At 45.5% G+C, this 72089-nt stretch overlaps 1 protein-coding gene and 1 long non-coding RNA gene across 2 annotated transcripts; both read left to right on the top strand.

Moving 5' to 3' along the window:
• The first annotated feature begins 37109 nt into the window (after positions 1-37109).
• LOC146184867 (uncharacterized) lies at positions 37110-65496 on the top strand. Its single transcript, XM_084608637.1, has 4 exons — positions 37110-37455; positions 50669-50992; positions 61389-61557; positions 65333-65496. The coding sequence occupies exons 1-4, from the start codon at positions 37135-37137 to the stop codon at positions 65494-65496; spliced, it is 978 nt and encodes a 325-aa protein (XP_084464763.1). The 5' UTR covers positions 37110-37134.
• On the top strand, positions 40773-44237 carry LOC146184868 (uncharacterized). The gene is made up of 3 exons (XR_014708948.1): positions 40773-40858; positions 41089-41154; positions 44150-44237. It is a non-coding gene; the product is annotated as an uncharacterized LOC146184868 (long non-coding RNA).
• Positions 65497-72089: the final 6593 nt, after the last annotated feature.

Genomic DNA, 72089 nt, shown 5'->3' with positions numbered 1-72089 from the left:
TCCGATTTAAGCAGGTTCTTTTATATCCGTCCTTTGTGTCTTTTGTTTCAGCTGGTACCCCTATTTGGTTACAATTTTAAGGTGCACAAACTGCCCCAAAAGCTAGCTCTATTGTTCCTAGTTTACCAGGGCTCTTTCTTTTTGCAGTGCTTCGGCGTGTTTCGTACTTGCTGCACCACGCTGTCGGGTGGTTGCAATCATAGCTTTTAGGGCGCTCTTGTGATGAAACACGACGCATGCATGTTTTCCGCCACGCCGCACACCATGCGCTTCAAGTTTTTCAATGCAGCAAACACGTGTTTGCAGCAGCATTGTGCGACATGATACCTTCAAGCATAAGTTGAGTGGAAAACTTACAAAAGACCAGCTAGCTGGCCACCTGCGGAGCCACGTACAGCCTGTGATACTTGCACGCGGTCACTTATCCTTTCTAGTTCCGAGAATTCAGGAAACTGGGCATTGATTTCTTCGCTCGCCGTATGACACAGCGCAAAGGTGACGCACGCTCTTTTGTCCATATAAGCTTGCCCCTCCAGTGAACATGGGAATTTTGGACACTGAATCTCAAGCGCCAATGACGGAGGCGGGGTAAGGAACAATCAGAAGAATCTGCTGCTCCCCGGAACTCTTCTCTTCACAGCGTGAAGTCATTTTTCGCCGGACTTTCGGAAACCAGTTTGGCTGTAGCTTCCACAGTGCCTACGCGGGGTACTTGTGTACCCCGCGTCAATGCCTCAATGAGCGCCGAATAGATCATGTTCGCAACATTAATAACAGGAAAGGAGAGGATCTCGTTGATAGTATTCTTTCATGTGGGACAAAAGCATGCAAAGCTTTTCTGGGTAAATGCGTTTTGTAAGCAAAAAGCAGATGGGTTAACGTGTGAAATCAATGAAGCTGAGATGATACGTAGTTCAGGTCTCACGTATGTTATTGCTCCTTCTGTCTTCCTCAGAGATAAAGAGCTCACATTTCTGCTAATGTCATAATGATGTGCAAAACTAATGTGTTTTTTTTTTTCTGGCGTTGTGAATGTGCTCCTTCTGTATCCCTCCCCTACGGAAGACCTTCTCTCGTTCTCCTTTCACTCTCAGCTTCCTCCATTGACGCATGGGGAGGTTCAGCTGGCCACCGAGGTCTGTGAAATATGCTATACTGCGCCTTTCCTCTAAACCAATTTTAACCCTGTGCAAGTCTGAATAATAAAACCCCAAGTAGAATCATGCGGAACAGTGCTTTCCTGCGTGATTTCACATGTTAACTTATCTCTGCCTTTTGCTATCAAAACTAATTTACCCAGAAAAGCTATGCACGTTTTTGTCTCGCATGAAAGAATACAATCAACGAGGTTCCCTCCTTTCCTGTTATTATTGTTGCGAGCATGATCCATTCGGCGCTCATTGAGGAATCTCTCTGTCATTCTTATATTTTGTTGTCGCATGATAAGAAATAGGTTACCGCTCATATTGTTCCTTTCTGTTCTTGTGTTCTCGTCTTTTGATGCGTTACAGTATCTGAAAGCGATGAACAAACAATCCCGGAAAGTCAGGTATACTTTCCTAAAAAAAGATTTCCTTTTCAAAAAAAAAAAAGCAAAACAAAAACTTGTGGGGTCGGCAAACGGAGCGTGTAATAGCTGCGAACAAAAAAAAAATCTCGGGCCATAGTGAGAAAATGGACGCTGATGAAGAATGGAAGAAAATAACTATCCATTGTTTAACTGCTTAAACCGATTAACACCCCGGAAAGTACTGTTTCGCATGGTTCTGTTTGACGTTTTATTATTGACACTTGCATAGAGTTAAAATTGGTTAAGAGTGAAGGGGCAGAGTAGTATATTTCACACATCTCGGTGGGAGCTGAACCGCGCCGTAAGTCAATGGGGGAAGGTGAGAGTGAAAGGGGAACGAAAAAAGGTTTTCCGCAGTGGAGGGATACGCATAAATATCGACCAGCTATGCATCGTTACGTGAACTGATATGTCACCTCACTTACCTAATTACATGAACACCTGCATCGAAACGCGGCCACCGAGGTCGAGGTTCGAACCCAGGAACTACATACATGCTGTTCAGCAGCTGAGAGTCTTATCCACTTAGCCTCCGAGATGAGTGCTGCCACAAAGATTGGTACAGAGGCTTCTCAAAAATGACAAAAATGAGGCATAGGCTCAAGCGTTGCCTTAAGCGTAGACGCGATAAGACAACATTTTTATACGTCCAGGATTTTTAGTTGGTGTTGTGGGAAAGGAAGGCGCGGTATCTGTATCACTTTCCGGTGGACACCTACACTGCATTTGTAAATTTGTTTATAGGAAGGACGCAATATCTGTCAGAGTTCTCGGCGGACGCCTAAAGGAAGGGACATCGCTTCAACCACAGGCCTCCATACGGGCAACTGCCAACAATTTTCCTGCCATGTTCTGATCACGACAAAACATGAGCCGCAAATGGTGTATGGCGACGGCTTTTTGACCGAACGAGCAGTATACTATTCGCATAAATATTGGCTCGTTTTGAGCAAACAGGTGTTCTTGGACTCATCATTTAAAATAAGGAGGATACGATGGAATTCACATATGTTGTCGGGTCGCATCACCATCGCAATATTCAGAACGTTTCTCCCAAAACAGTCAGCCACCACGCCATAACTAATTGACTTCTTGTCTGCTTCGGGATTCTGGTTTTACTACCACGTTCAGACAAGACCGGAAACAAAACATGGCTACGGCAGCGGCTTTTAGACCAAACGAGCAGTATGCGTTTCACGTAAAAATGATTCGGCCGGACATATCTGACCGGGTGGAATACCCATCGAAAACACAGATTAAAAAAATTGACGACGATTACGTTACTTGCTAATGCGAAATTCGAGCGCAGCTCATCAGCTGTTTCACCTATTTCGATAGACTGACGCCTCGGTGGAAATATCTTGCACCGTGATTGAGGCAAAGGTTTCGAGCAAGATATGTACAGTTACAGACGCTTTTATTTCACACATATTCCTTCACGAAACACTCCAATAATAGTTCTTGACTGTCACGAAGGAAGTTTTTTGTCGCAGGAATGAAGAGAGCAATTAGGCTATTGGGAGGTTGCGGGAGGCAACGTGCGGGCCCTATTACAATCGGTCTTGCGCCTGCGTGTCGTACCGCTGCCACCAGTTATTACATTTGAGGCTCGCGTGCTCATCCAACTGCTGACGCCAGTTGTAAAATGCTGCTCGCGGCTCCTCGGTAGCAATGGCCTGGCGGCTCCGTGGCTCAGTGGACGACATCAACGGTCCCAGCAAAGACGAGGCGTCTTCTAACAAAACAACTTACGACAATGTCATGAAGGAACGGGCATGAGAAGCTGACCCGTAGAGAATACAGACACTCACACAGCTGGTGTCTAGCGTCGTCTCTATGGCGCCTCAAAGTAGTCTCTCTCGCAGCGGAATCTGCCGCTGCCTTTTATAGGCTTGCCAGTTCAGAGGGAAAGGGAGAGCCCGCAAGTCCGAACAAGAGAAGATGACTCAGTCGCAGGTGGCGCGACCGCATCTCGTCCACCTCCTGCAGGCGAGTGAGGGCGACCCATTCTCCCTAGAGCGCCGGGGTTGGTCAGCGTTTACACACACACGCAGGCATACACATTTGGCGCGTGGCACAGACATGCCGAGACGCGCCCGCAGGAGGAAGCGTTGGGCGGCTGAATGGACGGCGCCGAAATGGCCGAAACGCTGCTGTTTTACCTGTTGCTACGCGGTGGCCGCGTCAGCTGTCACACTTGTCGGTGGACAAATGTAACAGACAGCCGCGCCGGGGAAGGGAGATCCCGAAGGGCAGGGGACTGAATCCGCTGTCCGGAGGGATTGGGATGTTGCTGCTAGCCGGGGTCGTCCGGCTCTGCTTCTCTTGAGCCCAGTCAGCCAGAAGGCTTCCTTGGCAAGTCCTGGTTCCCAAGGCACTCTACAATTTGTCTTCGGGAGAGTTTTCTGACAACCCACAACGTCACAACCACGCTAAAAACTCAACCGTTCAGCCAGCAAGCACGGCGCAAACTTCACTAAGTTATGCCAGACTATTTCCCTCTTATGCCCCCACCTATATTAAAGGGTAGCTCAGCAAGACTTGGAACGCGCCCACAAATTTGAAAATCGCGCTTTCAAAAACACCACTCTCAAACAAAGATAATACAATGCAATTTGTTCAAAATCCTATGTCAGGAAGAAGAACACCAACTAGTGAGAACAGGCTTCTTCTCACGATAGGGGCTCCGACATAATCCATCGGCGTTACCTTTGAGATCACCCTTTTCACTGAAGCTCCGGCTGTCCGTTTCACGGAACAACCTTAACTTCCTGTTTCTATGCAAAGAAGCATATGAGCATGAATCACTTGCTTTTCTAAACAACCTATCCCTCTCCTTACGCTTTGCGCACCAGTCACACTGTACTGTGATAGTCAGCACTTCAGCCATCGACATGCACCTGTGCGTTGTGCGACGAAGACAAAGAAGAAGTACGCTGGGCTCGCCGTTGCTAGGTCCTGTCCTCACAGCTCTCCATCTGAGCGTCAATAAACGCCCTATTACAATTGGTGGAGGTGCTGGGTACGATCCCACCCAAACTGGAACTGCGAAGCCGTACACTACCCTCTACGACCGCCATGCAAGACGAGTCCACTTCGACGCTGCCGGCCGTTCCACCCACGATCATGTGTGCTGGCGTCGTGCGCCAGCGTGACCCTTGCCTGTTCAGCGGCACGGCCGATCAAGATGTCGACGACTGGCTGTCATCCTATGAAAGAGTAAGCAGCTACAACAAGTGGGATGACTCATACAAGCTCAGTAACGTCATATTCTATCTGACGGACGTGGCGAACCTCTGGTTTCGCAACCATGAGGCTGACCTGTCATCTTGGTCGACATTTAAAAAGAATTTCGCGGAAGTGTTCGGCCGCCCGGCAGTGCGTAAGCTTCGTGCCGAACAACGTTTACATGATCGTGTTCAGCGCGCTGATGAGACCTTTACCAGCTACATAGAAGACGTCGTTGATCTCTGCAAACGAGTCGACCCGGCCATGCCGGAAGCAAACAAAATCCGCTACATCCTCGAGGGCATTTCTGAGGACGCCTTCCAGATGCTGGTAGCGAAAGATCCCACCAGCGTTAGTGAACTCGTGAAGCTTTGCCAGAGCTACGACGAGCTCCGCAAGCGGCGCGCTTCTAGGCGCCGCTCCAGTGTGTGCGACGAAGGCGTATCCGCATTAGCCCTGGGTGGTTCGCCAACTTCTGAAGGGAGCCCGCTGAATCAAAAGATCAAATATTTTATTCGTGAAGAGGTCGCACGTCAAATCTCACTCCTTCCCCATTTTCAAGACTCGGGCCGCCTCGTTCCTGAACTGGCTCCATCTTTGGCCCCTGCTATACGCCGTGTCGTGCAAGAACACGTCGCTGATGTCTTGCCGTCCAACCCCGTGGTGCCGCCTGTGACGGCACTTCTCACGTATGCCCAAGTAACGGCTAGGCCACCACCTTCGCCCACGTCTGGCTCCTATGTGCAGGTCCCTGCCTACCGTTCACCGCCGCATGCTGAGCCTTCGTTTCAAGCCCCACCCTCAAGGTTCCGCCCACATCCTATGAAACCTTGGCGTACTACGGACAACCTTCCGATTTGCTATGCCTGCGGTCGGCCGGGCCATGTTGCGCGCCTTTGTCGCCAGCGCCTCCAACCTTCACAGCCTGACATTCGACTTTACCCGTACGATACCGACTCACGCTCGCAAATGATTCCGCCCGGTTCTCAATTTGTCCCACAAGATCGCCAAACCTATACCACTCGTCGATCACATTCTCCTCGGCGCCGATCGCTTTCTCCAATGCTGCGACGTTCTACCAGCACTGTTGAGGGAAACTAACAGTCGCAGTTCCGGGGGCAAGAACTGCGCTTGTTTCGAATTCCTCAAGTCCTCCATGTCGTCCCGCTAATGTTATCAAAGTTTCTGTAGAAGGCGCCACAGTTCTCGCTCTCGTCGATACCGGTGCAGCCGTCTCCGTCATCAGTGCAGCGCTCTGCCGTCGAATTCGCAAAGTGACCACTCCGATTTCCGACTTTTCGCTCCGCACCGCCTCATCACAGCACATTCACCCCTCCGCATCTTGCACAGCCCGTGTGCTCATTCAAGACGTCTTGTACCCCATCGAGTTTATTGTTCTGCCGAACTGCTCGCATGATATCATCCTCGGATACGATTTTCTATCGACTCATCAAGCCGTTATTGACTGTGCTCGTGCGCAAATTGCCTTCGCCCCCCTCTGTGATGCCCCCTTCTGTGATACCCCTCCCCGCACTGCAAAACTTCTCGTCGCCCATGACACCGACATTCCTCCGTTCTCTGCTGCCCTCGTACCACTGTCTTGTGAGTGGGTAACTCCTTTGACTGCGATTTTTACACCTTCCGAAGCCACCTCCCGTCATCCCTGCCTCCTTTTTCCGTTCGCAGTTCTCGAAATTCAAGACGGCAAGAGTGGACTTTACGCCTCGAACCCATTTTCTTGCCCAGCACTCCTGCTCCGTGGCGAATGCATTGGACGTCTTGAAGAGCTTGATCCCAGTCATATCACCACTCTTGCTGACTCAACCCCCTCCTTCGACGTTAGTCTGTGCTCTTGCGATGTTGCGACCGCTTCGACGCCCTCCGACGTTTTCCAACATGCTATTGATGCTGATCTTCCACTTGCGCAACGTGATCAACTTGTCGCCCTCTTGCAGACCTTCGCTTCTTCATTCGACTTTCCTCAAACTGACTTGGGCCGCACGTCTGTCGTAGAGCACACCATCGACACCGGTAAAACTGCACCTTTGCGCCAGTGCCCCTATCGCGTGTCGGCTTCGGAGCGCCAAGTAATTGCTGATCATGTGGACGACATGCTCCGTCGTGGTGTCATTCGGCCATCCCACAGTCCCTGGGCGTCTCCAGTTGTGTTGGTACCTAAGAAAGATGGCTCCTTCCGGTTTTGTGTCGACTACCGCCGGCTCAACAAGATCACGCGCAAGGACGTCTATCCTCTGCCACGCATCGATGACGGCACGGGCACATTTGTGCCTTTGGGATAGTCGCCTCCTTTTTCGCGATAGAGCTTCAACTTGCTCCATTCTTTCTCGCGCCTGCCTTTCCGCTTTTTTCTACGCTAGCTCGGGAACACAGGCTTTCTGATCTCTTTTAGCAATCGTTTGAGTTTGCTCTCCTCAAGATGGCAGCAATCTTTCTCGCGCATGCCTTTCAGCTTTTTCCAATGGCAGCACTTCAGTACTACTTTTTTACTTTCTTTTAACGCCATCTCTGACAAGCTAGCGGTAACCGGAGATAGTAGGGCACCGGTGTCGTCAAAGTAGTCAAAGTGCGGCGCCGAGTCTTCACCGCGGCCAGCAGCGCATGACTCACTTTCAGTCAAATTCCAACAACCACTCACGTCAGTCTCCTTGCTAGGAATTTGATCTGGCGGCTCGCCTCCCTCTCCACCAATGACCTCTTTTCCTTTTGAGAGAACGTCTAAAATGGTAGATGACCGAGGTGGTCCTTTAGGGGCAGAGGAAATTTTAGAAGCCATTAAGGCTTCCAATCGGAATCATAGTCCAGGGGCGGACGGCCTTCCTGTTGAGTTTTACGTCAAATTTTGGGGGAAATGGGCGGGGGGGGGGTCCTTTCATCACATTAGTGAATAGGCTCCTTAGTGAAGGGGCTTTGTCAGATACTCAAAGGGAGGGACAGATCACTCTCCTGTGTAAAGACGAGTCGAGACGCACTGACCTGAGAGCCTGGCGTCCCATCACGCTCCTGAACTGCGACTACAAGCTCATCGCGAGGTGCCTGTCCAGACAGTTAATTTTGTTCCTTAGCGATCTATTAGGTACGTATCAGACTTGTTGTGTTCCAGGCCGCTCCACCCAGCTCAATGGTTTCGCCCTTAGAGATCGTTTTCTTTGGGCGCAGGCGCGTAATGTGTCAAGCATTCTTTGTTCTTTCGACCAGGAAAATGCATATGACATTATTAGTCATGCCTACTTGATCAGAGTGTTGGAGGAGGCTGGCCTCCACTCTGATTTTCAGAGCATGGTAAGAGTCTTGTACTCAAGGCCTACCTCTGCGGTAACAGTTCAAGGTATGGTTTCGCAGGCTTTCGATGTAGGCCGCGGAGTTCGGCAGGGATGTGCTCTATCACCTGCGGTAACAGTTCAAGGTATGGTTTCGCAGGCTTTCGATGTAGGCCGTGGAGTTCGGCAGGGATGTGCTCTATCACCTGCTCTCTATGTGCTTGCAATCGAACCTCTACTTCAGAGACTAGCAAAAGACTCCCAGATAGGCAGGTTCCCGTTACCGCCAGGCTCTACGCCTGTCCCCATGTTTGCCTATGCAGACGACCTGACTATCATCGTTCTGAATGAAGCATCTGTGTGCTCTGTCCTGAACGTCATAGAAGGGTACTGCTGGGCTAGTGGGGCTAGGCTGAATAAATCCGAGAGTGCCACCCTGTATATCAGGCAAGCACCACCCAGTCCAAACCCCTCTCATGGCCTTCCTGTGAGGGATGAAGTTCGCATATTAGGATTTCGTTCCGTTCCGACGGTTTATCAGAGACCAACTGGCCTCTTGCTAAAGAGAAGCTTGAGAAGAGAGTTGGAGAATATGGGACGTTGGCGTGTCCTCTCACAGCCCGGGCTACTGTAGTTCGGTCAATTGTGTTCTCGTTCCTGACGTATGTTGCCTGCATAACACCTCTGCCAGCACGTACAAAGCTGCAGCTTGAGAGAATGCTCTTCCGTTTCCTGTAGAACGGAATGATAGATCAAATCGGGAGGCCTGTGGTGAAACAGCCTCGGGACAAGGGAGGCCTTGGCATCCCCGACCTGGGCATAGTAACCGCAGTGCTACACGTCAGATGGACCCAGACAACCCTGAATTCTGACATGTCCCTGACTCGAAGCTTGACCTCGTTCTTCCTAAGCACCCGCCTTCGTCTTTTTTCGCAAAGTAGGTTTTCGCACTGTGTTCCCCGTTCTGGCTATCCTTCGTCCTTCTATGCACAAGCTGCTTGGAGCGACTCACAGGCCTCCAGGCCGACATAGATATTCTGGCAGTACCGTTAAAAGATCTAGCCAATCGTTTGACACCGAAACTCCCCCCTAGGTATATTAAAACACATCTGTCTTATATGCGTCCAAGCTGGAATCTCATACTAGCAAACTTTTTGGATGCAAGCAGAGCAACGTTCATTTATCGCTTTGCACACGGACGGCTCCCCATCCGCAGCAGAGCGTTCACACGAGCGAGCTTCCATTCGTCTTCTCGTTCCTCCTTCCAATAGGCTTTTTCGAGCCAGGACTAAACATTAATCCTCTAAATCTCCACACGGCCCGCTTCTCGCCGCAGTTGCTCCTGTCTCGGAGTAAAGGCTCTATTTGAGGACCAAAGGAGTCGTTACTTCCTCCTTCAGCAAGTTGTTTTTCTTAGAGTCTATACAAGACGATCGCATATTTGACATTCATATACCCGCGGGCTTATTATTTAAATGTCCAAACATTTTAACGCCCTTTTTTTGAAGCAAGCGCATAGGATCCACGTACGACTTGCCGGAGACGCGGCCGGCGCGGCATTGGGGGGCATGCGCCTTCGGACGATGCTTGAGCACCCTGTCGCCGCTCGAGGCGCTCGGAATTCATGACACGGCATTATAAATGACTATTGTAAATGCAGCTTCGTTGTGTCGAGCACCGTATCATGCATTTCGTTTACTCTTCCTAATTGGTAATATTTGCCGTAGCTGAGAACGGCAGCGAACTGTGTAACAACAACGACCCGCCACTCGCGTTTCTAGTACGATAACCTCGGTTAAGCGTAACGTTGGTGAACCCAGCCGTGCAGCAAAAGTATTAGCCTAATCAGTTGCAAAAACAATGACAGAGTGACACTGGACTTTTGTTGAGCTGATTTAATTGTAATTCCAAGTTACCTCAATTACTGACAAGGTTCAATGATCGTTATCGGCCCAAAAATCATCAGTGCACGACACAGCTGGTTTCAAAGTTGTGCTGATTTAATTGGAATTCCAAGTGACCGCAATCACTGACAAGGTTCGATGATCGCCATCGGCACGAAAATAATCAGTGCACGACACAGCTGATATCAAACGCAAGAATTATTTTTTTGCGCTGAACGTTTTTCTTCTGGGAAACTATAAAGCACCTAGTCGCCTGGACCACCAATGTTCGCACAACCGAAAGTCGTATTGAGCCAGTCACTATTCGCGTCACGCACTCACGCAGAATGTTTGTGTTTGAATGCCACGAGAAAATACTTTTACAACATTAGGCATCTATTTTACAATTATTTTACAAGCGAAAGAGGCGCACTGGTCGAAAGGCGCCGAAGCGCGCTACTCCGCAATACCTGCATGTCCTCTGGTCGACCTCATGGAACCTTTGAGCACGCGGAATTTTTAGCACAGAACGACCGAACTGAAAAAAATGTCACTAGCTGAACATTGGGCTGATCCGTCGATCACCAAAGGGCGTGCAAATCGCGCGGCAGGCCGGCCGGCATTCCCAGATTGACGTCACATCCACCTGCTCCCCAGTTTCGACTTCCCGCCCTCGCCGCTCCCGGCAAGGAAAAGGCCTCGCCCGCGGCACATTTTTGACAAGCGATTTTGTCTTTTCTTACCGATGGAATTACGCAAAATTCACATGAGGGATTAATAAAGACCGTTCTTTCCAACCACTGAATATCACTGAATTTGAAAACCGTTTCAGCTTCCCTTTAACGTATGCTCACTTCGCATAACACATGAACGTGTCTTGCATGCGCCTCTACCGAATTGCGCTCGACATGTAAGCTTTCATACCGCGTCTTTGGATTGAGCAGAAAGGCGTCATGGTCCACAGGGGCAGGTAGTCGGGAGAAGCTATATACAGTCTGTGTAAAAAAAAAAATTACGTCTTTGGATTGAGCAGAAAGGCGTCATGGTCCACAGGGGCAGGTAGTCGGGAGAAGCTATATACAGTCTGTGTAAAAAAAAAAAATTAAATGCGATCCATGTGATTGATGAGCAAGAAAATATGTTAACAAGTGGGCTCCGATTTTGTGTACGTTTCGCATTGACTAAATGCGTTCTTTTACACCTGTGCCAATTTAATTTTGTTGTTATCATTTTTCAATGAACATCAGATGGTGCTTATTCCCAGCGAAGTATCACGGGCATGTCTCCGGAAAGTTTGCAGGTGACATGGCCGCGCACTTATGGGTTAGCGAGTTTTGAGGCGTCAAGAGACATCACATGACGAGCGAGGGAGAGTGAGGAGCGAATCAAACCTGCAAGGAACATTGGATTTCGAGTCAGACAGGCTACCCTAGTCTACCCTATAGTATGGTAGCTTACGAATCCATGTTAATTAGTTTGTGTGCATTAATACAGGTACAGATTAAGGAATTAGTTATTAGGGGAGTATCAATATGCATGCACGCGAAAGAAAATCCGGAAAAAAATTAGTCGCGACATGCTCTTAAAAGAAACTGTATCAAAGTGCCTTCCAGTTTGTTTCACATGAGTTTTGTTGTGGTTATAATACATATATGAGTATAAGTAATCCATTCGAAGTGTGGCTATGATGTGCGGGATTTATTGTTTTAAAACCGCACGTAGGCTTATGAGAGATGGCCAGGTGGAGGCCACCAGAAGAATTTCTAGCATAGGGTGGATGGCACACAGCCAACGATCGTTTCCGGACATCTCTCAGTCGAAATTTAACCCCGCAGTCTTTGTTTGATTTGGACTCAGCAGTCGAACGCCATAGAAACCAGTTACATGAAGGCGCTTGCGATGGCGCTTGGTGTGTGGCACGCAGTCATTTCGAAGATAAACATGGTTAAACGACGAGTGGCCACCTTCAGATATTGGCATAGCTCGTCAGCTAAGGCAACAGGGGACTAGTAGACTAATAATCTACTGATCAAACAATCCCGATGGAATCTTTTTTTGCGGATTTTGTTGAAACAAAAGTAATGGTCTGATCCAGCACGCTGGTTTCCCCCGGTACAGAGACGGATACCAGAAGAATCATTATCGCACGAGCGTTGCCATTGTGCGTACTGATAAGCCTTAGCTGCAGCAAATAGGTGGTATGAAATAAATCTTCCAATCTTATAAATTCAATCCAGCTGTCGATCATTCAATCAGTCATTGTGTGACGATGAGGAAACGTCAGCCATTATGTCTTATAAGGGCATTCCCAGAAATGTTGGACATTTTCTGGGAAAGAGTTCCTGAAAGTATTTTCAGACGTATGCATAAAAATTCAGGATAACAGTCAATAGAGGCCTCTGGGTTCTTGCTATTGTTCTTCAAGCACGCACCCCAACAGTTTTATAAGGCAGTCTGTCTTTATTTTTGCGAGCGTATGGGACAACCTTCAGAAGCCAAATTTTGCTACGTGTCGGGAATTGAGACATTTCAACAATAAGTGTACAATACTATCTTACAATTGTCCACATTTGCCTTCCAGTGGTTTAAAAACATACCAAATCGGTTTTTATTGGAAAGTCATAATTACTTATTGCGGGTGCAGGAATTTATTTAGTTATTTATTTCACCCCTCGGATTCCTTGGTAGGGGTACGTATTACAATTACTCCAGAACCTAATGTTTTGTATGCAACGAAAGATCAGACCACTTACATAAATGTGTTCATGAAACGTGTGTCACAGAATTCCCGAGTTAGCTCACAACATTTTCGAGAAAACAGCCAATTGGTTTTCTACGGCAGATTTACCTATATTCGCTGGGAGAGCAGGAAAAAATTTCAAAGCAGTTTTTTGCCAAGAATTCGAAGCTTAGGTTATTCCCATCAACACGTGCATGCAGTGTATTTACAATATATTTGTAGTGGCTTTACAACAAGTGGTGCCCCAGAATCCTGGACCTGGGCGGATCAAGAGAAACAATGGCAATTTAAAGCCGTTTTGGTTTGTGTATTACTAAATCGGCGACGGGCTGCTTTTGGGAACGGCTGGTACACAAATCACACTGGTTGCTCCTGCCAGCTGAGTACGCGCTTTCGCAAGTCCAGTAAATTTAGTTCGTCCACAAAAGCTGCACTGGTTTTGGTGTGAAACCTTGTCAAGCTGTCAAGCATGGGTCACAAGCAGCATTGATTGAAATAGACACATGTGCTGCTTTCGTTGACTGCACGCGGATGAAGCTAGCATGGATCATATCCAGGTGCACGTGTTAAAAAAGTAAGTTCGTGTTGTTTCTGTTCGTTCGTTGTGATTACCACCGCATGCACACTGTGGGGTTTGCTATTTTAGCTGTGCTAACGTGAAATCGTTCCGACTTTTTCATCATAACCTGAGCCTGCCAGAAGACTCAACGATTTAAATTTTTTTATACGCGAATATCCAAGAGAATTCAAAGATTAAATGATGTGAAAAGGGGGTTTTTACTGTGCTTTAACAGGGATAATAGCCCTGTCGAAGTTTCACGGCGAACCACACAAGAACACGGCCAGTCTCAGTCTCCACAAGCGAGCACGAGCAGCGCAGCGGCACTTCGTCGTCCTTATCTTCGTCTTCGTGATATTCTCACCTACTTAATCCTCGTCCTCGTATATCCTCGTGTAGTTCACTACAATTTCCCCCGGAGCGAGGAGGAGCCATCCTGGCGACCTATGGTGAGGGCAAGAGGAGCGGATCGTAGTAGGTTTTGAGGCGGCTCACGTGCACAGTTTCGCGGCCGCGATGACGCATGTCCGAAGAGGTAGTGAGTGGCTCCACGATGTAATTCACAGGGGAGGTTTGACGGACAATGCGGTAGGGGCCGTGATACTCGGTTCGAAATTTTGATGACTATCCCGGTGGGGTGCCGGGAACCCAAAGCCAAACAAGGGATCCTGCAGGAAAAACGTGTGGCGTCTGATCTTTGTCGCGGTGATGCTTTTGGCGGCCTTGAGATTCCGATGTAAAACACCGGGCCAACTGGCGACATTCCTCCGCATGTTTGGCAACGTCTGAAAGGAGAGTACACTCGGAGGAGTCGGGACGATATGGTAAAATAGTGTCCATCGTGGACGACGCCTCACGCCCATAAAGGAGGAAGAAAGGGCTAAATCCAGTAGTTGACTGCGTGGCGGTGTTATAAGCGTATGTCACGAAAGGAAGGACAGCGTCCCAGTTAGTCTGATCGGCGGCAACGTACATCGTCAGCATATTTCCGAGAGTGCGATTGAAGCGCTCAGTCAACCCGTTTGTTTGAGGGTGGTAGGCTGTTGTGGTCCGGTGTATGATGCGACATTCGGCTAGTAGAGATTCAACGACGTTGGAAAGGAAGACGCGTCCTCGGTCACTCAGCAGCTCTCGCGGCGCGCCGTGGCGAAGAACAAAATAATGTAGCAAGAACAGGGCAACTTCACGGGCAGTAGCGGCGGGTAAAGCGGCGGTCTCGGCATACCGGGTGAGGTGGTCGATGCCGACGATAATCCACCGGTTCCCAGAAACCGTGCAGGGAAGTGGCCCGTAAAGGTCAACGCCAATGCGGTCAAAAGGGCGGGCCGGGCATGGAAGTGGTTGTAAGGGGCCAGAAGCACGAGGTGTGGATGACTTTCGGCGCTGACAGGCGATGCAGGATCGGACGTGTTTGCGAATATACCCGTACATGCCGCGCCAATAGTAGCGTTGAGAGATCCTTTGAAACGTCTTCACTACACCAGGATGGGCACACTGAGGGTCGGCATGGAAAGAGGTGCAAATTTCATGTCGTAAATGGCGGGGAATGACGAGAAGCCACCGTCGACCATCAGTCATATAATTGCGGCGGTAGAGAAGACCGTCTCGTAGGGCAAAGTGTGGTGCTTGACGGCGTAAAGCCCGAGAAGGCGCAGCAGCGTTAGGAGAAGCGGACACGATTTCGATAAGAGATGCGAGCCACGGGTCTTTTCGCTGCTCCGCAGGCATGTCAGCGATGGTTAGAGAGGAGAGGACGGGATCAGCCGCCGTAGAGCAAGCAGATTCGTTGGAGACGGGAGAACGAGATAGTGCATCGGCGTCCATGTGTTTACGGCCAGAGCGATATATAACGCGGATGTCAAATTCCTGTAGGCGGAGAGCCCATCGTACGAGGCGGCCGGACGGGTCTTTAAGAGAGGACAGCCAACATAACGCGTGGTGGTCCGTGACGACGTCAAACTGGCGACCGTAAAGGTAGGGTCGGAATTTTGTTAATGCCCACATAATTGCCAAACACTCCTTTTCTGTAACTGAGTAGTTGCGTTCAGCTTTAGAGAGGATACGACTCGCGTACGCGACGACGTATTCGTGAAAACCGTTTTTCCGTTGTGCCAAGACAGCTCCGAGGCCAACGCCACTCGCATCAGTATGGACCTCGGTGGGTGCTGTCGGGTCGTAGTGGCGAAGGATTGGTGGCGAAGTCAAAAGACGGCGCAATGCGTTGAACGCTTCGTCGCATTCGACCGACCACGCAGTTAAGTCACTGTTTCCTCCGAGTAGTTTCGTCAGGGGTGCAATTATCGAAGCAAAATTCTGCACGAAGCGCCGAAAATAGGAGCATAGACCTATGAAGCTTCGAAGTTGCTTGAGAGAAACCGGCTTAGGAAACTCCGCCACTGCGCGCAGCTTGGCCGGATCAGGGCGAACACCTTCCTTAGAGACGATGTGCCCCAAAATAGTCAACTCCCTGGCACCGAAGTGACACTTCTTGAGATTCAGCTGCAGGCCGGCGTCAGTAAGGCAAACCAAAACTTACCGCAAGCGCTCTAGGTGCGTAGCGAAGTCGGTGGAAAAGACAACAATATCGTCCAAGTAGCAGAGGCAGATGTGCCACTTGAACTTCCGCAAGATGTTATCCATCATCCTCTCGAATGTGGCGGGCGCATTGCACAGACCGAAGGGCATCACATTAAATTCATAGAGGCCATCCGGCGTCACAAATGCGGTCTTCTCTCTGTCACAGGCGGCCATTGGTACTTGCCAGTAACCTGAACGTAAATCAAGAGATGAAAAGTACTCGGCACCTTGGAGGCAATCAAGAGCGTCGTCTATACGCGGAAGAGGGTAATTGTCCTTGTGGGTAATTTTGTTGAGGCGCCGGTAATCAATACAAAAGCGAAACGAGCCATCTTTCTTTTTCACTAGCACCACTGGTGAGGACCAGGGGCTTTGTGATGGACGAATTACACCACGTTGTAGCATGTCCTCAACTTGTTCATTGATCACGCGACGCTCTGCCGCTGACACACGACAGGGGCGCTGTCGAAAAGGCGAGTTAGAGCCGGTCTGAATGTAATGCGCGACCGTTGAAGTGCGGCCGAGAGGTGTGTGGGCGGCGTCGAAAGCAAAGCGAAATGTCTGTAAAAGGGCCACGAGCTGAGTGCGGAAGGTGGAAGGAAGAGCGTCATCGATGGCGGTTCGGAAGAAGTCGTCTGGCAACGAATCAGGCGTCGGATCGGACTGCAGAGCATCAATGTAGTTACTGCGGTAGGTCTCGGAGGCATCCAGGTCAGAGAGAAGGTGGGCTGGTTGAATGGAACTGGGAGATTCCCCACGTAGCAGAGTAATCGGGCGTGGGGACGGATTGTAGATGAGTAGCTTCGTGAAGCCACCGTGAACATCGAGAACAGCAGATGGCAGCGGCAGGTGCTTGCGGTGGATGAAGGATGCAGACGGTGTAAATAAAACATTAACGTCTGACGCGGCAGGACACGAAAGAGGCACAAGGGCACAAACCTCTGGTGCTACGTCGACATCTTCAGCGATGGTCAGCTTTTGAGGACACACTGAACGGTTGTCGTCGGGCAGTGCGTCGCACAGTGCAGAAAATTCTACTTCAGCTCGGGCGCAATCGATCACGGCGTTATTTTTAGACAAGAAGTCCCATCCGAGGATCACGTCGTGAGAACAAGATGACAAAACTACGAACTCGACACTGTACAAAATACCTTCAATGACGACACGCGCTGTACATGCTGCTAAAGGTGCAATCCTCTCTTCACTGGCAGTGCGGAGCGACAAACCGTTAAATGACGTCGTAACTTTTCGTAATCGTCGGCAGAGTTGCTCATGAATCACTGACACTCCAGCACCCGTATCGACCAGCGCATATACGGACAGACCATCGATAGAAATCATTATAATGTTCGTGGGTGGAATATGAGGCCTCGAGCTTTTCGCAGAGTACGCAGTTCTTGCCTCAGGAACCGCGGAGCTTAGTTTCTCTCGTCAGCAGGTGGTGGTCGCCGGCGCATTGGTGACAGTGACCGGCGACGCGGAGAAGGAGAACGACGCGTTGTATATGAACGCTGTTCTGGGGCATACGCAGGCGGAGAGTGGGCAGAACGAAGCAGCGGTGGCGAGTAATCAGAAGACGCAGGCTCGGCCATGCGACGACGACATCGGCGGGCCACATGTCCAGCGAAACCACAGTAGTAGCAAATAGGACGATTGTCCGAAGTACGCCAAGGGTTGTAATAGCGCGCAGTGGGCGGATGAAGCGGGGCCGTTTGAGAAAGCGGTGCAGGGTGTAGAACAGGCTGCATGGGTTGTGACGGCTCAGGCGGTGGCCGCGCAGCCACAGCCGCGTAGGTCAAAGGGGCTGGAACAGCAGGTTGACTATACTGGACTGGTGCTTCGACGTATGTCAAAGGAGCAACAGAAGGAGCTTCAGGAAGCGTGGGGAGTGCTTCCGCAACTTGTTGGCGGATGACTTGCTGCAGCTTTGGCACTAAAGGAGTGGGAGCGTCAGGACGTTGGCGAACGAGGGATAGTTGACGGGCAACTTCTTCTCGAATGAACTGCTGTATTTGTGGCAGCAAGGTGGACTGGTCTGCTTCAGGTGTTAAAGCTGCAAGCGGCGCGGGGTTTGAGAGCGAAGAGCGAGTGATGTTACGGCGCTTGCGTAATTCATCAAAGTTGTGGCATGCGTTGATAACGTCGACAACGGTGGCTGGATTTTTAGCCAGAAGCATTTGGAACGCGTCATCATTAATGCCTTGCATAATGTGATCTATCTTGGTGCTCTCTGACATTGAAGCGTCCACGCGCTTGCAGAGGTCTACGACATCTTCAATATAGCTGGTAAAATTCTCACCAGGAAGCTGTGCACGGCCGCGCAGGCGTTGCTCAGCGCGCAATTTGCGCACTGCAGGCCGGCCGAAAATATCGGCAAACCTAGCTTTGAAAGTAGACCACGATGTGATATCGGCCTCGTGGTTGCGGAACCATAGGTTTGCAACGTCCGTTAGGTAGAAAATGACGTTATTGAGTTTTTGGTTGTCGTCCCAGTGGTTGTGAATACTGACCCGGTCATATGAGGCCAGCCAGTCTTCCACGTCATGGTCGCCGGTTGCGCTGAAGATTGGAGGATCACGCTGGCGCAAAGCTCCAGCGCAGAACACCGCGGATGAGGGGCCGGTAGGACTGGGGGTAGTAGCGTCGGTCATTGCTTGTGTCGGGAGTGTGCGGCTGCGGAGCTCCAGGGCGGCAGGAAATGCTCACCTCCACCAAGTGAAAAGGGGGTTTTTACTGTGCTTTAACAGGGATAATAGCCCTGTCGAAGTATCACGGCGAACCACAAAGGAACACAGCCAGTCTCAGTCTCCACAATTGTAGTTCACTACAGATGCAATAATTTGGGGGCCAAAGTTTTCACGAATGAATAAGACTACCGCTCTAAATCTCAATGCCACATGATAGGTGATCCAAGGCTAACAAAAAAGCGCGAATTCCAAACTCAAGAAAGCAATTATCTTAATGCATTTATATTCATAATTCCAAAACCTATGAACATCGATACATCACGCAGCGTCTTCCAAGCTATTTAGTCACTAAACAGCATAAACCTAGGTTGCATCCTTAAAAATAGTGTTCAGCGGCCATTTTGAGCTGAGCACACTCTTTGCGAGTATGTCGGTGAAGGTTGACTATCGGCGGCTGCATATGGTTTCCAGCGTATGCCCTAAGAATAACATTTACTAAACTTTTCTAGGCTCCTTTATTTGTCTCCTGACACCACGGAAATAGCACTTGGGAACTACTATGTGTTACGCCTGTACTGTGGCACCTACGGTTGTCTGACAGCGCTCAAGAAAAGCACAACATGCCTGTGAAAAAGTGCCTGCTGTGACTGAACAGCTAGAGCGCTTAAATTTTCGTGTTAACAATAGGAACCATTCTGTGAGTTTTATTTTTTGTAGATCGCAAAATGCAAAACCAACAACAACCAAAACGATATATTTAAGGACAAAATAATAATAAGCACTCTTCAATATCAAGAACAACGCACTATACACGCAAGCAGGTTGGTCTAAGACAGGTGTAGCTTGTACGACGTGCCTATACCAACACACGCAAAAAAAAAAGAAAAAAGGAAGTGAAATACTGACACCGATGAAACAGGGAGTAAAGAAAAACATGTGCGGCCTTAAGCATGGCTAGAACCTTTCGAGAGGAGCGAAGGCTTTGTTAAACATGGTTGTGTGTGGGTTAGCGAGGTTTCACATGGTTTGACGGTTTTAATTAGAGGGACACTCAAGGGCTTCGTCTTGAGAGTAGACGCAATAGCCCCTGTGACCCCGCTAATTCATCTCGCGATTTTTTATATTTTTATTTGCGTTAGTTTTGGGGCAAGCAAGGCGCAAAATCTGTCTCAATTTGCTGTGACACATATGCCAAAATAATAAATGGCGCACAGCATCTGCAGGGGGTTCAAAATTGGCCTGGAGGCTTCGGTTTACAGCCGAGCGACTAGTACCTGCAACCGGTTCTTCCATAATTCTGCGAAGCACCGCGCAGCTTCTATGCTTATATCGGGTGAACGGCGAGTCTCGCGGTTAGGCGCACATGTCGAGCGAGTGAGTCACGCGGTTAGGCGCATGTTTTCATGGTCACTGGTGAGGAACGATATCCATGCGAGAAGTGGATCTTAAACTTCAAAAATACCAGGAAGTGGCGAAGAACGTGATAACTTTGGATTATTCTGCTCAAAGCAATAAAAAAAATTTTCAATACTAAATATGACATTGATGAAAATGTTTCAGGTGTTAGTTCCCACAAAAGTTGTTTAATAATTCTTGCTATGTGTTTTTTGAAGTCGCTTAAAAGAGTTCTTTCGGAGACCTATTAAAAATGTCCAGCACATATACACAGCGTCTGGCAATGCCATATCTTGTGGTCGAGCGCGGAACTACATAACCAGAGTGTTTCCTAAGTCCCCTTGTTGCGATATTTTCAGGTTCGTACGAGAAATTCCAGAAATGTTTGGCAGCGACAGTTTCTATGAATAAGGATTGAAAATATTGTCGGTACAGTTCGGGATGATATTTGCAGACTTTATTATTGGAATATTGTAGACAACATTTTTAGGAATGATCTCTGATAGTGCTTTCGACCCTGCTCGCCGAACGATCTAAACAGAAGCCAAAGACAGTAATGCCGTACCTCAACACGCTACTACCAAAAACATGGACAATCAATTGTCTTTACTGACAGGGATACAAAACTCTTGGCAATAAGCAACAACCAAGCCACTGATATCAGTTCTGAACTGACAAACGATGACTATGCCAAGATAGGTCACTACAGAAAAATACCCGAATATATTTAATGCCTTCTATGTATGGATTAGGAGCACATTTATATGAATCACGTTCTGGTTCAGATGAGTAAAAGGGCATGTCAGTTGCAGTATTTGTGAGTGGCGATCAAAAAAAGGTATTTTTCTTGGCATTTACATAAAGTTCATTGTTTGTAAACCAATGCATTGAATTCTTCGTGTTATTTTCCAACAACTCAGTAGCTATTTTTAAGGAGGATGTTTGCCAGTAGCACAGTGTGGTTAGAATTATGAAACACTGAATATTTGTTAGTTGTAAAATGGAAGACATTAACAAAAATATTAAACAGTTTAGGCGATAAGATTTGCCCCTGAAGAACACCCACACACTCGGTGACAGCATAGAATTAAAAACTCATTTTCTTATCTGTAGCAACTACTTTACTACATAGTTTTCGACAATGTTGTAAAAAGCGTCAAGAAATACAAAAAAATGCAGTTTGCTCAACAAGATTTGATGGTTCAGGTGTCAAACGCATTTGATACCTCTAAAAAAAAAACGCAAACGCTAAAAGATTCTGATCGAAAGCCGTAAACAGGTGGTTGAAAAATCCTCAATCAGTGCAACTGTACAAAGCCCAGAAACGAAGCCAAACTAGCCATCAGTCAAAACCAAAATTTTGTTTGTTTAAGAAAACCATAGCGTAAAAAGTAATTCTTCTAATACTGAGCAAGTACTTGAGAAGCAGAAATTGGTCTGTAGTTTTCATTCCTATCTTTTTTCTCTGGCTTATGTAGAGGTAAAATAACTGCAGTTTTTACGCAATCCCGGATTCCACCACCTTGCACGAAGCCATTCAGTATATGAAGGGTAAAATCTGATAGAGCATTGAAATTCTTTCGGTCGATGTGTGTATTCTATCATATCGGAGGGATTGTCCGGTCGAAAGCTGAAAGCAATTCCGTACAGTTGATACTTTGAAATTCCCGGCAGATACGCTGACGCGGATATAGACTGCGATAACGTGAACCGAGGGTTTAAGGAAGGACATGCCTTTGAGACGCTATGTGAAGTGACTGTTGAAGGCATCTGCCACAGCCGCGGGAGGTTGTGAAAAAGAGTCGAAAAACGACCGTTTACTGCAATACACTCCTTCAAGATAATTTTCCATGATGATGTTTGCCAGTATTATCTAACGTCTGTTGGAAGTTATTAGAAAAGTGACGCCATTTGGCGTCATGCAGGAGGGCCATAACTTTGTTCCTTGCCGACTTGTATTCCAATCACAGTGCTTGGTTTCTCGGACTTTTTCTGCAGCGTTTTCCCGATATATCTCAATACGAGATCGCAGTAAACATTTCTGTGCTCATATAGTTGTGACCCCTTGTGATCTGTTCAGTAACCAACCGAGTGCAAAGTAGTTCTAGTTTCGTAGTCGCATACATTACCTTTCATACACTTTGCCCCGCGAATGCTCATTTGTGCTCCGCCGGGGTGAAGCAGTGGTTACGGCGCTCGACTACTGTTGCCAAGGACGCGGGATCGAATCCTGTCTTCGGCGGCCGCTTTTCGCTGGAGGCGAAAAGCAATGAGCCCGTGTGCTGTCCGATGTCTGTGCGCGTTAAGGAACCCCAGGTGGTCGAATTTTCGGGATCCCTCCACTACGGCGTCTCTCATAGTATGAGTTACTTTGGGACTTTCAACCTCACAAACCAAGTAAACCAACCAATCCTCATTAGTTAAGACAATGAAATGACGTGATATGATTGTCGAGCTTAGACTGGCTATAAGGACAAGACATTTGCTTTTTTTCATATGAAAGTCCGGCAGACGACGTTCCTGCCGCATCAGGTCTGCTGTCGAAGTTAACACAGATCTGCACTCTGAGTTAACGCTGTTGATTTAAAGTAGATATATAAGGAGGAGAACGGAAGACAGGGATGCTAACCAGAAAAAACATTAGGCTGGCTGCCCAAAAACGGGGAGAAGGGAAAAAGTTTGCGCAGCAGATTGTTAGCATTTCTTTGCCGAGTAAAAGAGCAACTACTGGAAATTGTTAAACCATATCGTAGTATGTTAACGCTTAAAGACTGAAACACACTGTAGCGCGTTTTCACAGCTGTTCCTACTTACAGTTGCTTTCAGAGCATCCAGTTATTATTATTTTCTGCTTGTCTGTAAAACACCTGCCTACCATACGCGACGTTTCTGGAAAGCTTGCTCAGAAGTATATTTCCCCTTTTTTTGCTGAGTAACACAACTGCCCTAAATTGTTAAACCATATCGTAGTATGGTTCCGTGAAAAGACTGAAACACATTTTAACGCATTTTCTCGGTTTTACCCTGTCGTAACTTGTACAAGTATGCCGGAAGTTGCCTTGAAACCTCTTACAAATGTATATGATATGCTCATCCCAGGTAACGAATTCGTCTATGCGCAAACCCAAATATTCGACACAGTGGGTGTAAGTAACTGGAGCACAACACCAATCGTCACAGCACAATTAATGGCGCGATAATTCACCATCAACTTTAACGGGCTTATAATGACTTTTAACGCACATGAATTTTGTCATGTAACAATCAACGAATGTCATTTTTAGATATTCACTTTATTATTTTCTATCTACATCCTTTCTCATCACGGATAACGCATAGTCATAAGATGTATAGGTAAATATCAGATCTGTATTGTTAGCGTACTGAAAAAGCTTTTATGAAATATATAAGTGTTCACGTTATTTACATAAATATTGAAAAACGACGACCGAATGTTGAGTCTTGTCAAACTCCATACTCTAATAATGCTTTGTTGTTAATTCTACATCCTATTTTAGTACGTGGAACCTCCCGTTAAGGTAGCCTTCGAAGAATGCAACAATCTGATCACTAAGTGTCATTAAGTTTAATTTTTAAATTAACCTCCTAGGGACAAGGCGGGAAATATCATCACAAATATAGATAAGATAATCAAAGTAGCCGAGAAGTTCTATACTGATCTCTACAGCAACCAAAGAAGTCACGACATTGATGAGATTGGCGGTAGGGAAATGCATTCAGACGTTCCGCCAGTGACGAAGGACGAAGTTACAAAACATTAGAAACTATGAAAAGAGGGAAAGCAACTAGAGAGGATCAGGTAACTATAGATTTGTTGAAAAAAAGGGGGGGGGGGGGGATATCATGCTAGAAAAACTGGCCCCCGTGTATACGCAGTGCCTGGTGTCATCGACCGTACTGGAACCACGGAAGAACGCAAACATTATCTTAATTCATAAGAAAGGGGACGCTAAGGACTTGAAAAATTACAGACCAATCAGCTTACTGTCTATTACGTATAAGGTATTTACCAAAGTAATTGCTAATAGAATCAGGACAAGTTTAGACTGCAATCAGCAAAGGATCAAGCAGGTTTTTAGAAACGATGCTCTAATATCGATCATATCCATGCCATCAACCAGGTGATAGAAAAATGCTCAGAATATAACTAGCTCTTATAGATAGCATTCATTGATTACGAAAAAGCATCGACTCAGTAGAAACGTCGGCGGTCATACAGGAATTGTGAAATCAGGGTGTAGACGAGCCGTACATGAAGGTGCTGGAAGATATATATATAGTGGCTGCACAGCAACCATAGCTCTGCATAAAGAAAGTAACAAAATTTCCATAAAGAAAGGTGTTAGGCAAGGTGATACAATCTCCCCAGTACTATTCACAGCTTGCTTAGAGGAAGTATTTAGAGACTTGGGATCGGAGCAGTTAGGGATAAGGGTATATGGAGAATACCTCAGTAATCTGCGATTTGTTGATGACATTGCCTTGCTAAGTAACTCGGGGGATGAACTGCAAATAATTATTGATGACCTAGACAGGAAAAGTAGAAAGGTAGGCTTGAATATCAATGTGCAGAAGACTAAGGTAATATTTAACAGCCTCGGGAACTAACAGCCGTTTACGTTACGTAGCCAAGTACTGGAAGTAGTAGGCGAATATGTCTACTTATGGAAGGTAGTGACCGCAGATCCGGACCATGAAAGGAAAATAACAAGGAACTAAGACTGGGATGGAGTGGATTTGGTAAGTACTCCCATATTATGAGCTTACCGGGATCGCTTAAAAAGAAAATATACGGAAGTTGCATCTTACCTGTACTTAACCATGGGGCTGAAACGTGGAGTCTAACAAAGAGGTTAAGTTGAGGACAACGCAGAGGGCTATAGAAAGCAAAATGGTAGGGATGACGTCAACAGATAGGAAACGTGCAGAGTGGGTCAGAGAAATAACTCAAGTCACTGACATTCTAGTGGAAATCAAGAAGAAATGGGCATGGGCAGGACATGTAGCGCGAAGAAAGGATAACCGATGAGCGCTTAGGGCAACAAACTGGATTCCAAGCGAAGGAAAGCGTAGCAGGGGGCGGCAGAAAGTTAGGTGGGCGGATGAGGTTAAGAAGTTGGCAGGGGTCAAGTGGATGCAGCTAGCGCCGGACCGGGTTAATTGGAGGAATATGGAAGAAGCCTTCGCACTGCAGTGGGTATAGTCAAGCTAAGGATGATGATGATGATGAAAAGTGCCAAAAGCCTTATCGTGTCCAGGAACAATTCTGGAGTTATTTAATTTTCATCCAGAGCTGCACAAATGGAATGATTGAAATCTTCTAACAATGATACATTACTTTGATGTTTTCGTTTTATACATTCATAATAAACTCATACTGAATATCTGCACTGAGAATAACAGGTGTTTGTCAAAGAAAGTCATCATAATACTATTCAAATATTTTTAGATTATGTGCATTATTACAGAAAATGTGGTTATTGGTTATATAGTTGCTTATTTCGTTGATTTTCTTCCTGTGTATACACAGGTCTAACAAATAAAATTTTCAGCCCTTCGGGAATTTCGGTTGCAATTAATATGCCATTTGAAATGCGTAACAGCGCGTTAGTAAGTTTTTGATAATAAATCACATTACGTTGCCTTGGTTTATCGTATCCATCTGGTCTGTTGAATGGGGTTGAGTATATAACACCAATAAAATCCAGAGGGGCCATTTCTGGTAAGTACGCAGAACTAAAATTCAAATTTTCAGGGTGCATTTTCTGTCTCAGTAATGCAGGTACAGTTAAAAAAATAATGATTGAAATTTTAAAAAATTTCCATCGAGCCATAAGATTACCAAACACTTTTATGAGCATTCTGTGTACCTTGCGGTCTGCACTGCGCCCCGTCGGATGGTTCAAAAATTTTCAAGTGTTTTGGAATCCCCTTTTATATGGCCTAATCCTTTAGAAAAATATTCAATTTCGGTGATGTATGTTTTGCTGTAACCTGATAGCGTAGAGCGCGAGACTCTTTCCTGAGAGGGTAGTCGTAATTTGTGCACCATTTATAAACCTTTCATTTAAAAAAAGCGAAACTCAAAACTCTTCTTGATTCATTTGTTCTTATCTCTTTATGCATTACTCTTATGCACGTTGTTGAACATTTGTAAATTTGTTGACGACCACCTTATATAGTTCTATATAATCATCAGCTGACATTGAATTTGAATCGCGGTCCTGAATGATATTATTGACCTGTTTGTTGACAAACATTTCCATTTTGCACATATCGGCACGAACCTCCATCTATGGCATCGTTAAATAGCACTAGAGTGACGTAGAAATGATTCGCTAAATTGTACTCAGAATACCGGATAATAGTGTTAATGTATTACTTTCAAAACCCGGCATGATCAATGCACAACCCTGTAACTTTTTTTGATAAATTTTTTCGCGCGTAACCCCAATAATAACGTGTTGTAAATTGTACTTGGCTAAAGAATCCAGGTAGTCGCACATTCTTATTCCAGCACAGGGCATCTATGTTGAAATCGCCTGCTGGTATTAAATCGCTTGTATGGTTAAGTTCTCCAAGCTCGTCAAATTGTAATCAGGACCGCCAAACCCCTGTAATTATGCGTGTTTAGTGCACCATTGAACGCATCGCCGGTGGTGGCCATCAATTAAGCAAAACGGATAGACGACTTAATATAATTCTGTGTGTACGCAAAGTACGCTCCTCATAAAACGACTGAGATGGTACAATAGAATGTTAAGCTAGTTGGTCTCCAGACATGAAACACACAGTCGAATAGACGACAAGTCTGTAACCAATCTTGTGGTGCACTGCGACGACTGTAGCTTATGCAAGAAAGAAAAGTGTCCATCAGATCTTAATAACATAGAGGTTTTTAGAAAGAATGAGGATAAGTTGACAAGAGAGATTTTGGAAGCCTGCGCGATAACTGTGGTTGGTGAGGAGTATGTTATTACGCCTTCCGTTCTCTTATTGACGGTGTATTCCTAGATCACTGCGAGCACAGTGAAGTACGAAGGGAAGTGTACATAGAAGTTGTTTCATCATGACAAGACTCTGATGAACGCTACAAACTTTGAGCGACCTCAGTACTTAATAAACCATTTATTTAAATTCAAATAAGAAACTGCATTTCACATAGCAATCCGCTTGTAACAGCCACAAAAGCACATTCAGCAAATGCTGGTAATGTGTATTAATGCGACGCAGCTATATACCGAAATGCTCAGCAATAGGAACGGGAGCAACGGGAATGGGAATCTCGTCCTGAAAGCAGCAAAACCCCTTTCTTCGTAGTGAAATTACAAAGACAAGAAGCGAAACACTGGCCGTTGTTATGACCGTGCATTGTCCGCACTTGCGCGCTCTATTGTTCGCCTGTGGGCATGGATATGTGCTGTGGATATGTGCTGTTGGTGCAAGGACGCTAAGTGAGCCTGTTTCCATGAATCCTTTTGTGTGAGCCTCTTTTGCTTTGTCGAGACCCTGCAAATGCCAAATTGGCCCTGTCAAGGGAACGTCAAGAAAAATACGAAGAAATGTCGCCCTGTGGGAAATAGCCGGATGTGCTTTTGTTCAGTTGTTCACCCTTCCCGTCGAGAAGCGCTATTATCCAGTGAGGAATGCCTATTGTCCAAAGGAGACGACAGAGTGACACGTCCGCTGACGTACAGGATAAGCAAGAACCATGACGAATACGGCCATTAGAGGAATTCCCGGGAATGCAGGAAAGATTTGCAATTGCCGGAAAGGGACAATGCTGGGAGCAGTATGTGGCGCGCACGTGCACTTGGGTTTATGAGAAGGAAATCCACTTGCCGGAACCACGATATCGGATCTTTGCAGAAGAATAGAAATGTACCTCCTCGCCGTTCCCAAGCTCTACCCGCCAACAAGTGACCACGCCCAACGAAACAATACCGGACCAGTCAGTGCATCAGACCATCAGTGCAGTGATGTGTTCGATTGGATGCCGATATCTGAGGCGCGTGCCCTGGAACTGGTTGGTCAGAGTCTTCAGAGAGGGGTGGACATAGGGTTTTTAAGGACGTTGCAGAGCACGAAATGACGTTATGAGCCCTGGGTAAACGGCTCATCCAGACGCTTCTCGCTATGAACTCTTAACGCTTGCCATTTTGCTGATATACCCTTCTTTTTTATGTAAATACGTTTTCTCAAAGTGCCATTAAACCTGCTTGTATATATTTTACCAACTTCGAAGATTCAATCCTTCATCAACCCGCAGTCTCTGCACGCTACCAAGTGAAGGCCGGGTCGACTTAGTCCCAGCGTCACGACACCGTCCAGATTTGCTTCCACAGAATACGTCGCCTCGCCACTTGTCGCGACGTCTCGGGAGGCAAACCGCTGACCTGCTGTAGTGTCGTCGAACCTCCCGAGACGCAGCAGCGAGTAGTTTTCAGTGTGTCCATCGCAGGCTCCACTTCGATAACACTACGAACTTCCCCGTGAACAACACAACAAAACGCGAAAATGTGTGACACAGACAACCAGCGTTGTACGCATAAAATCGCTGAAAAGCGGCACGACGACAAAGCAGAAGCAACGCTGCTTCATCCTGCACGCAAAACTTTTGGAAAGGTTTCCGCATGGAGCTTGTGCAAGAGAAGGCACTGACAACCAGTCACAACGGGAAGCAAATATGGCCCCTTTTAAGTACAGCTAAATTGAAATTATTTATGCGTAAGATAATAAAACTTTAAGCACGTACGTGCTATTGAGAAAACATTAGAGTCCCCATTCCTAGGAACACACAATAGGGTCTGGCGTCTGTGAATGAAATCCCTGATTTCAAAAAAACGGTAACCTGTTCTCCGGATGTCGCACAGTTCACTGACCAATGAGCACATGACCCCATGACATGACCTTCATATATCATCAGTCTTTTGACCAATCGAAGGATTTCGTAGCGGAGTTGTTAAATGCTCCGGCAGCTCTCATGAAAAGAAAAGCTAAGCTTTAGCAGGGACGTCATAAAGTCGTTTGCGACGAGAGTTGACAAAACCTATTATACCTGTTCACAGAAAACTTGAGACCTTTATTTCACTCCTGAACGTCTAGGGGATCATCTCAAGCGTAATCATACTACTACCATTGGTTACGAAATGTCGAAAGAAAACGTTAAAGCTGGGAGAAATCAAACTTTTTGGGGCTTGTTTTCCTCAGTTACAGCCTTGTACGCTTTCGCTTTTCACCAAAAAATGCAGCATTGCTACAGCGTAAGCTCCAAATCCTTTTCTTCATGGTGACATCAATATGGTACGGGGCGCTCCGTCGTCGGGAGACCGCTGAACGCGCCCGCCAGGATGCGCTTGCCACTTAAAATTAAATTAAAAAAAGTCAGTCTTCACCAAGATTCTAACCACTATCCATCCGATTACCAGCCGATCGCGCTAACCACTACTATATGCCTGTTTTTTTTTTCTTTGTTGCCTGTCTTTGACATACAATATTTCACAAAAAGAAACCCAGGCCACAAATGAAGAGGACATGGCTATGTGCGTACATGTAGGGACATCACGATCAGCCAGTGTTGGCCTGGCTTGGTGACATTAAAACTCCCGCAACGTTTCTATGCGTTATCTGGTCGGTGTAAAGCTGATAAAACTGCACAGTGGTCTCTTTGATATCGTTTTTTCGGATACCTTATACAGGGCATCATACAGTGCAGGCCCAGGCAGAGACGTCTTAAAAACAGTTGAAAATGTAGGCGCCGCCAGGAGCTAGGACCTTTTGCTTTAAAATTTTAAATTGCGTACGGCCACGTTACCAGTAAAGAAGTTTTTTTGAGGGAAGCGATCTTTATACGGTTGGAAACGGATTGTTTAATCCGAAAGAAGCCAGGCGCAATAGACCATATTTTTTGCATGGGAGGGAAGGGGTTTAATTTTGGGATCTATTGCAACGGAAAATAAAAAAAAAAGATTTACTGTAGACTCGTATGGCGTTCGATATTTAATCATGAATAATGACGATGGGGTGCCATTTGTTGTAATTATGCTTTTGGGCCTCCGCTCTATATGGTGGTCTAGAATGGCAGGCACTATGACAGGCATGCAAGACTTGCTTGAATTTATTTTCGGGAGAGAATGCATTGCTTTATTACCGAAGAAAAAAAAATTGCCGACGATTACGTTACTTCCTAATGCGAAATTTGAGCGCAGCTCATCAGCTGTTTCACCTTTTCGGTAGATTGAGACAAAGATTTCGAGCAAGACACGTATGTACAGTTACAGACGTCTTATTTTTTCGGACGTATTCCTTCAAAAAACACTCCACTAACAGTTCTTGACTGTCATGAAGGAAGCTTTGTGGTAGGAGAAATGAAAAGAGCTAATTAAGTTATCGGGAGGTTGCGAGAGGCAGCGCGTGGACCCATAGGAACGCTGCGTGACGAACAGATAGCAGCGACTGACTGGTGCCGCTGACGCTGCTAGCGAGTGAAGAGAACGTGACTCTGCGTATCGGGTCGAGATGCACATACCGTGATCCGCTGATAGCGAGCCGGCGTTTCGGCAACTGGAAAGCACCTTCGCCGCCGTGCAGGAAGAGGGGGGAAGGAGGGGGGGCGGAGTGCGCGCGCAGCAATCCGATAACAAGAACGGTCACCACCACGGAGGAAGCGGGAGGGGGGAGGGGGAGGAGCGCGCGCTGACCGAGCTGCGGAGCTGGTTACAGGAACAATGCCGGCGCCGCCGACACCAGCGCCAAAGACGACGCGAAACGCAGGAACGGGCGCCAAAGAGCTGCGCTCTAAAAGCGGCTGCAGAATATTCCGACTCTCTCTAAAGCGTATAGCCTTAATATAGTGGTCGTTAATACACGCCTGACTCATGAGAAACCGATGGCAATTCTCCGTGTCTAGTGTGAGAATGATAGTAGCGACGAAAATGAGGGTGAATTTAGGGATACTGATATTGGTTTTAGTAGCAAGAATGGTAGTGCATTCAGCTGAAAATATCGATAGTAGCGCTAACGATAACGATGATAAATTATAGACATGAAAATGACGAAGCAGGTAGGCAAAATGGTCCCGTAAAGGGGTGTTCTCCATTTTTACTCTTACGTAGCATAAGGGCAGGTTTGTAATTTTTTTTTCAGTTATCGTGCCGTAAATATATATATATATATATATATATTTATTTATTTATTTATTTATTTATTTAAAGGAGCGAACAGTCTACAAGTGCAAGGCAAACATTTATTTAATGATTATACGGTTGGCATCTACAATAATTTGTCTTATGGTGATTATTAGAATAAAGCGCATAAATGCAAAGCGGAAGGAAAAACAACACGCCGATGGGTATGTGTATATATATATATATATATATATATATATATATATATATATATATATATATATATATATATATATATATATATATATATATATTGTGAAAGAAGGCTAGGTTGAGACTGCAAGGTCGTGACGGCAAGGCCAGCGATGCCTTGTCTAGCGTTTTAATCCGATGACAAAACCCAGGCGCGTGCCGGAGCCGGCGCCGCGGGACGATGATGATGGTATGTACAAATGAAAGAGGAAGATCATGGCATGTACAAATTAAAGAACATCCACGGAAGGCTCACACAATCTGCCCGGGGGGTCGGAAGCGGCCAGCCTGGCCGCTCCTAACTAAGTGATGCATCGCGGCGCACAAACGGTTTCAGGCGAGAGACATGAACAATTTCAGTTCCACGGTGGCGTCGATCAGCTGGGGGATCAACAGGCGTCACTTTGTAGTTCACTGGGGAAGTTTGGCTTATGATCTCATAGGGACCTACGTAGCGGTGGTGGAATTTGTCACTAAGGCCAGAGATGCGAAATGGTGTGTAAAGCAGTACTTCGTCACCAGGACGAAAAGAGACCACTCGATGTGTAGAATCATAGCGTGTCTTGCGGACTTCCTGGCACGCTGCCGTGTTGAGTCGGGCAAGCTGACGGCATCTGGCCACACGAGATAAAAAATGGGTAGTTACTGATGTGGAGTAGTCGGGCGTAGAGAACAAGGAAGCGTCAAAAATTGTAGTGGGAGGACGGCCATAAACAAGGAAAAATGGAGAGTAACCGGTAGTTCGCTGTACTGCTGTATTATAGGCGAATGTGACGAATGGTAGAATAGTGTCCCAATTTCGATGATCTGGTGTGATGTACATTGATATCATGTCCGACAAGGTGCGATGAAAGCGCTCAGTCAGACCGTTAGTCTGGGGATGGTAGCTTGAGGTTGTCTTATGAAGCGTGGATGAGGCGTGAAGAACTTCGGCAACGACTTTCGATAAGAAGGCTGTACCGCGGTCACTTAGGAGCACCCGAGGAGCGCCATGTCGTAATACAATTGATCGCAAAAAGAAATTTGCTACTTCTTCAGCGGAACCAGTCGGTACAGGTGCTGTTTCAGCGTAACGTGTGAGGTGGTCGACAGCTGTTATAATCCAATGGTTACCCCCATAGGAGAGAGGTAGGGGACCATATAAGTCGATGCCGACTACGTCGAATGGCGTGGTGGGACAAGGAAGAGGTTGTAGAAGGCCAGCGGGCGAAGATGTCAGCCGTTTGCGACGTTGGCACAGAGGGCAGGATGCGACGTATTTGGCAACGGTGGAAGATAAGCCAGGCCAAAAGAATCGTTTTCTCACGCGGTCGTAGGTTTTGTCAAAACCAAGGTGACCTGCAGTAGCGTCATCGTGGAGAGCCGCCAGTATACGTGGGCGAAGCACACGCGGCGCGACTGGGATCCAGCGACTTCCATCAGGGCAATACACGTAGCGGAGTAGGATGCCATCTTCTAGCTTGAAATTGCGAAGCTGTCGGCGAAGCCTAGCATTGGGCGGGTCCGAAGCGCCGATAAGGCGGTCGATGATAGGACGGCAGTAGGCATCGGCTAATTGCTGTGAGCGGAGAGCGTGCTTGTTCTCAGAGTCGTCAAAACAAACGGTTGTGATATACGTCGGGCAAAGAGATGGTCGGCTCTGGTCAGAGGTGGAAATGAATTGTGAAGAAAAGCAGCAAGCGGATTCCGAAAGGGGACAGCGAGAGAGAGCGTCGGCGTCTTGGTGTTGGCGACCAGATTTATAAGTGACGTCGAAATTGTATTCTTGCAGGCGTAGAATCCAGCGGCCAAGTCGGCCTGTCAAATTTTTCAGTGAAGACAACCAGCAAAGAGCATGGTGGTCGGTCACAACTGTGAAGTGCCGACCGTATAGGTAAGGGCGAAATTTTTGGACAGCCCAGACGACAGCAAGACACTCCTGCTCGGTAATGGTGTAGTTTTTCTCAGCTGGAGTGGATGGCATGTACAAATTAAAGAACATCCACGGAAGGCTCACACAATCGTATATATATATATATATATATATATATATATATATATATATATATATATATATATAGATAAACTTAAAGTAGGTATACATTCTAAAACAGCGCAAAAGAACAGGGACGAGAGAACAAAACGTACAACACGAGCGCTGACTTACAACTGATTTATTGAACATAAGTGAGCAATATATAAGAAAAAACTGGGTGATAAAACCAGAAGTAGTCGACGTCAAACACGGTGTAGGGGGCCGTAAAAGCGATAAGAGCGTGGTAGGTTGATGAGGGTAAAAGACGATATAATCTAAAAATACACAGGTGTATTTATTGGTTTTTAACATAATAACCAATAAATACACCTGTGTCAGTGCTCCGTCTGTGCTTCTGTCCGACAAAGAAATAAGGTTTCTATCTGCAGAACTTTGATCGCCATCGTTTAACTCGCCGTTAAAGTTTAAGCAGTTTTTAGCAGTAACCTGTCAATTTTATGCATTCCACTCCTTTTGTATATTTTATCAATTTTATCATGTTTCGATGCTTCGCTTTTATCGTTTTTATGGCTCTTTACACCTTGTCACATTAACTGCTTCCCATCTTTCGTATGTATCTGTTCACTTCAATCATCTCTTTTTAGATTATATCGTCTTTTACCCTCATCAACCTACCACGCTCTTATCGCTTTTACGGCCCCCTACACCGTGTTTGACGTCGACTACTTCTGGTTTTATCACCCAGTTTTTTCTTATATATTGCTCACTTATGTTCAATAAATCAGTTGTAAGTCAGCGCTCGTGTTGTAGGTTTTGTTTTCTCGTCCCTGTTCTTTTGCGCTGTTTTAGAATGTATAAATACCAACTCGCCCAGGCTTCTATTTTAAAGTAGGTGACACATGGTGGAAAAAAGAATAGTTTATTCCGACGTTTCGGCCGGGGTCCGGCCGGAACGTCGGAATAAACTATTCTTTTTTCCACCATGTGTCACCTACTTTAAGTTTGTGCCCTACCGGACCCATTCGAGCTTCAACCCGCTCCTTATATATATATATATATATATATATATATATATATATATATATATATATATATATATATATATATATCATACCATTAGGGTAGAGCATCGCCTATAGTATATATATATATATATATATATATATATATATATATATATATATATATATATATATATATATATTTAAGGAGCGAACAGTCTACAAGTGCAAGGCAAACATTTTTTTAATGTTTATACTGTTGACATTTACAAGAATTTTTCTTATGGTGATTATTAGAATAAAGTGCATCACATGCAAAGCGGAAGGAAAAATGCGCTGATGGCTATATATATATATATATATATATATATATATATATATATATATAGCGCCATACCCTTATGGTAGAGCATCGCTTCGCCTTCGGGTATTCGGGAGGTTCTAGGTTCGATTCCTGGTGCCGCAGGGCACCCACCGGTTTTCTGTGAGTACAAGATTTTCCCCGGCCTGGTTCTGGGCTCTCGTGGGCTGAAATGCTTGGGAATGAGGCCATTTACAAAAAAAACCTTTGGGTTTTGGGTACGTCCAAAGAATCCGTGTTACCTAAGCATTGCCCTTGTGGTACTGCCTCCGTCTCGCAATCGGGAGGTACCAGGTTCGATGCCTGGTGACGCCAGGTACGTACCACCGGTTTCTATTGAGTGCAAGATTTTAAACGGCCTAAGGCTCTGCTCTTCTGGGGTGAAATGCTTGAGAAAGGGGGGATTCACCAAAAACCTTTGGGAAAGTCCGAGGAACTTCTTATCGGAGCGTTGGCCTTGTGGTCGAGCATTTGCCTCGTAATCGGGAGATATCAGGTTCGATTCCTGCTGCCGTCAGTCAGCCTCTGGTTTCCAGTGAGTACAGGATTTTTTCCGGCCTGCTGCTAGGCTCTTCTGGGGTGAAACGCTTGGGAAGGGGGTCATTGATCAAAAACCTTTGGGCTTTGGGCAAGTCCAAAGAATAGCTTTTTACCGAAGCGTTGGCCTTGTAGTAGCGCACTCGCCTCGCAATCGGTAGGTACCAGATTCGATTGCTGGTGCCGCCAGGTACCCACCGGTTTCCAATGAGTGGAAGATTTCTCCGGGGGTGGTGTTCGCCTTTGCTGGGCTGAAATGCTTTCGTAAGGAGTCATGGACCAAAACGCCATAAAAAAGGGCCGCGTAATGGACTTCTGTCGCACGAGGCGGGATTACTGTTGGCCGATGGCGGAGCGAATCGCTGGCCCATTGGGGCAACGTTGCGTCGATGTGCCAGTGGTTCGTCTCAGAATAGGAATATCGAGTGGTGAGTACGTCTGGCATAGCAGTATGAGGAAGCGGCTATTGGATTGTTCGCTCCTGTTCGGCGTGATGCTTTCAGTGTGCTGTTCTGGCTTCACTTTGTTTTTATATTGCTCAGAATGTGTTTTCATAAGTTCCGAATCACCTTTTTGAAACATCGGTTTTCTCATAATAGACATCGAATAGTGGAGTGCTTCTTATGACCTCTCATCTAGTGCACACACGAAATAAGTGTAGAGGGATAACAGACGAACAATAATGCGCGGGTCTATCGGCAGAAAGGCTACGAAACACTTAGGGCCTCCTGCATGTATCACGATGAACGCTCGCTCGTGCAGCGACGCCCGATTAACTCGTTTTCTAGTGTGCTGTATGCCGCCACGCGGCCGGTATTGAGTGAGGCCAATCTAAGCGTATCCTTTCTACTTCTTTGACAACGCCCCCTGCACTCCTCCTTTGAGGGCCCCTACTTCCCTTCTGTGGCAACACCCACTGAGCTAGGTCGCATGATGTAGTGAGGTTATTAGGTACATGTGCCGATTAAAATTCCTATCAAGGGCTAGACTAGCAGATTACAGCCGATTATTGGCAGCTAACCTATGTGACGCCACCAAGAATGTTGCACGAAGGAGGGTTGCGTCCCAACGTTGATGAGGAGAAATCTAGCACTACATGTCGACCTGTTAGTGACGCCTTAGAAGCAAATTGCCCACCAAATGTCAACAAAATGGGGAAGGGTCCTGCCAGAGGAGCATCTTTTGTGCATGCAGTTGTCCCACTCGCCGCTTCGGTGGTTTTACAACGGCTGGAGTTATGGGAGCTATGACATATGTGATGCGAACTAGCCATGGTAGATAAAGAGCAAGCAAAAAGGTTGGACGGGATGTCATGTTTTTATTATGACATATTACGACACTTCGTTATATCTGGTAATTTTCATTACAGTATCGGGTATTTAAGAAAATTTTTTTGGTGTACATGATTTTCGACTCAAGAATACGGTTCAACGACGCAGTTACAGCTTTCGCTTTAACAAATTGTTCCTGCAGCAGTGTTCTACCGCTACTGGAATCACGTCCAGTTAGAAAGCGGAAGAAAAAAACGCAGCCTGTTTTGTATGCAGAAGCACACCTCGGTTCTTAATGTGAGGCTGCTATGACGACCCACAGTAAACGACAGATGCACCTCTCTTTTGTTTTCGGAGTATAGTATGCAAACACTGCAAAAGCAATGGTCGTCACAGTGAGGCAGAAAATAACATACGCTGCTTTGCGGTTCAGTACCACTTTGACACGCCGGTTATGAAGCTGTCCAACGGCGGTTTCATAGGTTAGTGCGCGCCTGAGCCCATCATTCATAGCTGCCGTAGCGCCCCGTGATATGTGCTAGACAAAGTGGTATAAAAAAGTGATATGTGCTATAACAGCTCCTTTCTCGCTGGGTTTAAATAGCTCCTCGCATGGGCTTCCACTTGAAAGTCAAAGTGACGGCGGCCTGCGAAATACTCCTACAGCACAGATATGGAACGTCTGGATTCCACGGCTCTGCTGTCTCCTGTCGCACATGGGGACGTTGGGGAGTCGGATGGCCAGCAGGAGTGCATGGATCCGGTAGGCTACGCCCGTCACGAACCTTACTTGTGGCAATTGGACAGGGAGGCGCTCGAGAGGACTACATTTTTGAGGGAGCCGGGTGATGGACACCAGCATCTGGACGTGGGCTGCGGTACGGGCGGCTTCACTAGCAGAGTCCTGTTACCTCTGAGCCGGCCGGCCAGGAGAATTGTGGGCGCTGACGTATCACCATCGATGCTGAAGTTTGCACGCCGCAACAACACTCAGGTGACAGCATGACTAGGAAACGTAGGCCGCAATCTCAGTTCTTGAATGCCAGTTAACTTCACCATAGTTTTTGTCTGGGCCTTGCTTCTTGTGACTGGGAGTACCACGAATACAGAAGCTATGGAGTCTGCGCGTGACTATAGGAATTCACATTGATGAACTGCATAGTTAGAACTGTGCAATTTTTTGGGCTAGCGAGAGGTATATCGCTTCTGGTGCTTTGGTCAACCGAATCACCATACACACACAAAAAAATTTTGCTCGTACTCAGTGCTAGCTTTGTAAAAAACAACAAACACTTAACTGTATCGTCATTTACTGAGCCTCCTTCTAAGAAATAATCAATGGCATATGAAAGAAGATAGAGACATAGCGGCAACACCACAGTACATCGCCATCGCTGGGCGCCTGCGCACGATAGTCTCAACAGTGCGCAGTTGGCACCGTGGATGGTTCCACTAAGCTCGACCCTAACCGCGTTGTGTGTGTTCCCCCCCCCCCCCCCCCCGCCCCATATCGTGGTGAATCTCCTCTCATCTGGCACACACTGCTTTTTAAACTACTAGGCCTAAGGGCACGTCACGACGTCACGAGAATCGGTTGCCTCAAATGGCTGGAGAGTTTCCTTGGTGTGGCTTTTGCCGTCCAGTTCTTCAGTTCACACAAAACGCGGACAAGGGAAGACAGAGACAAGCTTGTGTCTCTGTTAAGCCCTGCGCGCTTTCTGTTAAACGACAAGTTATCAAATAGCTCAGACCTACGTTTGAGTTCTTTAGTTCTGTCCGACTATAGCCCCTGCTGCTGGTTACAAAGCCGCGGCTTCAAGCGTTCGTGGAAAGCAACCGGTGTACTGGCCCGTTAGCAACCGCACCTCGGCGTATGATTTCTTGGCGCAGCCAATGGTTACTCGGCGCATGCGCTGAGTGGCGACGGCTGCCGCCGACGGTGCACGGAAGCTGCTATTTTCTGATTGGTGTAACTGCCAGCGCGTTGCTTTCGTCTGCTGCGGATCAAACGAAATAGAAAATAGAAGTTTAAGAAATGCGATCCCATCTTTATGTCGTCATCGTAGAGCCTGTCTCCGTATAGCCGATGACATAAAATAGGAAGGAGAGCGCATAGACACCCGTATGCATGTGGTTGTGCTTTTACAGGCTATATACGCGCGTTAAAGTGAACAGTCGAACATGAACTATTATTTGTATCCAGTTGAGAAGTAAGCCGATATTTTTCAATATTGTAGCAATTTTATGAGTTATTTGACGAAGTTACTAATCTTTTTTGCGACAGGTGCGTAGCCAGATTTTTTTCGTGTCGGAGGGGGGGGGATACGGCTAATCAAGATAATTTTTGAAAAACATTGAGAGGGATGAGGATGGGCGCAGGGAGGGGCTCCTAATGAGTACAAGCGTGAATAACGCACAAGTCTTGCCATTTCAGTCGCTCAGTCAACACGCCCCATAAAATAATTCCTTGTTTCTCACGGTAAATCACGGTACGGTAGTATTTGGCATGGCAAATCAGCCAAAACTGCATTATCTAGGTGTTCGTAGTTTTCTTCAAAACAGGGGTACTGTAGATTAACAAGGGAATATAGTTCTTTTTCGCGAGCTTGTGAATTTTACATTGCGAACCATATCATGTTTTTCTTATGTCCGCTTGGGAAGTGAGCGGCAGCTACAGAAATTTGTGATACTTCTCGCTCTGCACAAAATTCTAGGCGGATAAGGTTCAAGAATCATGTAAAGGTCTGTCGAGACAAACTTGCTTTTTCCTAAACTGTGGATTGTCTTGTATGGAAGTAGGAAATAAATTTATTAGCCTATGCTGGCACGGCCAGGCTCGAGGTAAGAAGAGGTGCGATATTAGAGAGATTTAGCTTACCGGAGACGTATTACGTCTCCCGGAGACGTACAGGCATAGACGTATCGGACGCCTACTGCGCATGCGTGAAAACTGCCGATACGTACAGGCGCTGGAGACGTACTCCGGAGACGTAAGCCGCGTGACGTCCAGCTTGCCGTAATCTCGCGAGATCTTACGAGATTTCAGCAGCCATGGAGCCAAGCCGCCAAGCTAAGCCAAGCGCCGATGGGATGGTGCTACGAGTGCTTGTAGAGTGCTGCTGTGCGCAACGGTCCACATAGTTCTCCCGTTTTCACATTGGCGTCATCAAATGCTGTAATACCCTTGCCCCGGCCGTGCCAAGAAAACATCATGCGCAAGCGTTTCAGTGCGGCGGACGACCAGCAAGTAGCTCGAGATCGCCATCATCCTGTACATACACTGTACAGCGCAGGGAGAAGGCGCCGTCGAAAGAAGTTGCAACGATTTCTAGGGATCCGCCGACGGCGAACAAGCGCTCGCTCCGCTGCGCAATGAAGGTGTTCGCAAAGGCCTTTGCAAGCCATCCAGCGTCAGAAAAAAAAAAAAAAAAAACGATTCTGGTAAGTCACTACCCACTACCTTCTCTGTTCAGACGATCGGACTGGACAGCGGACTGTCCGAGCGGAACAATTAGTTATCATATGTGACGAAAACAGCACTTTCGAGTAGCTCGGAATGGCAGTGACTCGGCGCCTGCCGATCGCGTGCGCTCCGAGTAGGAGTGGTGGTGGATGATGCTTTCCCACGATACATACGGCCCGCCCGTCTGAACACCGCCTAGTCGATTGCTGGGGAATAGCAGCGCAAAGTAAAAAGCCACTTACGTTGTGCGAATTAGATACATGATATTTCAGCATTTTTGCTAAGCATGGCTCGAGTTGCATAATATAATACACGTCGTGTAGCTGCTTTTGTTTACATGTGCATGTAAATGTGCACAGCCAACAGGAGCCACAATAAATGAAAATTGTTTGCAAGATGATTTACTTTATCTTCTCAGACAATTGTCTGGCACCATTAGCTAACAGCACATGCTGAATGCAGTGCCAAAGCCAAATATTGCAAGAGGTCATTTATTTTATTATTATTTTTTTTTTGCTCCAAGCTTATGAACTTGTGTCCCTGTGTCAGCATGTGAAATGAAGTGCGCCAATATTTTATGCTGTTGGACAAAACATTCAGGCACTGGAAGTCCTATTAGCATTTACAAGTCGCAGAGGCTGAACTGGTTTGCTCATTGTGTTATAAAAACACCTGAAAATTAAAAGGATCCTTGTTAAGGACCATTGCATTGAATGAAGGCAACAGTGTCTGCGTCGTGGCACTTTTCTAGTGTCCTGGCGCACCTTTCAGCTGCACAATTAGATCCTGTATTATGTTGGCAAGTTAATTGCCAATCATCTGTGTCTCATATGGTTATTCCCTTTAAGATGAAAATGAGCTTGCAAGTGCCTGAATGACATGGTGCCCAGAGAGACTCATGATGATGAAAGCAATCATGACAACTCCCGGAATAGTAAGCGACAACACTTATATTACTTTCTTCAATGTTCTTGTTGAACATGTTACAGCTATTTACAAAGCACTGCAATGTTCAGTCTTGATTCTCTTACTGCTGTGTACAAGGTCTAGCCAGAGTGCTAAAGTAAGCTCGTGCATGTTGCTATGCACCGGAAAACAGCCCAAGATCTCATGGCTGCAGAAATAATTATTTCTTTCATTTGTTTGCTTGCTTCCATGGCACAGCCACAAGTCTGCACAGTGTGGAGCCGCTGCCGTCAACACCAAGCCTGCAGTCAGTGCCCCTGAGGGGTGAGGACATATTTACGTTATTTTGAGCAGCACCAATTTGTAAAAAGTATTATTTATCTCAATGCCTTAACAACTTACTATAGTTTAAAACTCAAGACTGCTTAGTACAACTGCACTAGAACCTAGTTGTTAGCTTTTGCATTCATGCCAAATCTATGCACGGACCAGCAGCAGCAACAGTGCATTATACAAAATGCAATGGTCTATGAAAGCAGCGATAAATGAAATAAATGAGTAGTAAAACAAATTATTCACAAATTTCCATGTTCATGGTGCACACTCACGAGAACATCGCAATGCTTTATGTATTGTTATGCTTGTATCAGACTGTTTTGAACCTACACTCCATTTGGTGGCATGACTGAGTCTTTGGTTTGAGAGAAGAATGACGTTTCGAAGATGAGAGAACAAAAACAATGAAATTTGATTGCACTTCTGCAGACTTATGTACATACTTCAAAGGTCTTAACAGCAAAAGGTCAAAAGCAAGTCCACTGCAATGATAGACTATTGAGCCTCTTGCCCAGGGCCAGTATTGTTTTTTTTACTCCACAAGAAACCTTTAAACAATCAATCCAGCCCTCTCACAGAACTTTGGCCAATAAAACACGGCACATCTCTCCGGGTCAATCAGCCAGTCAATCAAACAGTATTGGTAAGCAATGTTCCTGCAGTCATACCTTGGGAACAGGCGAGGAGACATAGAAACTTCCTTTTTCACTTCGATAGCGTTGCAATAGTCGAACAAGGAGTCTGTCTGCCAGAAAAACACAGGGCATGTCTGATGTCACATACAGCGGATCAAAACAGCATCTGTAGAACTCAACTCCTAATGGATCAGTGTAATGGTTTTATGGCCATGTCCCTTCTCCCAAACAGCCACCGTATCTTCCTGTGCAGTGTGCCCTCAGGCACCCCTCTCCAGAATGTATTCATCATCGGGCAAAGCGTGGGAAGTTCCCATATGCTTTTTCTTTTTGCGGCTTCACACTTTTGTGTGATGTTTGCCTGGACGCGTGATGCATTTCCAGCTCTTAGGTCGTTGCACCATGACCTAAGAGCATAATGTGCGTAATCAACGCAAAAGCTCAGAAGTAATATTTTATAGAGACATTTCTACCGCAATTACCCATTTGGTGAATTTTATTTATCCTCAAGAAAAGGATGGCAAAATTATATTATTGTTTACTCCACCCTCCACTGTGGTTTTAATGCATTGGTTGATGTAAAAAAATGATTCAATTTGTTTTCAATGTGCATCAGAAGGAGCGTTCACTGACATAAAATAACATCAAATAACATTTTGCATATGCCAGCAACAGGCAAGTCCCAGTATAGATTGCTGTTGAACGTGGCACTTAGTATTCTCTACGAGCCTACAATTGTAATGTTCTGGCTCTCATTGCTGACAGTACGATTAAAAAAAAAAAATTCTTTTCTGGGAAAATAATTAGCGTTGTCTTTGAACAATTTATATTAAGTTTGTTTGATTGAAGCCACAACAATAATGTTAACAGGAAGGCTTTGCTTTACTTTGTCAACGTGTCTGCATCTGTGCCGGTCATAATAGAACAGTCATCTGCATGTGGTGGTGGCAAAACTAATAAATATCCAACAGGAGCAAGATAGGTGTCAACTTATCCGCAAAGATGACGGCCTGGAGTCCTTGGACATGGGCGACGTCAGCTAGTCGGATTAGACCTAGCAGAGTTTCAGGGCGTGAGCTCGACAGTAGTTTCCCAAAATTTTTTGTCTCTCGATTTATATGTTAGATTTCTGGACACGCCCATATCATATGTACCAGATCCACCCTATATATGTACGACAAATTTAATGGATATGTCGATGTGGGCAATGTCTTTGATGAACACTTTCAACAACAGTGGCTAAAGCAGGCTTCCTTGTGAAACACTGTTAGTGACTGTTAAATCGTTCAAATGATGATTACTCAGGCATGCTATTTGTGTTTATTCTCCTCTCCTTTGGGGCAAGTGCCAAGGGATATACCCTACAACCTGTGTGCAATTCTGTTCACAACTATATAATCACACCAGGTAGATTGCTACAATGAGAATTCACTGCCTTTTCTTTTCCTTTCTTTTTTTTTCATGAAATTCTAGTTTAAGATTCATAATTATCAAAATACCCAATTGCTTGTCCATGAACCTTTTGTACTTGCTATATACCATGGCCTATTCCCCTTGAGACGCTTCCTAGTGAGTGACATCTTTGGAGTACCAACCCATAACGATTCAAGTATGATTTTGTCTGCCGTAGGCCCGACAAGCTTGTTACTGAAAAAGAGGCTCGATAAGTGCCGGCTTGTTCTTAGACCACAACCATTAGAATAACTCATGTGGTTTTTCCAGTCGGACGACTCACAGTAGTTTGCGCCTATCTGCTTCGCTTGCTGCTCTTGCTTCTCCCTCCACCGGCGATTCAAAAGGCTGAGAGGAGGTGCTACGGCACATGCACAGTGCATTTTTCTTGCAATTATCTCCAATCGCCAGTGACTCAGATTAAATTTACTTGCAAACAAATATTTATTATGCCACATGCTTCCTTCCCTTACAAAAATTTCGTTTGTATTAAGCCCAGTGCTAGATGCGTTATATCTTTGCCACTGGTGCAAAGACATATTGTTTGCGTGTTGCACTAAATTTGATGGTAGAACATTAAAACAGCCAGTTTGGAGCAGTTTTGGAGCAATATTGCATTTTGGAGCAGGATAGAGCAGGAAAAGCAGTTTGGGAGCAGAATGGAGCAAATGGAGCGGCAATTCCACCCCCGATAGGTGCATTCACAAGAGGAGACTGGTGCACTTCTGTGCCATGATATAGGGGTATGCCATATGCCCAGACATTTCATGAATAATCATGAGCGTAGTTATTCATTGCAATACCAGCTGGAGAGCAATATTAAACAACCTCCAGCTTTCTCATAACAGCTTTAATTTTACAGTAATTTCTGTGAACACTGCGCCTTTTCATTCCAGGAAGGTAGAAGAATACAACACGGATGTTTTATGCAGCACATGGTGACGAACACTGCCCCGTGTGAAGATGGACATGTGAAGATCAGCTGGTGAAATCTTGGCAATCAGTTGACAAGATGCTGATTTTGCTGATGAAAGAATGAAAGTTATGTTGGCACTATATCACATTGTAGATAGCACCAGTTTATTTTCTCCAAAACTCTCTCGACCATGTTCACTTTGCCAAATAAATCCCAAATACATTTTTGCAACACACATGCTGTCGGTGTGTTTCTGTTCTTGCATTTTATGGTGCATAAGTAGCTAAGGCTACAGTTTCGCAAATACAGGTCCAAAATTATCTGCAAAGGGCATAACACTAATTTTAAATTGCATATTTTAAGAAATATTTGCATTGTTAGAATTGTAAACATATGCAATGACTCGAAAAAAAAATATGTGCACAACCTCTCTCAAGTGAGCCTCAGCTACAACGTTGAAAACACTGTTAGTGGCCTGTGGTCACCACTTCACCAAAAGAAATTCAAAATGTCCCGTCACATAGTGGTAATTGCTAAAAGCATATCATAGGTCAGTGTTTCTCAAATAAGGGCTCACGAAGTGATTTTCAGGGTCCACGAAACCCACAGCTGCAAAAAAAGAAAAGAAAGATATGCGTGATAGCTTTGGCCTGACTAGACACAGTTTTGCAGGGTTAAAATCTAGTAGATTCAAAGGCGACTTTAGTTTATGAAAAAAAAAGAGTGTGGAAACAGAGGGAGAGGGCATCTGCGGCATTCGTTGATGCCAACGTTGGTAAAACTCGAGCTCTGGCTGCACTACTGGATGGGGCTACAATGCAAAGCGTCTCGGGCATGATGACAACATGACAGCTCAATGAGAGTACAATTAATTCAGTAGTGTACAGAAAACTCTGAATAATGACTCTAGCAGCACATGCGATCAATGAATACATGAGCTGTGAATTAGAGGCATGAAGTGAAAAACCATAAAATGGCATCATCACTTTTTGCATCTGGTAGCACAGGTTCTCACTGAAGCCGTCAGACGGCCTGACAAAGACAAGCTGTGGTGGTTCGCCAAAGCAGATGGCACTTCACACATACAGACACTTTTATAACTCAGATGCCACCTTTCCTTAATCTAGACAATACACAAATGCACACACAACCGTTCGGGTGAAACACTAGAGACGGCCCACGCAGCACAACTCAAGTACAGCGTTCAGACTGGTGGTCTAGTGCATATTTGCGGTCACAAGCATCTGGTGCCACTAACAGTTCGAAGTTAGCGTTGGGAACAAGTGAAGCCATTGGTCCGGAGCGCAGCTGTCAGGTGTTCACCGGTAGACGGTCACGCAGTCAAAGGAGCATGGGAGACAACGCCGAACCAAAGTCATCGCATCCTTTCAGTTCGCCAAGTAGCGAGATGGCAAACCGAAGCTGTCATATCGCTGCACACAACACTCAGGCAAAAACCCCTGCATTTGAACACGAACACTATCACACGCCACCCTAAATGCCACCACGCACACACCATGTCATGTTGAACACTGTGAGACGAGAACAACGAGAAAGTAGTCATGCACTGCTGCAATCAATCGAGATAAATATTGCTGCATCTCGCATAAAAAAAAAATTCATAAAGCTGCATCTCGGCATAACAGCGTCAACAAATGAACAGCATAGATCTTTGGGTAGCATTGTTGCATGCAGTGATGCTCATCTTGGAAATGGAGTAACTGTTCTAGAAAACACGGACAACAGAAACAGAAGTGGCCATGGACGTACACAGGCTCACAACTGTATTTTACTAACCGAAAGAGGACATATATACAGCAAGCAAAAGTATAGCGTTGAGCATGCGGTTTTGTGCACTTTATATATGTCATCGTTACTTAGTAAAATCCAGTTGTGAGTCTGCAAGCCTCCTGTCCACTTGTTTCTGATGTCCAAGTTTCCTAGTGTACTTACCCTATTTACAAGATATGCACCACTGCATGCTGCAATTATTGCTGTAAGGAATACAGAGATGAATTCTGCGACTGTTGACAAATGCCTCAACTATGAAGGTCACTGCTTGCCATGCTTGTCCATATTTTACTGAGAAAGGCAGCCCAAAAAAAAATAAAAAAATGTTCCAAATTTTTTGACCGACCGCAGGACGTAGGCCGACACATATGTCTGAAAAGGCACAAGGTATTGACCAACTGAGGCAGACACAAGACAAAGTAGATAGACACATGACAGCTGTACAAAGATGTTCGGCAGTTCATTGCGCAACTTTATACATGCGCCCTACCTGTTACCATCTCAAAGTTTGGTTCTTGAAATAGTCAATAAAAGCAAAATCCCATGCTACGCTGCCAAACCCCCCTCTACAGCTTTCCTAACACTGCTAATTGCCTTGTTGAAGGCAACATGATGAGGTTGCAGTATGGCACCTCCAAACAGCTTGTAGAGTAGAGGCCATCGGGGGTAGGCTGCATCACTATAGATCACATATTTATGACCCATGGTGATCTTCTGCAGGTTCTCAAAGTGCACCGTCTCCTTGAGGATCCCTAAAAGATAGCAAGAATTAAAAATATAACCAATGCGGGTCTACACAGGTGCCTCTTCTTTTTGTATAATGAGATGTAATTACAGTTGCAAGTTTTTAGATACAATTTTTTCCTACAAATTTATAAAATGCCACATGCTAACACAATCTTGCATCACATACTTAAGTGCCACGTTTCTTTACAGATGAAATGCTGTTTTTCATGAGGTGGGTCATTGAGTACCCTTTCCCAAAAACCAACTCAAAAAATATAAAAGTACTCGCGGAATTTTCGCAGCAGAGATGTTAGGCTTTAATTTGGAAATGCACTCCCCTGAATATGAAAAACATATTACAGCTAGTTACTGCAATGAAGACATGACTGAACAGGCTTACCTGCATCGTGACGTCTGCCTTTAAATGGCCCACTGGCAGACTACGGCATTGGTACACATTAGTGCCTGATATTTCTGCACAGGCTCCACTTGTGCCCAGAGAAGTCCTCCTTCTGAGCCACAGACGGTTGACAAATTTGCCTTGCTGTGCCATGATGAAACCCCAGCAGTTGAGCATGGGGGCCTTCCTTTGCATGCACCGCCTGAGGAGGAAAAATTGGAGCGGCTGCAAGCAACGATCGCTTATAGAGTCCCTATAAAGTGGTCATGAGAAAATAATCTTTCAGTGTGCACCTTCTTTACTGTGCCGTAGCATAATACTTATTGCATTGCTTTTGGAAGAGTTCACTAGCGTTACCTCGTACAGGCCCATCAATTTTAAGGTGAAAATCTTTAATGGCTCATACTGTCGGCATTCGTTTGTTTGGTCACACTATAGCTGTCAATCAAATGACGTCATGATGATGCCATCAAAAAAAAATTAAAATCCTGTTTCCGCTGGGAGCCGAACCTCTATCCCTCGCATCCCCATCCGAGCGCTTTAGCCAACTGTGCAACGTTCAGGATCTTGAAACACACATCAAAATTCTCCTTGTCTACTGTAAGGATGATAGTAGCGATGACAATGAAGTTGGAATTAGCAGTGATGACATTAGCAATGATAATGACGGTGCATTTAATTCATAATGATGAGAGCAAACGTGATGCACCAGCAACGCTTAGATTTTCACATTTCTGCAGTGTAGATTCCGCAGTGCTCCCGGATTTTTTCAACACTATCATCGACACTTGATTTTTTTTTTTTCAAAGCAAGCGAAATTCAGAAACCTACACTAGGTTATTTTCTTTTTCTTTTTTTTTGTAATTGAAAGATCATTATACATCTCACTTTTGCAAACGGTTTGAGACAGTAAGGATGTAAATAAAGACCAGGAATTTCACAGAAATCATGTGCCAAATCAAAAATGAGCCAGATTCTGCTGATGTGCAGATGGAAATGAGCCAAATCTATTTTATTCTTGACAGCTTTCTTTCTCAGCTTTAGCATGATAGGGTGGACTACTGCGAGTGTAAATTCAATTATTGCTTCTCCATAGCTACTTCCTTATCACTGTCTAGGATACGAAGAGATCACAGGAAAATCTGAAGCCGGAAGATAAAAACACTGGGAACATAGGCCTGCAGCAGACGAAGCAGTTTGTGCATAAAGCTAGCAAAATAACTTATAAAAGACTACATTCAGTTTAGCCTGTTGGCAGCAGCTTTCTGCATTTAGCAACGTAAGCAAATAGCCGAAACTGGCAAGAAACGACATTATTTGCCGCTGTCTTGTCGCTTTGCATCCTATGTGCATCTACCATTCCCCGGCAATACAATGGTGCACTGAATTAAAATAGCTCTTCATTAAACACATTCCAACTAATTTCTACCAACAGAAAATAGCCTCACATCTTTGCTTGAAGCAGAAGCCCACTAAGCATTTATTTGCTCACTTTAGAGCAAATCAGTGCTGCTGATTGTGTGACAATGAATATTACAACTCTTCATCAGCTGTATTCACAGCATGATCGTTTACAGGTATTATTTTCACAGAGACTAGAAACGACTCTGAAAAAAATTTCCTTCAGTCAAAGTAGGGTCAAATATAGATTTTCATATCGATAAGGGCCAAATCCAAAATTGCTTACATTGTTTAAATTATTGCATAAAATTTTATGAAATTTCTGTGTTGAGTATTTCTAATACATGAAGCAAATTAAAAAATAACTTTTGCTGATAACAACCTTTTGCGTATTTCTCAGTTTGTGTTTCCGTGGACTTCCCTAATTTAATAAAAAAAAATATTGACTTGTAAGTGTGCTAGTGTTTATGTTGATGACCTTATGCTGTGCTAGTAGGCAAGATCGAAAAGCAGCATAGCACTGGTTGCATTCGGGACGTTAAACAGTTTCACTAAATTCGATGTCGACAAGAGAGCACCTTCCCAAAGCTCTACAACCGAGTTGGAGAGCAGGGGTATATATATATATGCCTTTGCACAAGTGTGCCTAAGTGACGTAAAAAAAAAAAAAAAAAAAAAAAACGTCAATGATTACAGCAGACGTTCGGTGACTGGGCGCGAGTCAACTGCAATCGTTAATGTTAATGTATATTATGTTTCACAGTAGCCAAAACTGCTCGCCTGCTAGAAACGACAAAACGTCGTTACGCGCCAGAGAGCATTGGTCCCATGCCATCATCCCTAGGAGCATGAGCGCTGGTGCCTTTCGACTACAAAATGGTAGGGTTTTGACGTAGTTATATCGAGTAGAAGGCTCGGTAGCGTTTATGCACACATGGAAGCTGATGGGGATGATGTGCAACAAGTAGCGCGAGAGTGCGTAGCAGTGCGCACGCGGGATGATACGACATCCCGCCCCGCTTCTCACAAGGAATTTATCGCTTTAAATCCGCTCCGGCCTTCTTTTCTTTTTTTTTTTTTAATTTGAAAGCGCTATAAGCGGTCGCACAAGTGTTAGACTGTTTTGATAAGCTCTGAACCTCAGGATTAGCGCTAATTCGCATTCAAAGATGACTACTGAAACGCCACAGCCAGTCAGCTTTGGTTTACATGTTTCGGCTGGGATATTTATTTGACACAGAAAGCACTGCTATCAATAATTTGGCTTGTAACCGTCAAGCCACCACAGCCACCACACCATGCGCTACTTACCTCGGAGAATCGCTGAAGAGCTTGCAGATCAAGCCACTTGTCATATCGTAGAGTAGATGACCGAAGTAAAAATCGAGCTGTGCCAAGGTGCCTCGGAGCCGGAGACCCTGACACTCTGCGCACTGATGACCTCATTTGGAATTAGGAGGGCTAACTGCAGCTCTCCGAAATCCTCTTTCTAGGATCTAAAAATCCTGTTGAACACTATGTTGTTGTTGGCGCCGATGTTGAAGGGTACCACGCTCACGTAAGTTCCTTGGATGCTTTGGAATATAGCGCTCCCGTTGAAATCAATGCATGTCTTCAAATTCATCCCATGATAGGGTGCTCAAAAAAGCTGCCTGTCGTGAAGGGTGAAGGATGCTGTCGGCATGATGTAACGTAACGTGGGCAGGTTGCACCGATAGCACGAGCAAATTCTAGCACACGACCGAACACCAGCAAACACGAGCAGTTGTTTCCTTCCTCCATGCGAGCACCAAAACAAACGGATTTAATGCAACTAGGCTTGGATTGTTCAGGCTTGCTGCAGGTGGCAAAGTGGTTAAAAGTGAGCTCAAATTAATAATTATTCGAAACACAGCTAACACGTCAACATGATGACTTCGGGGGATCTGCATGTGACATTTTAGTGACATTATTTGAAGCATTTATTACAAATAGCTTCTATCTTTTTTTATTGTATAGCCGTCATCATCATCTGCATGTACGTCTAGCGTTACGTCTTAAGTATGGGCGATACGTGCAGCTAAAACGTGTTTTGCCCGGTGTCAGCCGAATACGTCTACATCAATTTTCACGCATGTGCAGTAGGCGTCCGATACGTCTACGTCTGTACGTCTCCGGGAGACGTAATACGTCTCCGGTAAGCTAAATCTCTCTATTGCCGTTACCGGCCGTCGGCTGTTTGCATTGTTCGCTTTTTCAACAACGCGGGAAGGCATTGTGTACGACCTCCTGGACGTCAGCTCAGACCTGGAAGTGTCCGCCTTTGTCGCTAAACATGGCCAGTTCCAGCGCATCTACTCCTTTATGTGCTTCCACATGGTGCCGGACCATACGGTGGCTTTCCACAACATTGGCCGCCTGCTGTTAGCCGACGGCGAGTGCCTCGTCACGGCGTGTGTGACTAACCCGGCTGTGGACGCCTGGCTGGACGTCCATCTAATGCCGAAGTGGAAAACGCTGGTTCCCGTAAGCTGCGCACGGAGATGCTGCACTATTTGCATGCTTGCTTGCTGTCATTGAAAACCGCACTTTGCAGGAGATATGTTCCGGGACTGTTTTTTTTTTCCACCGTTTATCTCCACCGACAGCATCACCAAAACTGATAGCGAGACCACAATGTAAGCTGCTTGTCGCCGTCCAAGAACAGCCAATATTATGAATGGGAAGCAGAATCGTACTATCACGCTGCCATTGTTTATGCAAAACACTACAGCAATGAACTAAGCGGATGCAGAGAAGTTTATTTAAGCGGCAGGCAAGGTGATTTTCTGCGCTGCAAATAATTTTTGGAAAAGGTATTACTTTTTACTTGCCATGCAGTTTCGTACTGTCTAAAAACGTAGAGCCATTCGAAAACATCCTTTACTTCGGTGATAAGCTTTAGATTAGTCTTAGATTTTTCTTAAAGACCAATTGCATCCGCTCGCAACAGAATAGCAAAATCAACGATACCCCGAGCTTATCGTGTGAATTTCCGAGGGATACACAAAGCATTTGTTTGCGTACGTATATTGCGTGAGGTGCGATAAGGAATCACGTCACACCGCATCGTGTGACAGAAAACGACGCCAGAAAAAATGAGTGAGTTCAGTTGGGGTCTAAAAGCGTTTATTTCATTTTTGTTGTTAAAAAAGCGCTTCCTGTTCAGATGACATGTATCACCAAACACGAAAGGCTTTTCAGTACGTCATCTGTTCGAATTTTATAGACCGCATATTTTCGAGGCGGGTGCCGTCAGCTATTTAGTTGCGTCGAGTCATGCCCAGTAAATTAATGCATCAGCCTGCGACACTGCATTCGACAGCTCTATAAGAGAGGACTACTGCGTCCACCAAACATGGTCGCAACTCACATTAGGATTAAGATATAAACACTTAGACTGAAAGCTTTTCCGTTGAGGCGAACACCTAATATAGTTGAGTTTGAGAAGCTTACAACTCAGCAGCGAATAGGTATGGGTTTGATCCCCAAACTTCATGCCTTCCATAATTTGGTAGTGGCGTAGAAAAACATAGGTTTGGTGATGGTGACACCGATTAATTTTATGCGGCCCTTGTTTTATTGTAAACTGAATGAAGCTCATAATACGTCCTAGCAGAAAAACTATCACGCTCAGCAGCCAACAATGATCTGTACCGGCTGACCTGATCCGCAATAGACACTTTAGCTAACTGAGGAGTATTCTCTCCTCACAGCCTGATGTATGTCCTCACGCGATCTATAGAGAGAGCTCACACATGGCAAAAAGATGGGGAGATAAAGAGCTCTCAAGCTATCGCTAACGCTCTCTTGTTACGGGAGTTGTCAATTTAGGCATGCGGCCGAACGAATCCTATAAAATCAGAAACGCCGCCCTCCCAAGTATAACCATTTTAAAGCCTTCTCCCGGTGAAAGAGGTTCTCTTGCGAGGTTCGAAGAAATGCTAGCGCCATAGCAATTCGAAACTAAGGCCATACGTCGCTCTGCCACAGCACTGGCACCACTAAGCTTCGCATATGCCGCTGCAATTTGGGGGTTCTGTAGAGCGCCTTCTTGTTGGACACGGGTTCTTGCTTTGTTGCCTCTTTTTTCAATGCGCAGAAGTCACCAGGCCCATTTCGCGTAAATGCCCTTGTTGTTGTCGTCGTCGTTGTTCTTATTTTTGCAGTTGGGAGCACACCATAGTACCCATAAAAATGGCAGCGAGTAGCACTGCGGGAAAATAGAAGTAATTTAATAAAATGGTTTCGTTGGTATTTAGGTCTGAACTCAGGCCTCCTGTACGCCAGGCGGGCTCGCAACACATACGCTTTTTGATTTTTAAACACTTTTACTACCACCAAATACATACATAAAAACACGCTGGTCTACTTAGGCCATCGTGCTAATTTAAAATGTTGAAATTCACCAATTCATCCAAAACATACAACCAGTCAGGCGGATCTGTATGTGCGCGATACAAATCACGAATGAAAACAATGTTTTCAACAAGATTCTCACTTGTTGACCGTGCGTTGATATCAGCATGTGTCACTGCTATTCGTGTCTTCCAAAACTATGAAGGCCCAAGAGCCTGTCATATGGCAAACCGTGGTCCTGGAAGGAAGCGTGTACACTGAGGCGTTAGCGGCATTTGCTTTTTCGGGGCTTTCTGAAAGGCATTCCAATAAAATATTGCGTTCCGGCACTCAATAAATGCATGCTAAATGGTTTCAGGTTGTGGACAGAGTGCGCAGCTTGTAGTCTAGGGCATTATTATTCCTTTTTTCGGCAATCCACGTTTTGACAGGAAGGGTACATGTATGTAATTTAAATAAATATACTCTATTCGCACTCACAGGAATCCTTTTCATTAGTTTCAATACATCCTTCGCAGGGCCTCCATATTATTTCTTTCTATGTAAATGCATTATAACTTCAATTAAATCCCTGTAAAGTTTCTTTCTTGTTACAGTGCACATCTATTGCACTGGAAACCAAACTTTTATTATTCGGAAGGAAGCTACTACTTCTCGAAAATATTCTTTAACACCACAATTGAGAGGTTTTGCAGTAGACACAGTGATTTCAGGCAAAGCATCTTTCAACCGAATTTTCAGCAAGGTACGTCAAAATAAATCACTTTGGTCTCGCATGAAGCAAAAACGGGGAACAATGCCCGTTAAAAACAAATGCGACAATCCAAGATCGGCGTCTTGAAGAGGACGAAATAAGTTGGTTCGGCAGTCTCTCCCGAATGGAACCCGAAATAAGCACAGCAAATCTCGGTGCATTTTTTGTACATTTACAGAAGTCATCGACAAAAACTGAAGCACATGCCACATTTTGGCAATTGAAGATCAATTACAAACTATTGCCTTGGCAAACATGGATAAGTTGCGACCCTGGAATGCTCCGCTTTTTTCCCTTCAAGCTTAATGTGCCATCCTCCCAGTAGAGCGCGCTATTATCATGGTACTCAAGAGGTACACCCAGATATTTTGAAGGAGACACCGTCCGTTCTATATTAGCAAAGTCGGGTGATGTGATGTCCCAGTTACTATGCCAAAACCCAACGTTTTTATTCCAATTATTTTCGCAACCGGTTTGTCTCCAAAATGATTTAGCTTAAGTTTAGATTAATATCCTTTAGCTTTACCAAACATTCATCGCCCATTCCATACTTTCGCAGTCGATAAAAAAGATGGCAACGTCGTCAGCATATGCAAGAACTGTAACTTGTCACGACTCAAGCTTGTAACCATTGGTTCTTTCATTGTTCATCAGAGATAAGCAAAAAGGCTTTTAGCAGATAGCAAAGAGCAAAGGGGACAATGGGCATCCTTGTCTCACCGATGATCGGAGCGTAAAACCATTTGTTAGCTTTTTATTCACTATAGGGTTTATATTGCAGTCACTGTGGATCATTTTTAAGCCATCGAATATCACGCTGCCTATGTTTGTGTGTTCAAGAATACTGAAAACACCTTGATGGGACACGCCGTAAACAGCTTTTGCTAGGTCGAGCTGCAGTTTAGCTACCCGGCTGCCAAAAGCATCACGACACTAGGATATACTGCTAGCGACATGCACGTTTGTACAGATAGAGCGTCCTTTTATGTCACATGTTTGATGCATCTCAAAATTAAATATGATAACACTCTGCAATGGTTTTGCCAGCACTTTCGTGTAGACTTTGTAGTCGGTGTTTGTGAGGGTTATCGGCGAACACTGATAGCAGCTGAGCACGGCCTTCCGTTTTAGGAATAAGTACGACGTCAATATCCCAAAACGAAAGCGGCATTTGTTTCTCCTTGTATTCCTCCGTGATGGATGCATTCAAAATGGGAGATAATTCATCTGCGTAAGCTTTGCAGAGTGTGTCATCAAAGGCAGTCGGGCCCTGGTGTTTTTCGCAGCGTTAGTTCGGTGATTCTCAACGCATAGGCCACGAAGGGTAGGTAGTTGGTTCAGGCGTTCTATATATGGGCACCAAATGAACGCGATGTGGTACCTGTAACTTGCCGATATGTATTTGGAATGCCTAATGGTATTACCTTAATAATATTTGGCAGACAAAATCAGGAAGAAGGAGGCAGCGCCTACACAGTGATTGATATTTACAGGTCTCGACGCACAGATGCACTGCGCGAAAAAAAGACAGTCTTGAATGCACTTTACATCGTGCTACCAGGTCATGCAAATTGAGAATATCTGGTCGCATTTCAGCGACCGAATATCGCTGGTCTGGTGTGATACAAACAGGTAAACGCATTATAAGAAATAATTTTGTAAACTGAAACATATGCGGTGAAACCGTGGCCACACGTGATCCACGATGCTTTCGTAATTAGTAGCGAAGCTTTTTGGGCTTGTTGGTACATGGTCGCTGCAAGACTGTAGCGCAGCGGAGGACGAGGACACAAGACAGAAAGGAAAAATACGAGCGCTAGCTTCCAACAAATTTTACTTCACACGTGCAGCACATTTGCACGCCGAAGACATGCTATCACTTATGGTAACAGTTTCCGTCCCTATGAAACGAGGATTCCTTTTCACGTAGAAATACAGATGAAAGGCTAACAAGCGTCTCTTATGATGTATTTATATTGTCGATCTCAGTTATTGACACCGGGGTCAAGTCTCATTTTTCCCATCACGACAGTTTTGCCAAGAATTGTCTTGGAAATGGCTTAACGCATGAGAATGCGAAAGCACTCTCACAAGTGAAGTGTTTCTACATAATTATTTTTGTCTTTCATGCTGCCGGCTGTATGAAATACTAATATGGAGGTGATACACTCCTATCTAGCTGATGTGAGTGCAGGCCAGGGTGCTTTTACTACACAGGCGTTTATCCAGAAATATCGGGAAAGCAATGGAAGATGCTTTAAAAGAATCCGGCTGAGTTGAATATAGTTCAAAATTAGGAACTTGTACCTGCATATATGGCAAATGCTAAAGCAAGGTATGTTTTCAAGTTTTAGGCTTTTTTGTTGCTAGAAATTAAATGCTAGCGAGGTTTAAACCTTTTGTTAGTAAATATCATTTTATAGTCCCTTTAAACTCTAGAGAAATGGTATTTAGCCTGGGTTAGGTAAAAGAATGCAACCGCATCAGATAAGTGTGTCACGTTTCGCGTAAGAAGATGGGTCAACCAGAAAAAAAAATCGCGTAACCCATTAAAAATGCAACGCCAAATGCCTGGATGTTCTTAAAGTTGGCCTGACTTGTATCGTTACAATTTTTTGCATTCCCTCTTGGCGCCCACTCTTTTCCCCTAATCGCCTGCTGAAATTCCCTTGTGTACGCCCCATCCCCTCCTTGTGGCCACGCGCCACGTTTCAAGAGACCAGCAATAACAATGCTGTGCGAGATCTACACTGGCAGTCTAACATGCGCCATTCACGTAGTGGTCTGTCACGGCAGGTACAGAACGTGATCTGTTCGCACCGTTGGTTCAAACCACGCCAGCAGCGACGAAGTGTTTTACTCATCTTGGCATTTATTTTTATCTTCGACTTTGTGTGACGACGTCTGCGTTTCCCACAACAAGCTGCTTATAGATACCGGATATAACGCTCCACTCTCCTGTACAAAAAACAACACCTCTGACGAGATGCTAAAGTGATTGAAATACCATCAGCGCTAAATGAAATGTCAGCCCTGGAGCTTGTGCCCAAATTCACAGTTTGCGCTGTCGTCATCGGATATATGCGCACTAATTCGGATTATATTGTTTTGCTAATATATTGATTTTCTCGTTTGCCACTGGAGTTCCACATTCGTTCGCTCCACCAGTCTCAGCTCGCGCAGCGCAGTACAAATAGCAGCCCTGGCTGTATCTCATGTCGATGAGGCGAGTGCCTTGGCGTCCTGGCCAAGTATACACAGATGTATCGATGGCGGTAAGGGGCAGCGGATTGCGCCGAGTAAAACGCTCGGGGGGGGGGGGGGGGGGGGGGGGGGCTGCTGGGGATGTTTGTGTGCGGGAAGAAATGGCAACCAAGTATTCTGCGAAAAACGGTGAAAATGTACGGATCCCGCAAGTGTGCGATCGTTACGGGCGCACTACAAAAAATTTCGAACACAAAGAGAACCGAGTAGGCGGGGACATTTACCAATGTCGAGCTTAGGACAAATGAGGAAGAGAAAATGTATGTAAGACTATTCATGCGCAGCACTACGTCAATCTGGACGTTTTCTCTCTTGGCACTACAAGGTTACATTTTTAAAATGAGAAATACAACTGAGTAAGACATAAAATTGAGCCCGACGACACCCACCGTCACACATCTAGAAATGACCGTCTCGAGCTAAATATATTGTTGGTACGGCATCAGTACGTATTGGCAACCTTTCGCTCCGAAAACAGGGTACAGCTTGTACCATGTTGGCGGAATGGAGAGGTCGTGAATGAAATGTGGAGAATGAATGCAGAGCGAAATTTCAGCTGTGTTTGTCTGTCCCAGTTTGTGGCTGGTGAAAGGCTCTACAGGCAGTAATTTATTGACTGAAAGCACTCTAACGGGTTGCGGGATTGAGTCTGCTGAAGGGGCGTTTCTCTGTCAACAACCATTACGAGACTGCGCGTTTACCCCGACCGCCTTCCTGATAGCAACGCATGGAGCCCAACGCCCCGAGCGGCAGCATGGCGCGGAATGGGTTGCGACGTGTTAGATGCGCTTTCAGTTTTAAACAAGGCCTAGAAACAACTAGCAGCGTTCAACAACGGACATTTGGGTGGAAATAGGACCGCTGTGCCAGGACTTGTATCTTAACGCGCATTTATTTCTCGTATCGATCGCGAAGTACTAATGGGCTGAGAGATCACGAATATGCTGAGAGCGGGGCAAGTTTTTTTTTTTTTTTTTTTTTTTTGCAACGACAGCGCACGTATGGGGCTGTATTGCAGGCACAATTAAAGATTTCGCCCCTGAGAGGGCGAAGAAAGCAATAAAATGTGCATATAGATCTGCGTAATGCTCGAAGAAAGTACTGGAGTAATGCTTTGAATAGAGTAGAAGTACTATTCTGCGGTCATTTACTACCACGAAATTTGGCAGCTACAGTCGCCTAATCCTGAACGAGAAATCCTGTCTGCCATTTCTGACTCGTCTTTATTTTACTCTGCTAAAATTTTCTGCTCCCGATCTCTTCCTTCGACAGTGGGGATCATCCATACATACATCCTGATATGGCCGCGAACTCTGAAATATCATAAATGCTTAAAAATATGCTCTATATACTTATCCAGGTAAACGTTATCGTTTTTCATGTGAGCTGCTTCACAGACAGATCTGCCATGCAAGCCGAAAAATGTAATTCGGCACTACAATGTCACACGCAAAAAACTTGGCGTTGACACCACCGCATGCAACAGCCTGGCGCTACTTGTCTTAACCATTTCACTCTCGGGAACTGAATCACTCTTGCATAGGAAGTCGCATGTGGCATTTGGGCCTATGCGGCGTTCACACGACCGGATGTCGGTATTATACAGTCGCGAATCGGACTGCCGGATGGCTCTGGTTCGGGTAGATATCTGAGACGACCAAGAACTGCGCATATCGAGCAGCGCACAACACAGGCCACAGGCCGATGCATCGCCTTCTCGTCCCCGCGAGCGCACCGTGGAAGACATGGAGCAGTAGCGGTTGCATCGTAGCACGGCGCCGTCAGCGTTTGCGGCTCCTAATGCAACGCAAGATCTATAGGCTTTGCTCCTCAGTGGCAGACGCCAGCTCCAGGAATTTCTGAGATAAGGCGGAAAGCGGGACCTAGGTTGTGGAGCTTGAATTACCTCAGAGATAGGGCGGAGAAGAATTTGTGAAGAGGAAAATTTACAGCCAAAACTTGAAATATTAACGAATTAACGTAGCTCACAACGACTGAACATGAAAATGGGAGCGTTTCATCCTTTTCTGCGTTTCTTAAGCATAATTCTTCCGATATGCAGCACGGGAAGGTAAACGCTTTGAATTTATTGTGCCAGTCATGGCCCAGTCACTCTAGCGCGCTTGCAGTCACGGACATCAGTCATACTTGCTGCGGAAGGGAAGAGTGCATAAACCAAAAAGGCCAAGTGGGGCTTAACAGAGAAAAGTGCAAAGTCAAAATGGAAGGCAATCGAAAAAGAGACTGAAGCTATATTTCATTATGCGAAAAACAGAGTGCAGCTGCTAAGCCAAGCGCGGGAGGTGGAGGGGGGATTGCGCCGCACCAACGCACCGGGTGCCGTTAACCATATAGTGACGCCACTGAGACGTCACTATATGGTACGCCTGGTAGCCAAGACTAAATAGATTCCCGTACATTCAAATCAAGGCGGCTCACGGGCACCCCAGTGCCCCTGGGTGCTGCACGGCAAGTTAATTTTGTGACGTTAAGCGACCTCACGCATACGTATGCTATTGACCCGAATGATAAAGGGGCATTTTTTACGAGGCCGTAATTTTAATGGGGCCTTCAGGCACTAGCCAGCCTTCGTCATTTAAATGTGCTCGATTCCCGTGCAGTTGGCAAACCAAAAAATGTGGCTGGCAAAGAACACAACACAGCAAGGGAGCAGAGTAGCAACTCTTTCGAAGGTAAAGGCTCAGCATACTTTTTATTGCAAAATGTTACGTAGATCCTTTGCACACAATGTACGCAGAAAGGTATGTCCTATAAAGCGCTGGCCTAACTGCACAATTCTCAATGTAGTGACTAACAATTATGACCCAATAGATCCGTGCTTTATGCAATGTTAAAGCATGCTAATAAAATATAAGAGCCAGCAATATATATCTGTGACCAATGAGCAAGCGGAAAGCAGAGGACACATGCACACAATATCTTACGTGTTAAATTTCAGCGGGAAACAACAAGCACCGACGGTAGAGTCCTCGCTTTCACGATGTGCCACAGTGCGTCGGTTCTTCGCATGCCGTGAACTCAGTTCCATAAGCGTCAAGCGCTTTAAAAGAAACGAAAGCCGTGCCTCAACGGTGCAACAAGACTTTTAGCTCGCTGCACCTAGAACGAAGAAACAAAGAATTAACAGAACTAGAAAGCATCCTACCTTATAGCAATCACTGTAAAACAACTAGCTTGCAAGACGAAGACTTCTCAACCGGCACATTTTGAGACACACAAGCTAACCCTGCCCTTCCCGCGTTTACCAGCGGAGACGGTGACATGGCAGCGAGACGGCAGCGAGACGGGAGGGACAAGAACCTGCTCAGTTGCCTGCTTCACAAGCACAAAGACCGCAGTACGGCCTGCAACGCCAAACTGCACAGCAGCTATAAACAGTGGGGCTCATTAGGCGTGTTTCGATACAATGACAAAACAAAACTCTATGCTTTTAGCAAACCAGTTATGTGATTCACAAAACGATGTATTCTATACTTAATATGGTTTTGTTAGGGCGCAGAAGTCGAATTAATAATTTAGTAGTTTTTTTTTTTTGTGCAAGTGGTAAGTTTTCTGCCCCTAGCATGCGGATGCTGCATTCTCACCAAACCGCTTTTGGACCCAGCCTTCACCACCTCTTTACATCACCCTTGCCCCTGCTTTGAGTGCTTTGATTTTGCTTCTATCATCGCCGTGTTATCAGTGTCTGGTTCCGGTGTCAATAATGTTTAAGGCCGATCGGATGGTGGACGGTGAATGCAAGCTAATGGCGCTGCAATGGGAAAGTTGAAAAACGAAGGGTAAAAAATATAACCAAAACTGCGGGAAATCGGATGAGCGCGCCTTTCTCTCACGAGGACTGCTAGAAGGAGCACACTGTATATACTTGGTCACGCGCTCCACTGTTCGCATTTCATTTCACATTTTGCAGATATGTTTTGTCGCTCCCTTTTGCAATTTCTGGTTTCTGGAGAAGAATGTTGCGCGCCTGTGCTCTTATCAAGGTCAGGGGCGTTTGTGTATCCTTTTGTCATTGTCGCGCAGCACGCATCTAGCCTATAGATTTCTGCGTGAGGTCTTCGATTTCCTGCAGGTACATGCAGCTCTGATTAAGAAATGGTAGCTTCATTCTTTTACTGTTTTCGTGCTTAAGTACATGCGAATTCGAAGCTTAAATGCTGGCAGTAGTCATAGACTGTTTTGTGTGCGAATTAAAGCTCGGCCGACGGATATAATAAATAAAAAGTAATAAATAAATCGATATAGTGAGCAACTGTTTGTCATGACAGTGACAATGAGTGCACTGATACCACAGCGGGGAGTATGTAGAGCGCGGTGTAGAAATTCGTTCCGTGGTGTTGAAAACTTGGAATGAAAGAAAAATGAGGGTGCAGGTCGAGACCGGCCTTTTACATGAGTGAAGTCCCCTAGCCTGGGACGCCGCTGGACAAAGCCGCCGCACTTGCCCGTTTGAGAAAAGCCCGTTGGGACTCGGTGCTCGCGCAGGATCCGAGGACCGTGCTGCCTTCGTGGTCGATCAACTTCCACTACACGGGCACCATGACACAAATAGAAGAAGAGACGCGGCAGCATGTCAGCGCCGCCGGCTTGGAGTGCATCGCCTGTGAAGTTTGGCAAAGCACCTGGGTGTCACCGGACATCAAAGGCTTTTGCGGTGAGAGCAGTTGTTATATCAATAACAAATAATAATTGTTCATGCTTCAATCTGGGTACGTATGCTGTCCTATAGTCACATGAAGCGCAAACGGGACTTCTTAATACTCGACGAGGAAAATGATAGAAAAGATTAGCGGCGAAAGATGATAAAAGTTTAATGCCTTTTTCGGGAGTGCGATGCCCGCTTTTAACAATTCAGAATCGTATTGGCGTTTTCCTACTTCTAGTTGTTTGCGTCGTTTTGCGCTCGCATCGGAAATCAACCCCATGCGTTTGATTCTACGCGTAGAGCTGAAAAAAAGTTCTTCGTAAGACATTAATTCTTTATTCCTTAAGGAAACAGTATTGGATAACGATGGTAGGCTCAGTGCGAGGACGGTTACAAGACATCGCTTTCTCAACGCTGCAGTGCTCTGCAGTTAAGACAAATTGAGATGTTCTTGCTTAAGCTCACTAGGAGAGAGGACACTGAATAACTGAGGTTTTTGAAAGCATGTTGTGCAAGATTAGGATGGTGGAGTAAGCAGTAAATTGAACTAGTTGCCACTTGTATTTTCTCTATAACCGTAAATGGCTCTTGCCTATCGATGACCTGCATATTCTGACGAAAGTTGAATAGGTCTCTTAGTTCGCTGCCAAGTTGCAAAGTTGAACGTGCGCTACAGATTTGACATCATGATGTTCTGTTTTAGGGTATCATTAGATTCAAAATCTGAAATGCATATATTTTCTTCAATAAAAAAACAGACATCGGAAAGAGAGACGAAGCAAAAAAAGAAGAGCAGACAGAGAGGTCATTAAGGATATCCTCATTGCTAGCTACCCTAATCTAGCCATAAGAGGGAAAGCAGAGCAATTTAGGTTATATGTGCAAAGAAGATATTTGTCTTTAGATGAGGACGACCTTAGCGTAGATGCGGTGAGGAATAATTCCACAGATATCATGACCGAGTGCGCTGTTGATGTAGGCGCTATATATAGCATAGTTAAAGAGGATACCGGTAAATTGTTCAAATATATGGAAGATCTGAATAAGAAGCGCCAAAGCATGGAAGCCTATAACCAAACAAGCAGGATAGATCTCACACAGCTATCAAAGTTAATCAATATGGTTCAAGTGTAATGGGCGTAAGGGGGTGTAATAAAGACAAAATTTAGCAGCCTGAAAGCAGCCAGAAGAAAGCTAGTCATACGCAAAAATCTGGTGCATGCGATAAGAGACAAGGCGGGCTATGTCATTACTCGTATGGATAATATGATCAATGTACCTGAGGAGTTGTGCACTGATATACACACTATTCGATATAATCAGGTTGATAATGAAAGTAAAAACTGTAAAGCGTAATCATACATTCTGCGGGTAACGCAGAACGAAGTAAGGAAAGCTTTAGAAGCAATAAAACGGGAAAAGCAGCAGGGGAGGATCAAGCAACTCAGGACTGCTAAAAGGTAATAAAATCCACAATGGAAGGGTGTTGGCAGGAAGTCTTCACCGCTTCCTGGTGAGAAGAAGTGAGAAGTGTCGATCGGGAACAGCTGGGAGTGACTGGCAGAGGAGAATGTCTCAGTAATCTGCTATTCTCTGACTACTTTACTTTGTTAAGTAACCCAGAGGAGGAATCGCAAAAGATGATAAACGACTTGATAGAAAAATGAAGTCTGTAAATTGAAAAATTAATGTGCACAAAACTAAAGTAATGTTCAAGAGTCACAGAAGAAATCAAGCTTACTTTAGGTAGCGAGGCGCTGGAAGCGGTAAAAAAAACACGTTCACATAGAACAGGTAGGAACCGCAGATCTGGACCACGAAAGTGGAGTTAACTAGAATAGTAAGAATAGGATGAAGCGCATTGCCGAGCATGCTCAGATTATTCATGGTCGTTTGCGAGTATCCCTCAAAATACATTGTGTAACAGTTGTATCTTACCGGTGTTCATCTACGGAGGAGAAACGTGGAGGATAGTGAAAAGGTTTAACTTAAATTGAGCTCAAAGCAGAGAGCTTTAGAAAGGAGGAGGAGCCGTCATTAAGAGACATGATGCCATCAAAGTGGGTCAAAGAGCAAACGCGAGTTGACGACATTCTGGTGGAAATCAAGAAGCAATGGACATGGGCAGGATTTGTATTGCGAAGAAAGGGTAACTGATGGTCGCTAACAACAAGTGATTTGATTCCAAGAGCAGGAGAACTTAGCAGCCGGCGGCAGAAAGTAGTGTGGACGGATTAGATTAAGAAATTTGTAGTAATTTGATCGCTGCAGCTGGCACATCAGTTATTTGGAGTCATATGTGAGAGGACATTGCAATGTATTGGACATGGTCAGGTTTATGATGATGATGATTCTAACCAATATATGAGAACTAAGGGAGTGAACGGGGTGATAGGCGTATATTGAAAGCTAAATTGAAAGTTGAGACCACCTCGGCGCGCCCGTACGCAAACCAGGAGTTCTTCATCACGTGGCTCCTGCATGGAGAACGGCGTGGTTCGCCACGCGCTGGAAGATGACGTCTTTTTCTCGCAATCGCACGCAGCATACTAAAAATTGAGAAGAACGTTAAATATATGCACACGGAGAACATGTGGGCAGATGTTGGAATAAATAGCACGGTTATCTGGGATGTGGATTACCTTTATGCCAGGCAAGGCCAAGGGGCTAATCCTGAGACGTATTTAAACATGTTTTGGCTGGCATGAATGACATTTACTTTTTCATGTCCTTCTTTCGTTGGCACTTTGCTTGTTCATTGTGCACAATAGCATAGAACTACGTGGACCATACAAGGCACAATGTTCGAGAGACGCACACCATGCACTGGCGTTGATGGAAGTGATGTGTAATTTATGCCTGGTCATAATAATTATACACACACACACACACACACACACACACACACATATATATATATATATATATATATATATATATATATATATATATATATATATATATATATATATATATATATTGCTCTGTACGTTTATCGAAACCATGTTAAAAACGCCCCTGCCTCAACCGTAGGCTCGTTTGCGGCAAAACCGTGCACAAAGCTTGTGCGTTGTGTACCCTTTTGCTGTGGATATAGTTTTACAATAGTACTTAACTTACAGTAATAGAAGAGACATCTGGGCGAGTTGGTACGGTGACATGATGAATAAACAGCACTACAAACTAGGACGCAGATCAACGACGAGGTCGGCTCCCGTCATGTTTGCTTCTTGATCTTCGTCCTAGTCTATAGCCCTGTTTATTCATCATGTACTTAACTTAGTTTGGCCGCGCATGACGAGAAACAAGAACTCTATGCGACAAGACTGAGGGAGCGAAAGACGCCAACGCAGTTTCCAGTAAAAAGGCAGTGGTGGTGCCATGTGGTGGCGCTGGAGGAAAGCACACAGTTCTAAAATGTCGAGGTGAGCGTAGGCACATTTGCCTAGCGGTGCTAGATAGCACCGCTACTGCCATTTGCCGGAAAAGCAACGTCGGCCTTTTTCACACCCGAGTCTCGTCCAGATGACTGTGGTTCATCATTATGCGCGGCCAAACCAGGTGAGAACCATTGCCAAACTTAGTACGCTACAAAAGGGTCAGCAACGCGCAAGGTTTCAGCAAGGTTTCATTGCCAACAAGCCTCCGACAAGCCGTGAAACAGTGATCAAAGTGTATTGAGAACAGTGCTCGTGGATTCAGCGGCCCCTGCAATACCCGCGTGGCACAGCTGTTATACAGGAATTATAAATTTCCAAAAATGTGGCTTTTCTTTTGATGGCAGATATTTACATCGACTGCTTTCTTATGGACACCCATGTGGCTCCGAGCGACCGGGACGCCTTGGAAGCGACTTTTGCCCAGCGACTGCGACCCAGGGTGGCACAGACACCGTCCGGCTATGAGATGTCCGTGGGAATGTACAGGGTCCATGCCAGGCCACGTTAAATAGTCCCCGTTGAGCACATCATGGTGGATCAGCCCACTGCTCGAGTGGTTCCTTCCGCTTACTTTAGGCGCTGATTTCGGATTGAGCCAGCATGCAAGTCTGTCAAAAGTGGCCGCGCTCCGATGATAGACCGTGCTGCGGAGGTCCAGTAGAAGCAGTTGCGTTTTATAGCTTCGAAAGATTGAGGTGATGGGCCCATTTTTCTTTTTACCGCAGAAGAGGTCAGAAGCATCGGGATCCTAAGAATATCAGCGGGTGCACGAAACACAACCAGTCTCTTGGCCGCTTTAGAAAATGACCACTCATGTGCTATCAAATACACAAAGAGCTAGTACATTGAAGAAAAGCTCTTACAATGTAAGCGAAACGTTTACCATGACTAAAGACCAGATTTTAGGCAAATGCCCAATCTTTCCTAACCGTCATATAGCCATATCATTTTTATGTGCACAAACAGCACAAACTGGGGGATGAGAATACGTCGAATACTGTTTAACAGTGGCTATAAATGAATTCTTTTAGTTTTACTGCTTGTATATGCCTATTCCAATATGATGTGGCCTAAAAATGGCCTCTGGACTTTTTTAATGACAATGAGAGTTCGGTGCTTTGATCGTCGTATTCAATTTACTTTCGTACATATTTGAATTTCGGTCATGCCCACACGTGGCAAGACACAATGACTGCCAATGGTCAGTGTTGAGCGCTGTATCAACGCATACAGTGTAAACAATGAAATGAGCCCCGTAAGCCAAAACAACGAAACATTTCTGCACGGTGTCCGGACCACTGTAAGAGACAAGCAGTACTAGAATGCAGTGTGGCTTTAGACACCAACTGCTCATGGCTCACTAGCGTGTCCATCCGTGTGTGCGTCCGCGAGAAGTGTTGCACTTCGCGAGAGTCCACGGGACACCACAAAATTGTGACATAATCATCTGGTGACGTCATGCCATTGATTAACGTTGACGTCACATTCGGTCATGACGTCGCGTCTGGCTATGACCGATGATATCATCAGGCGATTCACACATGCGAAGCTGACCCCATTGGGCGTCCGATCCGGGCGCCCGTGCTGCGCCTTCCTTGAACGCCGTGGCGCTTCCTCGAAAGCCGCACTACTCAGCATACAGAAGCAGGTGCAGTAAAACCGGAATAAGCAGCGTTTCAAGCAAAGGCTTTCGCCTCACCGCACTTATAGTGGTCCAAAGTGCCCCCTAGAAATTTTAATCTTGAAACATCTTGCTGTTAAAAATAAACTAATTTCTTGTGTGAATGAAGAGTTTTACAGAAGCGGGATATGGACCAATTTCTTAATTCCTTATTTCTTTCACAGCCGCAAGTATGGTCCGAACTTACTAGCCGATAGGGGAAACTATGTGCTTTGGTTGACGCTCGTACTTTCCAGGGACTTCTGTACCCGACAGTACCTTATGATTTAACAATTTTATGTGAAACTGATTGCCATTTGCCAGGGGCGTAAAAATTGTTTGTCAAAATGGTGGTAGCACCATTTCAACATTAAGCAAAGTTAGCGCCTTTTTTGTAATTCCAAATTACTTGTAACCCCCCCTTCCCTCCTCCGTTTAGTTTTTAATTGGCAGCAGGTACTGCTCTGTGATGCGTAGATATGCAACCATTTGCACTTCTGTCTAGTGCCAATTGCTGCCCATTCGGTGCTTAAATCTACGTTTAATCGTCTTCTTGGTGCCTAACTTACGTTTTGTGCGTGACAATCTGGATGCTGTGCGAGTTCAAGCATGTTAATGCCATAAATGAAAATCACAAATGTTGTAAAATTATAAAGGGTAGATTCTGCTCAGACAACGATAGTGAAACGAGTTCATTGAAACATGATAGTAGTGTTAAAAGGTCCTTAGTGAAAGGTGTGGTCTAGTTTGGCCTGTAGAGTTTAACATCCCAAAGCGACTTAGGCTATGAGAGACGCCGTAGTGGAGGACTTCAAAAATTCTGACCCCCTGAGGTTCTTATAGAAGGTCGCGGAGCGTAGCTTAATGAAGAAGATTGAAAATAACAGGAAACGAAACGTAAAAAAATACAGTTCAAGAATGCCTGAAATTACTGCTGACTAGAAAAAAATTCGGAGAACATCTATAATTCATTAGCACTTAATTAGATGCCTAATGAAGGCGGTTTTAGGCTAGGCGTTAGGGGTCAAACAAGCACAAGAAATCTCTGAAAACAGATTGGTTTAGAAATATATTAGGGCGTGCATTGATCTCATTCCAAAATAGAGTGAAGATTCTGAAATTGTACTTAAATTTATTAAGCAACCTATTGGCCTGCTTTTGTGGTTTTATGTTTGTAATCTTGTAATTACTTTGGGGATATCAGTGATAAAAGACTTACGTTAGTAGTGTGAGACACTGTGCAATAGTTGTGCCTTCATAAAATAATAGACTCGTACGTGATTAGAACAGCCTGGCTGGCAGGCGTATAACTCATTTAACCGTCCATGTGTCGCTAAAGCTTCCATAAAATGTTTTTTTTTTATTTGGATGCTGTATAACTCTCTTGTTGATAACTAGTGGAATTGTGTTTTTCGCTTCCTGCCAGATTAGTTACATTACTTTGCCCCGCAAATGCAACTTGCGAGGCTGTTCCGCGCTAGCGCAAAGGGGCTTAATGTGGTTGAGGCACCTAACTTTGGGGGAGTAAAACAAGATGTTATGGGCTGCCTGTGCATGCAATGTCACCCACGTGCCAAGTACTGGAAGCATCAAACGGCTAAAGTATAGGTTAATTTAGCTCTAATGTATCGTTATAGACATTCACGATAGAGACCCATCGTCAGCGCGACAATTAATGATGTATATTTTTTGCATGCTTTGGTGTGAGGATGCAGCAAAGGCTGCTGCTTCTTTGAGGAAAGGAGCCCGGGTCGCAAGGTTTTCGATGTTCAAATGCATATTACGCAATGTGGTAGCACATTTGCGACTAAGACAAAGAGTTCCCGCTTACGGTACTTGCTTGGCTGCAGAGAATTGCTGTTGTGCAGGATTGTATATAGATCACATAGGGTTCCGCTCCACGACTTCTGTCCAAGACGGGGTTGGATCGAATAATAGGGGCGTTTTAGTAGTCGATAATAAGCCATCATTGAAATTGGCCTACCAGTATACCAGTGTCGCATGCGTCAAGATTAAGTATTTTGGGCCAATGACAAGGCGAGGGCGTTTTCTGCGGATTGATGTCGTATCTCAAGCTGAAGCGAAATAGTCGTATTTGAACTGTGGAGTGAAAAATGGTATGGTTCGGATGAGATGGGTATTTTCTTTTCCATGTTCCTTTACAGGCTGCTCTTAGATAAATTATTGCTTGATTGACCTTAGAGAGTGCAGAGAAAGGATAATTTATTCACTAAGAGGAGCATGCAGAGAAAACAGCCGATAGAGCTTCTGCGGCGAGCCTAATTTTGTCTTTCAAGTTCCGCACCTTCTCTTTTAGAGTCCTATAAACGCGAGCGCGGTCGATAGCGAATGTACTGACAAAAAAGCCGAAGAGCTTTGCATCTGGTCGCATACACCCCTTTCTTTTCTTCGAACCAACAAAGCCCTCTCCCCCGTTGCAGTACGAGAAGTCATGGCATGGAGAGGAAGAAGGGAATGGCGGAAAACTGGGGCGTCGTCAGAAGGAGCAGTAGGCAATGGAAGGTTGACAAACGGATTTTTGTAACTTTTAGAGAATGAGATGGCAATGAAGTATAGCTTTTACAGCAGTGATCTGAAATCTACAATTCTTTATATCCTAAGACGAGTACAGATGAGCCGAAAGCTCCACTGCCGGGCGGCGTGACCTGGTCTTACTACAAACGCAACCAGCAGCTGTCGTCGACTCGTCGGCAATGCTTGCGGACAAATTAGGCCGTTTTATATGATAAGAATTGTCGCTGAACTGCTGGGTGCAGCAACAATTTAAAATTGAGTATACTCGTAAAATTTGAGAAAACAGATACAATAAGTGTTAAACGCCGGTCCTACGCTGCGTCAATAAGCCAACAATAGACTGGCGCTCGCAATAATCGGCGCTTGTCGCAGTGTTATCGCATTGCGCAAAAAAGTCAAAGTATAACTAGTGAAAAGTGGAAAATATTATTTGCCCTAAGCACAACTCAACTTACATATCAGGCCGAAACAATCCCACACTAGCTTGCTACATACAAATATAGCTATGTAAACCTAAGCAGAATTGAGGTGCAGTTGTAATCAGGTGAAAGTGACTCGATCTGTATCGTCGTCACCTGCGCACCCTAGGGGAAATCGCGCTGCTAATCGCGTGTGGTAAAGGCTGAATCCTTTAGTGTTATCTTGAAGCCATCATTTAGGGAATGCGAGAATGGTTTGATAAAAAAGAAGGGGTTCAGCAGATAAAGAAGTCGCCAGCCACAAGACCTAGGCCAGTGTTTCGGCCCGGCGGGGGAGTAAGGGAGTGGGGCAGTGGGCCGAAATGGAGGGCGACGGATCGTGGTCGGTATAGACTGTGAGGCATCGTATACCGTTGAAATATGACATGAGTATCGGCCTACGCTAACGACCTCTCGTGGCTATGGGCCACCGACCATGACGTCTGCAATAATCGGCGTAGCGTTGCATGCTTGAAAAAGCTTAATACAAGGGCCGAAATCAGTTCAAGCAAACCGTTCGGTTTGAGAAGACTGCGCCGCCCTCGTCCGCATGGAGTTTTCTCATCATATGGTGGAACCGACCCACGCATTGTGCCGGATTTAGAAAGGAGCTCGCACACACACCTTGTGTACTGGAGCCGACGACACAACCAGTGGTCACGAGTTCAGGAACTCATGTGACCACAGGGGTTGATCGTCCCTGGTTTTGACGCCGCAGCATCTCCTGGTGATGAGAAACCCGAAACCGAAGTCGCTCAGTACTGGTAATGCAACAATAAATTATTCAGTTCAGTTCAGTCGTTCAGTCGTGTCCGACTCTTCGTGACCCTATTGACCATGTCACGCCACGCTTTCCGGTCTCTCACTATCTTCCTAACATCACAACTTCATCTGCAGTGCCTCGAGGATGCCATCTAACCATCGCGTTCGCTGCCTACCCCTCCTCCGGCGACCCTCAACCTTTCCCAACATCAAATCTTTCTCCAGCGACTCCTCTCTTCTCATCAGATGACCAAAGTAGCTGAGCTTTAACTTTAGAATTTGACCCTCCAATGAGCAGTCAGGATTTATGGTCGACAATATTGACTGATTTGATCTTCTGGCAGTCCAAGGCACTCTCAAGAGTCTTCGCCAGCACCACAATTCAAACGCGTCAATTCTTCGGCGGTCAGCCTTTTTCACAGTCCAACTCTCGCATCCATACATCACAACTGGAAAGACCATAGCACGAGTTATACGGATCTTGGTTGGTAGACTAATGTCTCTGCTCTTTACTAGGCGGTCAAGGCTAACCATTGCTCTCTTTCCCAGAAGCAGGCGTCTCCTAATTTCATGGCTGCAGTCTCCTTCCGAGGTAATCTTGGAGCCCAAGAAGAGAAAATCTGTCACAGCTTCCACCTCTTGTCCCTTGATGCTCCAGGACTTGATAGGGCAAGACGCCATGATCTTTGTCTTTTTAATGTTCAGTTTAAGCCCAAACTTCTCACTCTCTTCTTGTACGCGCATCAGAAGTCTCTTGAGTTCCGCTTCACTTTCTGCCATTAAAGTGGTATCATCCGCATATCTAAGGTTGTTGATACGTTTTCCAGCAATCTTCACTCCAGCTGAAGACTCGTCCAGACCAGCCTTCCTCATGATGCACTCTGCATATAGGTTAAATAGGCAGGGCGACAGTATGCAGCCTTGCCTCACTCCTTTCTCAATCGGAAACCAATCAGTAAGACCATGCCCAGTTCTGACTGTGGCCTCTTGCCCTTCATACAGGTTCCTGAGGAGACAGATGAGGTGAATTGGAACTCCCATCTCTTGGAGAGCTTGCCACAATCTGCTGTGATCTACGCAGTCAAACGCTTTCGCATAATCAATAAAGCAGAAGTAGATGGGTTTCTGGAACTCTCTTGCTTTTTCCATGATCCAGCGAAGGTTGGCAACTTGGTCTCTAGTTCCTCTGCCCTTGCGAAACCCAGCTTGCACGTCCGGAAGCTCCCGATCCACATACTGCTGCAGCCTACCTTGGAGGATTTTCAACATCACCTTGCTAGCATGCGAAATAAGCGCGATCGTGCGGTAGTTGGAACAATCTTTGGCACTGCCTTTCTTTGGAATGGGGATGTAAATTGACCTCCTCCAATCCTGTGGCCACTGCAGGGTTGTCCAAATCTTCTGACATAATGTATGCAGAATGTTAACAGCGTCATGGTTGAGGTTTTGAAGCAACTCAGCTGGAATGCTATCAATTCCGCTAGCTTTGTTCTTAGCAAGGCTGGATAAGGCCCATTCAACTTCACTCTTCAGGATGCCCGGCTCGAGATCAGTGATCACAACCGTCTTATGTTGGGTTTGCACATTCGGGTCCTTCTTGTACAGTTCTTCTGTGTATTCCTGCCACCTCTTCTTTATCTCTGCGGCTTCAGTGAGGTCCTTGCCTCGTTTGTCCTTTATCACGGC

Source organism: Amblyomma maculatum, chromosome 7 (genome assembly GCF_055883805.1).
Source record: "Amblyomma maculatum isolate TAMU_Amacu chromosome 7, ASM5588380v1, whole genome shotgun sequence".
NCBI classification, from domain to species: Eukaryota; Metazoa; Arthropoda; class Arachnida; order Ixodida; family Ixodidae; genus Amblyomma; species Amblyomma maculatum.
Note: the sequence above shows the minus strand (reverse complement) of the source record. Positions and strands in the feature narration are given on the sequence as shown.

Bases quoted from the DNA above. Each gene is read 5' to 3' on its own strand.
- LOC146184867 (XM_084608637.1), top strand. From the start codon at position 37,135: ATGGAACGTCTGGATTCCACGGCTCTGCTGTCTCCTGTCGCACATGGG. The intron at 37,456-50,668 runs GTGACAGCATGA...GTCTCCGGTAAG, and splicing joins CACGCCGCAACAACACTCAG to CTAAATCTCTCTATTGCCGT. The intron at 50,993-61,388 runs GTAAGCTGCGCA...GTGCTCGCGCAG, and splicing joins AGTGGAAAACGCTGGTTCCC to GATCCGAGGACCGTGCTGCC.